The sequence below is a fragment of the Phodopus roborovskii genome, unplaced genomic scaffold (assembly GCF_943737965.1).
Source record: "Phodopus roborovskii unplaced genomic scaffold, PHOROB, whole genome shotgun sequence".
Classification (NCBI taxonomy): Eukaryota; Metazoa; Chordata; class Mammalia; order Rodentia; family Cricetidae; genus Phodopus; species Phodopus roborovskii.
Window position 1 is genome coordinate 86,598 of NW_026125960.1, and position 72,089 is coordinate 158,686.

At 38.5% G+C, this 72,089-nt stretch overlaps 1 protein-coding gene across 1 annotated transcript; it reads right to left on the reverse strand.

The window, feature by feature from the left end:
* Positions 1–43,583: 43,583 nt before the first annotated feature.
* Tasl (TLR adaptor interacting with endolysosomal SLC15A4) lies at positions 43,584–47,264 on the reverse strand. The gene is made up of 2 exons (XM_051179203.1): positions 47,221–47,264; positions 43,584–44,891 (listed from the first exon to the last, which is right to left on the reverse strand). Exon 2 carries the CDS (start codon positions 44,888–44,890, stop codon positions 43,994–43,996), a length of 897 nt encoding a protein of 298 aa, XP_051035160.1. The 5' UTR covers position 44,891; positions 47,221–47,264; the 3' UTR covers positions 43,584–43,993.
* Positions 47,265–72,089: the final 24,825 nt, after the last annotated feature.

A 72,089-nucleotide genomic window follows, 5' to 3' on the forward strand; every position in this document is an offset into this window, starting at 1 on the left:
ATTTAAATGAAATAATTAAATATGAGCTGTTGTAGGTAGTGCCCAGTATGTATGGGGCTGGGGTGGGTCATTATTTCAAAAGGTTCTAGATTCCCTGGGAGATGATCAGATCTTTTGTGATTTGAACTTTATCCTTGGGAATTGTGACATTTTGCACCAGAAAAAAAATGTTGACAATTTAAATACATGTCTGTCAATAACTCAAACATCAGCCAAAAAAAAAAAAAAAAAAAAAAAAAAAAAAAAAAAGGATAATGTTAAGCTTCTTGCAGCAAGTATTTAGATATTAGTCTGGTAAATACTGACATCTAGTGGACAAAATCAGTAACAAACGTCCTTGAAGTTAGAAAAAGTCAAGGCAGGAAAAGTAAGTAGTAGTCAAGAGGGATCAGGAAGACTGAATGGGGGTGGGGGAAGGAATGAAGGAGAGCAAGAAAAAAGATACCTTAATAGAGGGAGGCATTATAGGTTTAAAGAGAAATCTGGCTCTAGGGAAATGTTTAAAGGTCCACAAATATGACCCCAACTAAGAATCTAGGCAGTAGTGGAGAGGCTGCCTTTGATGTCCTTCCCCTATAATGAGATTGATAACTACCTTAATTGCCATCCTAGAGCCTTCATCCAGTAGCTGATGCAAGCAGAAGCAGATATCGACAGCTAAGCACTGAGCCATACTCCTGAAGCCTAGTTGTCGGGGGGTTGGGGGATGAGCAAAGTAGTCATGACCCTGTTAGAGAAACCTACAGAAACAGTTGACTTCACCTAGAGAAAGCACATGGGCCCCAGTCATAAAGCTGTGGAAACAGCATTGGACTGAAACAAGCCCGCTGAATGTGGGTGCCTGGGCAATCTATGGGACCTCTAACAGTGAAACCAGTATTTATCCCTAGTGCACAAATGGACTTTAGGAGCCCATTCCATATGTAGGGATACTATCTCAACCCAGATACAAGTAGGAGGGCCTAGGCCCTCCCCCAAATTATGTTTCAGACTTTGATTATTCCCCCATGGAAGGCCTCACTATCCTTGGGGAGTGGGTAGGGGGTAGGTTGGGGGGGTCAGTGGGGGTCATGGGAGGATAGGAGGAAGAGGGAAGGGGGTTTGGAAATAACAATATATATTAAAAAGAAAAATGAATGAATTTATAAGTTTGGAAGCAAAATTATGCAAAATTATTTTTTCTCATTTTAGTTTTTGTCTATGAGAAAAAATCTGAGTCTCTACATTGCAATATATATATATATGAATAAAGGACTTTACATTGAAAAACAAAAACCTTTATGGAAACAGAACAGATCCTTAGAAATATTTTTATTCCATCAACTATTTAGAGTGAATACTTTGTTTGAAATATGACAATTATTAAAAGTTGATTTATTTTGTTTCACTTTCAAATAAGAATAAAGGAAGTGTTGTGCCCTATAAAAAATGCCCTCGGGATTTTATCCACACACACTCTGCTGATTGTAGAACTCTTGGTGCTTGCTGCACAATGCCTGCTTTCCCTCTACCTCCAGGCTATATTTGGCTACAGCAATGACTCTTGCCTATAGAGGGAACACTAGAAATGCCTCAAAGTTAACAGCTTCAAGAGACATTCTCAACAAGGGAGTGGAACACAAAGATCAGTTTCTTGTCCCCTCAGTGGGACAATCATGTGCCATTTTCTGCATGATCTCTCTGTCTGCATAACCCCAAGGGAATGAGATTCCAGTTGCTTGCAGCATCACCTTGAACCATGTGTTCTTTTCCTGTATCGCTAATACTTCTGGTTGCTTCCTGGTGTCACATTCAATAAACTACTTGCTCTCCAACCACTGTACTAGAGAGGACAAAAAGGGTTCTTCCCCTTGCTTCATTATATGCCATCTCTATATCATGACCATTGCCTTCTCTCATCATACATTCAATATCATGACACATCTAGAAATCTTCTATATAGGGGTAAAAATGTAAAGAAACAAATATTATTCTTGGGAAATTCCAGTCAATTCCTAGAATTCACTTCCTTTCACTTCATCTCAATTTAAGTATAGTTTTCCCTCTCCACCCATTAAAGTTTATCCATATAATGAGCTATCCAAAATCTCAGCAACATATCTCTCTCTTTATTAATACCAATTTTGCTTCATATTTTTAAAAAAAGATGGACCCAAATCGTTGCCCAAGGGTCAACTAAATGAAAATGAAAACAGTGATCTGCGTATGCTTTATTACATACGTGTTTTGATGTAATTCAAAGACAAAAAAAAATGAGGTCTAAGCATTTGTGCTAATTTCATTAGCAATACATCAAAAGGAAAGGTGCAAAGACAAGACTAACATAGTTTTGATTTACAGCAACTATGAAGTCTTTACAACTGCCCCTTTGGGCATTCTCTTTATGGAAATAGAAGTTCAATAGAGGAAAATTGTCACAATAAGGAAAGAGCACCTCCTCTTCAGGGACTCTATTCATTCTAAAATTTCTGCAGGAAAACTTTAACTGAGAGCTGAGAGTTGGTTGCCTAATTGGTTAGTAAATCAAAAAAAAATGAACACTGTGTATTTGAAGACAAAACCTAACCATAGACTTTAAAACGTATTTACCACGATTTGGTGCTTTTTTCTGTTTTAACGATGAAGTTAATAAACTGTCTTCGCTCTCAAGGGCACATGAGAAGCATAAAGAGCTATGATTGTCTCAATATTTTACACAAAATAGATCCCAGCTTAGGAAGTAATATCCAAGAAGAGGAGGTACAGACAGTGAGCACTGTGACCATGAATCACATGGAAATTCCAACCTTTGGCCACAACTTTGTATCAAGAGTCAATTTATTCTGACCTGATGGCAATGGAGGGGGAAGGAAGCTTTTTTCTATTGACATGTGGAAATTATAAAATAAATCTCAGATGAATTTACCCAAAAACTTGATCACAAACAAGTGAGATGTGCTAACTACAGTATATGCCTAATTGCAATTTATAATCCGAGGGATGGAGGTAAAGTAATATTTTCATTTCTTTAAAAAAGAGAATCGTGACTGGGACAGAGGGTGGGGCCAACAGTCCACACTATTTTGGAGACTTCTCGGAGTAACTCTGAACAAAAGAGACCTGCCTATCCACGCAGGACCACCCGTAATTTCCACCTGCTTGGTCTCTGACCCCACCTCCAGTCCAATGCTGGAGTCCCGGGCCCCTCCCAGAGATCTTCCTATCTCTGTAGGTCCACTCTGAGTTCCTGCCAGCAAGAACCTTGACCCCCAAATCAGGGCCTCTGCTAAAGAAAGAGGCCTCGGCTGGAGAGTGCCAGTTTCCAGTGAGATCAGACTATCCTGCAGAAACTTCCCAAGTTTCAGCTCAGCCTTTGTCCTCTTCCACCAGCCATTGGCTAGAGCCATTGGTTAGTGGCATCTTTTACTGGATCCTCAGCCTTAACCACATCCCTGGGTCCCTGTCTGCGGAAGACCTCCTATAGAGCTTGGACCACCCAGAGCTACAGATATTGAACCCCTGACCCACATAAGCCCACCAGAGAAGTACCATAGAGAGAGGGAGACCCCACCAACACCTACTGGAAGAAGCTATGGGAAGACGGCAATACAAGAAAACATCTAACAACAGAAAGGCAAGCATGGAATCTACAAGCAGGGAATCTACACTAACTAGAATGGAACACAACAACAAAGCAGAGGAAGCAGAAGGGAATGACTTAAAAATTACCGTCATAAAAATGATAGAGGCCCTCAAAGAAGATGTGAGAAAATCCCTTAAAGAAAAGGAGGAAAAAACGAAAACAGCAAGCCAAAAAAAAAAAAAAAAAAAAAAAAAAAAAAAAAAAAAAAAAAAAAAAAACCAAGCAGGTGAAGTAAATGGTTCAAGACTTGAAAACTGAAATAGAGAAAATAAAGGCAACACAAACTGAAGGAATGATGGAAATAGAAAAGCTGGGCAAAAAATCGGCAACTACAGACACAAGCATAACCAACAGAATTCAAGAGATGGAAGATAGAATTTCAGGCGCAGAAGATAAACTAGAAGAAATAGATTCATCGACCAAAGAAAATCATAAATCCAACAAATCCTTAACACAAAACATCCAGGAATTGTGGGACACCGTGAAAAGGCCAAACCTAAGAATAATAGGCATAGAGGAAGGTGAGGAAGCCCAGCTCAAAGGTGACGAAAACATATTAAACAAAATCATCGATGAAAACTTTCCAAATCTGAAGAAGGACATGCCCATGAAAGTACAAGAAGCATACCGAACCCCAAATAGGCTGGACCAAAGAAAACAGACCCCTCGACATATAATAATCAAAACACCTAGCATACAGAATAAAGAAAGAATAGTAAGAGCAGCGAAGGAAAAAGGACAGGTAACATATAAAGGCAGATCTATCAAAATTACACCTGACTTCTCCATGGAAACCCCCAAGGCCAGAAGGTCCTGGATAGATGTTCTACAAGTATTAAGAGAACACGGATGCCAGCCTAGGCTACTATATCCAGCAAAACTCTCAATCACTATAGATGGAGAAAACAAGATATTTAATGACAAAACCAGATTTTCCCAATACATATCTACAAATCCAGCCCTACAGAGTATTGGAAAGAAAACTCCAACCCAAGGAAGGTAACTACGCCCACAAAAAAAATGTACTTAACAGATAATGCAACTACACCAGAAACCAAGGGTGAAGCAGAACGAATATATTCACAATACTACTGCCAAAAACAAACCTAAATTAAACTAGCATCAACAATCAATGGTCCTTACTCACCCTCAACATTAGTGGTCTTAACTCACATATAAAAAGGCTAACAGAATGGATACGAAGACAGAATCCATCCTTCTGTTGCATACAACAAACACATCTAAGCTTCAAAAATAGACATTACCTCGGGGTAAAGGGTTGGGAAAAGATTTTCCAATCAAATGGAACCAAGAAGCAAGCAGGCATGTCTATCCTAATATCTAACAAGTTAGACTTCAAACCAAAATTGATCAAAAGAGATAAAGACGGTCATTTCGTATTCATCGCAGGAGAAATCCATCAACACAAAGTCTCAGTTCTGAACATGTATGCCCCTAATACAAAGGCACCCACATTCGTAAAAGAAACGCTACTAAAACTCAAAGCTCATATAAAACCTCACACACTTATAGTGGGAGACTTCAATACACCACTCTCAACACTAGACAGGACCACAAATCAGAAACTCAACAAAGAAACAAAAGAATTAACAGAAGTTATGTCTCAACTGGAGTTAACTGACATCTATAGAACATTCCATCCAAAGACAAAAGAATATACCTTCTTCTCTGCTCCACATGGAACCTTCTCTAAAATCGGCCACATACTAGGAGACATAACAAACCTCAACAGATACAAGAGAATAGGAATAGTCCGCTGTATCTTATCAGACCACCATGCTTTAAAATTGGAATTCAACAACAACACAAATAGCAGAAAACTTGCAAACCCATGGAAACTGAACAATGTGCAATTGTACCACTCCTGGGTCAAAGAAGAAATAAAGAAACAAATCAAGGACTTTCTAATATTCAACGAGAATGAGGACACAACATACCCGAACTTATGGGACACCTTGAAAGCAGTGCTAAGAGGGATGTTCATTGCACTAAGTGCTCATATGAAGAAAAGAGAGGATAGTCACATAAGAGATTTAACAGGTCAACTGAAAGCCTTAGAAGAGAGAGAAGTGAATTCACCCCATATGAGTAGATGCCAAGGAATACTCAACTTGAGGGCTGAAATCAACAAAATAGAAACCAGGAAAACAATACAAAAAATCAATGCAAAGAAGAGGTGTTTTTTTTTTTGACAAAATCAAAAAGATAGACAAAACTTTATCCAAATTAACAAAAAAGCATAGAGAGAAAATGAAAATTAACAAAATCAGAAACGAAAAGGGGAACATGACAATGGACACAGAGGAATCCAGACAATTTTCAGGTCATACTTTGAAAATCTGTATTCCACAAAAATTGACAATTCAAAGGAAATGAACAAATTTCTGGATAACTATCACATACCAAAATTAAATCAAGAACAGACAAACAACTTAAATAGACCTATAACCCACAATGAAATAGAAGCAGTTATTGAAAGTCTTCCAAACAAACAAACAAAAAAAAAAAGTTCAGGGCCAGATGGATTCAATGCAGATTTCTACCAGACATTCAAGAAAGAACTAATACCACTACTCCTCAAACTGTTCCACAAAATAGAATCAGAAGGTTCATTACCACAATTACCTTGGCACCCAAGCCTCACAAAGACACAACTAAGAAAGAAAACTACAGACCAATATCCCTGATGAACATCGATGCAAAAATACTCAATAAAATACTGGCAAACCGAATTCAAGAATACATCAGAGAAATCATCCACCATGACCAAGTAGGCTTCATCCCTGGAATGCAGGGATGGTTTAACATACGAAAATCTGTCAATGTGATCCACCACATAAACAAACTGAAAAAGAAAAAGCATATGATTATCTGTCTAGATGCGGAAAAAGCCTTCGACAAAATTCAACACCCTTTCATGATAAAGGTCTTGGAGAGGTCAGGGGTAACAGGAACATATCTAAACATAATAAGAGCAATATACAGCAAATCAACTGCTAACATCAAACTGAATGGAGAGAAACTTAAGCCAATTCCTCTAAAATCAGGAACAAGACAAGGCTGCCCTCTCTCTCCATATCTCTTCAATATTGTACTAGAAGTTCTAGCTAATGCTATAAGAAAACCAAAGGAGATCAAGGGGATCCAAATTGGAAAGGAAGAAGTCAAACTGTCTCTATTTGCAGATGATATGATAGTTTACATAAGCGACCCAATAAACTCTACCAGGGAACTCCTACAGCTGATAAACACCTTCAGCAAACTAGCAGGATACAAGATAAGCTCAAAAAATTTAGTAGCCCTTTTTTATTCAGACGACAAAGGGGTTGAGAAAGAAATCAGAGAAACATCAACCTTTAACAATAGCCACAAGCAACATAAAGTATGTTGGGGTAATGGTTACCAAACAAGTAAAAGACCTATATAATAAGAATTTTGTGGCTCTAAAGAAAGAACTTAAAGAAGATACCAGAAAATGGAAAGATCTCCCATGCTCTTGGATAGGTAGGTTAAACATAGTGAAAATGGCAATCTTGCCAAAAGCAATCTACAGATTCAATGCAATCCCCCATTAAAATCCCACCACAATTCTTCACCGACCTTGAAAGGATAATAATCAACTTTATATGGAAAAAAAGACCCAGGATAGCCAAAAAAAACCTTATACAATAGAAGAACTTTAGGAGGCATCACCATTCCTGACTTTAAGCTCTACTACAGAGCTATAGTTCTGAAAACAGCCTGGTATTGGCATAAAAATAGGCAGGTAGACCAATGGAATCGAATTGAAAATCCTGATATTAACCCACACACCTATGAACACCTGATTTTCCACAAAACAGCTAAAATTATACAATGGGGCAAAAATAGCATCTTCAACAAATGGTGCTGGCACAATTGTATGAGGGGGTGTACAAGACTGCAGATAGACCCATGTCTGTCACCATGCACAAAACCCAAGTCCAAATGGATCAAAGACCTCAACATCAATCCAGCCACATTGAACCTCTTAGAAGAGAAAGTAGGAGGTACCCTTGAACAAATAGGTATAGGAGACTGCTTCCTGAACATAACTCCAGGGGCACTGACACTGAGAGCAACAATTAATAAATGGGAACTCTTCTGTAAGGCAAAGGACACAGTTGACAAGACCAAAAGGCAACTCACAGACTGGGAAAAGATTTTCACCAATCCTATATCTGACAAAGGGCTGATCTCCAAAATATACAAAGAACTCAAGAAACTAGTCAACAAAACACCAAATAACCCTATTAAAAATGGGGTACAGAACTGAAGAAAGAATTCTCAATAGAGGAAATCAAAAAGGCTGAAAGACACTTAAGTGCTCCACATCCTTAGCTATCAGGGAAATGCAAATCAAAACAACTTTGAGATACCATCTTACTCCTGCCAGAATGGCTAAAATTAGAAACACCAATGATGACTCATGTTGGAGAGGATGTGGAGAAATGGGAACATTCCTCCACTGCTGGTGGGAGTGCAAAATAATACAGCCATTTTGGAGATCAGTATGGCGGTTCCTCAGGAAAATGGGAATTAGTTTACACAGGACCCGGCAATCCCCCTCTTAGGCATATACCCAAAGGATTCACATCCATGCAACAAAGACATCTGTTCAACTATGTTCATAGCAGCACTATTTGTAATAGCAAGAATCTGGAAGCAACCTAGATGCCCCTCAATTGAAGAATGGTTAATGAAGATGTGGCACATCTACACAATGGAATACTACTCTGCAGAAAAAAATAATGGTATCTTGAAATTCGCAGACAAGTGGATGGCACTTGAAGAAACCATCCTGAATGAGGTAACCCAGTCACAAAAAAGAGGAACATAGTATGTACTCACTCATATATGGATTTTAGACCTAGATCAAAGGATCACCAGCCTATAATACACAAAGCCAGAGAAAGTAGGATACAAGGTGTATTCTAAGAGATTCATATAAAGTCCTCACAGAAACAGGAAGGGACAAGTCCCCCAGAGCACAGGGGAAGTGGGGGGGGCAGCGAATGGAGAGAGAAGTAGGAGAAAACGAGGGGGTGGAAAGGAAAACACTTGCAACCAGGAAGATTGAGCCCGGTTAGGACTAGAAGACAGGAAAGAGAGAGAGAGAGAGAGAGAGAGAGAGAGAGAGAGAGAGAGAGAGAGAGAATATTGGTTTGAAGATAAAATTGAACACATAGAAAGGTCTAAAGAACTACAAGACTGCTCCCAACTAACAATTTGAGCTTCCATGGAAAGGCTACCATAAATGCCCTTCCCAGAGAGTGAGATCAACAACTAACTTATCCATGGAGTCCTCAACAAATGCCTGTGGGAAACAGGAGCAAACATCCATACATAAACACTGAGTCGAACTAGAACCCAGATGCAGATGGAGAGGACAAGACCAGACGGCAGAAACACATAGAGACAGCTTACCTGAACAAGGAGGAGCTAACGGGCTACCAGACTAATATCTGGGAAGCCAGCATGGGACTTACTCAGGTCCCCCTGAATATGGGTCTCAGCCAGAAGGTCTAAGCAGTCTAAGGGACCTCAGAAAGTGGAGCCAGGATGTATCCCTGGTGCCCAAAAAAGACCTTGCGAACACATCCCCCATGGAGGGATAACTGCCTTAACCTAGAGACAGGAGAGAAACCCTCGTCTCTACTATACATGACCTGTCAGATCTACATGACCCCAACTGGATGGCATTCCGCTACATATGGAATTGGAGTGGGGGGATGGGAGGGGAGGGTGGTTATGGTGCATGTGAGAGGGCAGAGAGGGTAAAAAGTAGGGAGGGAGGGAGGGAGAGGGAACTGGGATCAACATGTAAAATAATAAATTAAATTAAAAAAATGCTTTGACTCCAAAATTTAAGTTCAACGACAAGTTCCTGGGGAAAAGGGTTTCTATTTTTGTTTCCATAGAAAATGAAAAGCTGTAGATTCCTTCCAGACTAATGTGGTTTGATCAAGCCAGACTGCCTGAAACAGAGTACCAGGTGATCCTACATTCAAAACAGCTAGACAAAGCAGCCTTACAGACTACAGACAGGATTTCTATATCTTCTTAGAATCCACCATGACAGCGCCCCTTACCAGCAGAAAGTAGTTTAGAAAGAATGACGCCCAAATTTCCAAATATTGTCTATAAATGTTTGTTTTCATTTAAATGGATTTGGTTATGTAAAATAAATAAATTAATTAAAAATATCAAACTAAAAACTAAAAATAAAAAGAGAATTATTTGTGAGCCAATTACTTATCATTCCCAACTAGTATGTTTATGAATTTCAACAGCCTGTATGCTAAAGAGACAAGATTTATTGGCCCTGAGTTCCTTTTTAAGTCATCATACATCTTAAAATACTTAAAATAGAATCATTATCTTGACATTCATGAGTATCTCTTATCTCATTTGGTTTTCTGAGCCCCTAAGTAAACATCTGTAAGTACAGCAATAATATTAAATAGAATTGTGCTTAACTCTGCACATATAATTTCATTTAGTTTCTATAGAACTTTAATAGCTATTGTAACTATATAAGTGTATGTATATATACATAGGTACGCTTATATACACATTATGATTACATATGCTAATACTGAGTCTTTAGACAGGTTGCTCAACTCCAAATCTCTCAGACTGCAAATTCAAACTTTTACACATGGTATCAACAGGCTATTTCTACCTAATAAACAAGAACAAAATATCAAAAATAAATAATTCTAATCATATCTTCCTCACTACTCTATCCAAAGCTGAAGTGGCTCAGCTGATCTCCGTTGAGCTCAGTCAGTTAACTCCAGCTTTGGGCCAGATTCCAGCTCTGACCTATCCTTTTTTTATTTCAGATCAGTAGACTACTTGAGCCATGGCAATTTTATACTGAAAGTTGAAATACAAAGGATAAGTGGACACTCATAAGGCTTAAGCTCAAATCTGACATGTTGCTGTGGCTTACCAAGGGTGGACCAAAGCAAACTGTGTCTGCAGTGAAAAATTTGACAATAAGAAAACACACTCCTCTTTTAAGCAAAGAACTTGGAGAGAGTTACTTGATAAAAGATATGTGTATTTGAAGTGGTGAAACAAATGGAAACAATGACTCAACCTACATAGCTTTTTTGTTAGTGGAATCCTTGGTGTTAAAATCTGTTGTATACAATGTAATATGTGTGGTTTTATAAAGAAAAATAATAAGACATCATTCTGATATATCCATGAATACTGCAAAAAATAAAATGAAATCTGGGGTCTGGAGAGAGAGCTCAGGCATTAAGAGCACACTGTCTACTGTTCCAATAGGCCCATTTTTACTTCCTAGTAAACATGTGGCAGCTAACAACTGTCTGTCATTCCAGTCCCTGAAGATCAGGCATGCTCTCTTGGCCTCCTTTGGCACTGCATGCAGGGGGAGCTGGGAGGAGTGGAGGGAGAGGAAACTGTGGTTGGGACACATTATATGGGAGAAGAATCTATTTTCAATTAAAAAATAAAGAAAATGCAATATATGCATATATATAATATCTTCTGTTAAGTAATAGTGTACAGTTCTATCTACAGAAAGAGAGCTGAATCCCAGAACTCTCCAAAAACAAACTAAAAATGTGAGCCAATATGTCAAAACTTAGTGAACATTTTTATGACCCATCAATTGTATCATTGCAAGTCATTAGAGGGGAGATTTTGATGAACATCAGTTTCAAACATCAAGAAAAATAAATGATCCTCCATTTCTTTCCTTCTCTTTGTTTTCACCTTCAAGTTGTTAAGGTCTTTGGGAGGAATAAAAGATGACACTTCAGTAGCTCACAAATCAGACTTAACTGTTCCCATGTCAGTTTGAGTTTAGAAAAGATTACTTTCATCTAAAAGCCCTCTCAGGTACAGTACTCTGGTTAGGTACCATGTCACCTCCAGAAATGATTTATACTGCATCCATCTAAAACTTAAAATATTAGAGATCTCTGCCTTCTACCTGTCTCCATACTTCTAAAACAGCTCCCAATGTGCCTTAGTATCAAAAGGAACAAAGAAAGACATTTTCCTATTATTTAACTATCTAATACTCTAAAGTAAATTCATGTTTATATAGAGGTTCAGAATAGAGTTCAAAATGGTCACACACATGACTATTCCCTATGCTTCTAACCAATTTAACCCTAAAGTTTGATCACTTTTTATTTAATAAAAAATCTAAATTGCATGTAAGGTCCCTTGTTAGAAAGATAAGTATGGATAATCATTTTTCTCAATAAACTCCCAATCTGACAGGCATGAAAAGAGGTTCCACATATTTACAATATGCAGAATTAGATGGTCATTGTGATACAAAGGCATCACTGGTACTCTCAGAAAATGAAAAGTACTCCAAAACTAACCAAAGCTGGGAATATAATGGTGTTCTAATCTGGTTAAATCTGTCACTGAAAAAGCATAAAATGTTTTGTACATAAGAGGCAAGACAGGAATTGTAAACGTTTAGACAAGTGAGAAAAACAGGACCATTTTTCTTAGGAGCTGGACCAGTAGTACAGATTTTATAAGATAATTGGTGAGAATAAAAATGCAGTGTGATATTAGGCCTTTAGAAGTGATACCAAGCTGAAATAATGTGAGAGGTCTCATTCAGGTGGTAATTACTCTACCCCTGAGCTAGTCCTCTAGTAGAAGTACAGAAAGTATTTGTGTTAGAAACAACTGACAATTAACAGAAACCCAAATCAAGCTAAAATTGAAATTTTTGAGTTCATGTATTTGAAAAGAATATGGGTCACTTATTCTCATTGAATTCTAGGAAGTTTTAATTTCTTTCTTTATTTCTTCCTTGACCCAGGCCCTGCCACAAATGATATGACAGACTTTGAAGACTCTCCAGGGAAGGCTTCACCCTCCCTGGGGAGCAAATAGGGGGTGGGTTGGGGGTTGGTGGGGTTGTTAGGGGAGGATGAGAAGGTGAGGAAACTGGGAATGACATGCAAAACAACCTTGTTTCAAATTTAAATTTTAAAAAAGGGGGGGGGGGGGGAAAGGCCAGATATTCATAACAAAGACACAAAGAAAAAAAAAGAATATGGAAAAATTCAGGAATATGTAAATCTAGTAAATCAAACCATGAAAATGGGACCCATTTTTAAAAATATATCATCTTCCTGCCTTTGAGCCTTATTCTCAAGCACAGAGATAATTTTCAGTAGATAAAGGTATACACAGGCCCCACTAGTCCAGAACAAAAGTGCTACCCACTTTCAACAATCTCAGTAAATGCTGTCTCAAATTGCCTATCTTGAATGTGATTTCTGTGATCATGGGTATGGGATATTCTGATAAGCCAGGGCATCTGTATCTGTAGCACCTTTAATGTTCCTGATCTCATTTGATAGGCCAGGCCTGGGATATATATGTTGTACCAGTGGAATCAAAATCATAAATTGTGCAGTATACATGGACTAGATGTATAAGGGCAAGAATGGCTCACCTTAGAAAAATTAAAGTGATGGTACTTCAATAAAGGAAGGCATGCCAAGCCACAAAAAATGTTATTAACATAGGAACATAGTGGAATATACAGTGATCATATGTATTAGGGTTTTTTGTTTGTTTGTTTGTTTTATTTTGTTTTGTTTTTTGAGATAGTGTTTCTCCTTGGCTTTGGAGCCTGTCCTGGAAATAGCTCTTATAGACCAGGCTGTTCTTGAACTCACCGACATCCGCCTGCCTCTGCCTCCCAAGAGCTGGGATTAAAGGTGTGTACCACCACCACCAAACTAGTAGTTCATTTCTTAGTGTATGTGTCTCTTGAAATGTTCTGCTTAACAAAGGGTTCCCAAACTAAAAAATAACTATTGCCATGGACCAATTCTTTTTCCTTATAAGTGGATTTATGCAATCCTGTAGGTGTAGTTCACTGGATAGAGTGCCTACTTAGCATACCAGAGGCTCTGGGTTTGATTCCCCAGCACTTGCCAAACCAGGATGGTAGCTCACAGGCCTGTAGTCCAGTCCCAGACACTTCAGAGGTGAAAGCAGAAGATCAGGAATTCAAGGTCATCCTGATACTTCAGCAGCTCCTGAACCACATGAGCTATAAAACTGTCTCTAAAGAAAAAAGTTAAATCTTTAGGACTTGGGATGTAGGATAGTGCTAGAGTTCTTGCTTGGCATGTTTGCTGCCCAAGGTTTAATCCCCACCACTCCCTCCTCCCCTCCAAAACTAGAAGTGGACTGATTTAGATCAGATACAGGAACAAAGCCCTGAAGTTTCAGGTTTTCATTTAGAGCAGTGTAGAGAGCATTATGCTGGAGATAGCTATTTTGGAAATTCAACTGCTGTTATGTCACTAGCTCAGCCCATGAAGTAACTTCACACAGCATTGCTGCCTCTAGGGAGGAGAAATTTCTATGAAAAGAAAACATGAAGCAAGCACATTATTTACAGCAAGAATTTTCTTTCAGTTGAGCTCATTTCTGAATTATTTGAAGTATCCAGATTACTAGCTTCAGAATGTGGTCCTGAATTTCTCTTGTGGTAATTTGAAATTAGTTATTTGTTCTACATATGAAGGTCTTCACACTTAACATTTTCATCTATCAGGTAACTTACCACAAAGTAATTTTATAAGGTTGATTGTTACAGTGTACTCTAATGAGCACAATTGCTGGAATTATTACATGCTCATGACCCATCTGACTCCTGTGTCCATTCTAGCTACCGAATGTTCATCTTTCTGTAGAAAAAAAATCTATGGTATCATTAACGACAACTTCACAGTGACTTTCTGCATACATTTTTATAATGTACTTGTGAGAAGGCATGGTTTAGTCATTCATTCTTTTGCATAATGGAGCCCTAGTTAAGAACTTATATAATCATATATAAGTGGCAGTGACAGATTGTCTGTTCACCAAATCATACTATAGTCTTAACAGTAATATTTAGATCTCCAAACCCTTGTCCCTGATGACTGCAAATAAATAATTCCTTCCAGGTTGTTTGGTTTATTATTAAATAAATATCTGAAACATCTTATCAAAAGTGTTGCTTTTGGAAGCAGAAGTTAGCTCAGTAGTTAAGGGTGTTTCCTATTCTTGTAAAAGACAATTCAATTTCCAGCACCTACATCTGGTGACTTACAAACACCTGTAACTCTTGCTTCAGGGAACCCACTGTCCTCATCTGGCCTCCACAATGCACCCAAACATGGGTGCTCAGACACATGCACATATACAAACAAAAATAAAAACAAATCTTTAAAAAGTGTTGTTTTGCTGGGTTTGGAGGTATATGCCTATAATCTCAGATTTTACATAGAAGTAGGGGAATAAGAAATTATGTCCTCCTTGTCTGTATACCAAGACTTTGCATCAGGAGAAAATTTCAATGAATGTTCAAAGCAGTAACTCAAATGGCTTTCATAGAAATAATCTGAACTTGTTTCCTGTTTTAGTTTCCTATAATTTTGCCTTTTACCAATTACTTACCTTTTAAATGTTATTATTTTAATTTGATGAACAGAAATTGCATAAACATTTGATATACAAAATTATGTTTCAATATATATCTATAAAATATTTATGCCTTGTAAAATGATCAAATAAACTTAAAGGACACATTGCCTCATACATTTTTGTGATAAGAACTTTGACCATCTACTTTCCAAGCAAATTATTATTATTTCCTTTTTTAATTTAAATTTGAAACAGTTGTTTTACATATCAATGCCAATTCCCTCACCCTCCCATCCTCCCCTATTACTCCCATCAAACTCCAGCCCATCCACTTTCTGCTGCCTAGGGAGGTTGAGGCCTTGCATGGGGAGTCTTCTAAATCTGTCACATCATTTGGGGCAGGGCCTAGGCATCCCCCATGTGTCTAGGCTGAGAGAGTATCCCTATATGTGGGATGGGCTCCCAAAGTTCATTCATATACTAGGAATAAATACTGATTCATTACTAGAGGCCCCATAGACTGCCCAATCCTCCTAACACCCACGTTCAGGGGGTCTGGGTCAGACCTATGTTGGTTTCCCAGCTATCAGACTGGGATGCATGATCTTCCCCTTGCTCTGTGGGTTTCTCCAGCCTGGTCTTGACCCCTTTGCTCACCGCTCCCCCTCTCTGTAATTGGATTCCAAGGGTTTAGCTAATGTTTAGCTGTGGGTGTCTGCTTCTGCTTCTATCATCTACTAGATGAAGGCTCTAGGGTGGCATATATGGTAGTCGTCAATCTGAAAATCATGGAAGGGCATTTAAGGTAGCCTCTCCACTATTGCTTAGATTGTTAGGTTCATCCTTGTAGATCTCAGGGCATTTCCTTAGTGGCTGGTTTTATGTTGACGTCTTTGATCCATTTGGACTTAAGTTTTGTGCATGGTGTTAGATATGGATCTATACGTAGTCTTCTACACACAAGTATCCAGTTAGGGCAGCACCATTTGTTGAAGATGCTTTCTTTTTTCCATTGTATAATTTTAGCTTCTTTGTCAAAAATCAGGAGTCTGTAGATGTGTGGGTTAATATAAGGGTTTTCAGTTCCATTCCATTGTTCTACCTGTTTATTTTTGTGCCAGTATCAAGCTGTTTTCAGGACTATAGCAATATAACAGTGTTTGAAGTCAGGAATGGTGATGCCTCCTGAAGTTCCTTTATTGTACAGGGTGGTTTTGGCTATCCTGAGTCTTTTCTTTTTCCATATAAAGTTGAGTATTATCCTTTCAAGGTGTGTGAAGAATTGTGCTTGGACTTGGATGGGGATTTCATTGAATCTGTAGATTGCTTTTGGCAAGATTACCATTTTTACTATGTTTATCCTACTTATCCATGAGCATGGGAGATCTTTCCATTTTCTGGTATCTTCTTTAATTTCTTTCTTGAAAGACACAAAGTTCTTGCTATATAGGCTTTCACTTGTTTGGTTAGCATTACCCCAAGATACTTTATGTTGTTTGTGGCTATTATAAAGGGTGATGTTTCTCTGATTTCTTTCTTAGCCCCATTATTGTCTGTATATATTAGGGCTATTATTTTTTTAGTTAATATTGTATTCTTCTAATTTGCTGAAGGTGTTTATCAGCTGTAGGAGTTCCTTGATAGAGTCTTTTGGGTCACTTATGGAAACTATCATAATCATTTGCATATATTAAAAGTTTGAGTTCTTCCTTTCCAATTTGAATCCCATTGATCTTCTTTTGTTGTGTTATTGTTCTAGCTAGTACTTCAAGTACAATATCGAGGAGATTTGGAGTGAGTGGGCAGCCTTGTCTTGTTCCTGATTTTTGAGGAATCCCATTGAGTTTCTCTCCATTTAGTTTGGTGTTGGGTGTTGGTTTGCTGTATATTGCTTTTTTATGCTTAGGTATGTTCCTGTTATCCCTGATCTCTCTAAGACCTTTATCATGAAGGGGTGTTGGACTTTGTTGAAGCCTTTTTTATCATCTAGTGATGTGATCATGTATTTTTTATTTTCAATTTGTTTATATTCCAAAGCAACTTTCAATTATACAATATATTAAATATCATCACTGAAGTATGCAATAGATTTGAATTTATTCCTTTTACTTAATTTTATATGATTTGCTAAATATTCACTCATATGTTAGGAGTACTTTCCTGCCAGCCTGGTCCCAGAACTGTGTCAGTCCCAAAATAACACACAAAGACTCTATTAGTTATAAAGCTATTAGCCAGTGGCTAGAGCTTGTTATTGGCTAGCTCTGTCTTATATATTAATTCATTTCTATCAATCTATGTGCTTCTATGTGGTCTTATCTTACCAGAGAGAGAGAAATTTTTGACCTCTTCTCTCACATCTATGCCTTGACTCGTCTCTACTACTTCTCCCAGAATACTACTTGTCTATCTTACCTGCCTATCTTACCTTCCTATTTGCCAACAGTGCTTTATTCATTAACCAATAAGAGAAATATTTACAGAGTGACGTCTCCCACTACTCATTCTCTTTTCATCACCTCCTAGTACATTCAATGGTGCTCTGGTTTTATGAACACAACCACTTTTTCTGTTTTATTATTATTATTATTATTATTATTATTATTATTATTTATTTTTATACTACTGAAATTAGTTTTACTTTTTTATTATATATATAATTTTTTATTTAATTTTATATAACAAAGTCCAATTAAATGAAAACAAACATTTATACACAATATTTGGGAATTTGGGCGTCGTTCTTTCCAAACTACTTCCTGCTGATAAGGGGTGCTGTCTTGGGGGATTCGAAGAAGATTCAGATATCCTAGCTGTAGTCTGTAGGGCTGTTTTGTCCAGCTGTTTTGAATGTAGGATCAGCTTGTACTCTGTTTCAGGTGGTCTGGTGCATATTTTGAATTGAAAGAGAATCATGTCACTTTTGCCCTCCCTTCCCTCCCTTAAGCTTTTCACCGCTACCATCCCTCAAACCACTCTAGTATCACCCCACTTTCAAGTTGATAACCTCTTTTTATTTGATTATTATTGTTATATACCTTGAATCATATATATATATATATATGCATACATGCAAATAAAATAAATATACAAATTATATATAAATACAAAAATATGTTAATACATATGACACAAACATTAATATACCTATCAATACAATAAATAACACATAAATACAACAACAAATAAATGAGTATCATGCTGAATCCATTTTTGTTGGTATGTAAATGGTGTCAAAATGAGCACTCTGCATTGGACAACCAAGAAGGAGGCTCCCTCCTGAGAGAGGCTAATTTTTCTTCTCCTGGCAGTCATAGTTTGCCTATAATTCTTTGCATAGGAGTACGAACTTGAAACCTCTCCCTATTCTGTGTTAATATGTCTATTGGTATTACCTTTGTTCTGGTCTTGTTTATACAGCCAGCCATTTCTAGGAAAGACTGTTTCACAGCAGACTTCCTGATATTCTGACAGTGTTCATCCCTTCTTTGCTTTTCCTGACCCACAGAAGCAGGAATTGATATGTAAAGAGAGCTCTAATGATGAGCTTCCTATGATCTGTTGATCTCTGCAATGTGGTCAGTTGTGGTTTTCTATGAGAGGTGCCATTTGCTACAAAGATATACAGGACAGAAGCTACATCATTCTGTGAGAATAAGGACAAGATTTAGAATGTCCTAAAGATATTCATGGCCACTCTATCCACAAGAGCTAGGAAACAACGAACTGGTTTCCAGTACCAGGCATGATTCTCCTGCTGTTAAGTGGGCCTTAAGTCTGTTTGACTGATGTTGTTTGCCACTGACATGTGATTTACCTTTATGCCTATCTTGTCATGCACATCAGTGTCATGGCTCATAGATGTTGTAGCATGATGGAATTGTTTATTTGCTTCCCTCCATTGACAGCTCACATAGTATTTTCTGGAACCATGATAGGAAGATCACAGGAAAGAGTTTTGGGGCCCAGATCCAACTCAGATAATTTGAGTTCTACCTGTATAGCATCTTCATCAATAAGGGCCCACTCTCAAGATTTGAGAGGCAATTAAAGACTACACAAATTGTTTATATTGTTTTGGGAGTCATTTGGAATACCCTGATCAACCATTTGATCTCATGATTTATACTAGGGATTTTGTTAGTCTATGATGAGAATTATAGGAAGCACCGTCAGTCCAAGTGATATGATCTTTCATGATCTCTCTTTCTCTCTTTCTGTGTGTGTGTGTGTGTGTGTGTGTGTGTGTGTGTGTGTGTGTGTGAAACTTCAGGTAAATATAAATTAGTATGAGTTCTAAAGTCTTTATCAGACAGCTTTGATACTATCTTTCCCTTGTCCTTCCTCCTTTACTGACCTCCCTCCATCTACCTGGTTGGAGCTCCCTCCCCATTATTCCATTTTCTGCTTCACATCACCTGTACCCTACTAATACCCTCCTAAACCCTCCCACAGTACCCTTTACACTTTATTTGTTTCTGTGCTTATTCCATGTTGTATACTCACATCTGAACATTTGGAATTAGGAACTGAAGATGGGAGAAAACATGTGGCATTTGTCTTTCTGGGTCTAGGTTACCTCACTCCATATCAACTTTTGTAGAACCATCTACTCACCTGAAAATTACATGATTTCATTTTTCCTTAGAGCTGAATAGAATTCTATTTATCTATTGAACCCAACTCCAACACATATGAAACACGACAATGCTAGCATGGCAAGATATGCATAAAGGTTCAAGAAGTGGCACTCACATGTGAGTGGCAACCAATAACTGTCTATTGGACTTAAGGCCAGTTCAACAGAGATTTAATGCCTGGTATTGGAAAACAGCTTTCCATAGTTAGTAATGTTAGAAAAGAATCTACTAACATTACTACAACCACCACTGCTACTACTATTACCACTACTACTATTATATGTGTATGGGTGTTTTGTTTACAAGTATGTCTGTGAATCATAGGTGTACAGTGCCCACAGAAGCCAGAAAAGGGAATTGGATTCCCTGAAATGAGTCACAGATGGTTATGAGCTACCATGTCAGTGCTGAGAATCAAACCCTGGTCCCCTGGAAGAACAGCCAATGTTCCTAACTGCTGAGATATTCTCTAGCCCCAAACTCTTTCTCTTTTCAGACATTTATTCTTACTATTTTTCTCTCTCTTTATTTAAATTTAAAAAATCTTATTTTACATATCAATCCTAGTTCCCTCTCCCTCCCATCCTCCCATGCCGCCCACCAACGCCCCCCCCCCATCCACTCCCCAGGGAGAGTGAGGCTTACCATGGATATCATCAAAATCTGTCACATCATTTTAGAAAGGATGGAGGCCCTCCCCTGTGTATCTAGGCTGAGAGAGTATCCCTCCATAGGGAATGGGCTTCCAAAGTCCAGTCTTGCTAATTTTTTTAACATTAAATATTGATGTATATAAGGGTTTATGTGTGAGTGCAGTGTCTGTAGAGGCCAGAAGAGGGCACTGTATCCCCTGGAATTGGAATTACAGGCAGCAGTGAACAGCAATGAGCCTGATATGGATGCTAGGATTTGAACTGGGTTGTATAAGCTCTTGACTGCTAAGTTACTCTCCAGGCCCAACCTCTTTCTTAAGTAACATCTCTCTTCAAAGTTTAACACTATTATGTATGTTACATGTTTGGTTTTTATTTACTTGAAAGTCAAAAATAATGCATTTCCCCTGTTAGTTAACGCATTCTCCCAAATATACTTTCCTCTTTCCTCACAATACACTTCAGTGCATCATATCAAACACTATCCAAACTGATTTGTTTATACTTCCATCTAACATTCTAATTCTGACATGCCTTTCACTTATAGCTTTTCAGCTAAAATATATTTGGCCCCCACTACTAGTACTTTCTCTATGTATAGTATGGAGGACATTCTCTTGTAGTTCTCTCAAGAAGAGCTCATGATGGTTAGGCATGATAATGTAGGCCTATAATCCCAGCACTTAGGAAACTGAAACAGGAGAGATGCTAACAACCACCTGTAATAACAGTGGAGAGGATGCCTGAACTGGTCTTCCCCTGTAATCTGATTAGTGACCACCCTAACTCACATCATAGAATCAACTTCCAGTTACTAATGGAAGAAGATGCAGTGATCCACAGCCAAGCACTGGGCTTAGTTCCTGGAGTTCAATTGAAGAGAGAGAGGAGAAATCATATGAGCGCAGGGGTGGGGGGGGAGTCAAGACCATGATGGGGAAAATCAGAGAGATAGCCAACCAGAGTTAGCAATAGTTCATGAACTCTAGACTGACACCTGGGGAACCTGAAAGGGACTGAACTGGACCTTCAGGAATGTGGGTGATGATTATGGAGCTTGATCTGTTTGGGAGGGGCCTTGGCAGTGGGACCAGGACTTATCCTGCATATATGAACTGGCTTTTTGGAGCCCATTACCTATTGTTGGACACCTTGCCCACACTGATTCAGGGGGAGGGGCTTGTTCCTGCCTCAACTTGGTATCCCAGAATTTAGTGATTCCCCAGGGGAGGCATTATCCCCTCTGAGGAGTAGATAGGAGGTGGCATAGGGGGAGGTGGGGAGGAGAGTGAAGGAGAGGGAACTTGGGTTGGAATGTAAGAAATAATAAAAAAATAAACAACTTTGCAATAAAAATTGACTACTTCATTCTCATACTATGCAAAGGGGCGGCTCTCCGGGATTACAGATTCACAAAACATAAAAGAAATACTATCTTAGAATTGAGTATAGTTTCCTGCCATATGTCTCAAAAAGCGTCAATTACAGAAACTATAAGAAAGAACAAGCATTCTCCTTGTTTTCTTGTTACAAATGTCTCTCAACCAAAGAATGGTTAAAGAAAATGTGATACATAATGGAGTATTATTCAGTTGTGAAAAACTAATGTCATGAAATTAGCAGGCAAATGAATGGGACTAAAAGAATTCATCCTGAGTGAGATAACACATTCTCAGAAAGACAAACATAATATGTACTCACAAGAGGATATTAGTTGTAAAGTTTAACCATGCTACAATCCACAGACCCAGAGAAGCTAAATAACAAGGGAGGATACATGAATCTCTCTGGGAAGTGGAAATAGAATGGACAGCAAATGTGGACAGGTATGGTGGGATGGGATCAGGAAGAATCAGTTGGGGGAGGGAATGGAAAGAAAACAAACATAGTGGGAGAGATGACTGGGAAAGGGGAGGCACCTTAGAGACAATCTAGAAACCTAGTGCAATGCAAACTCTCAGGAATATATGACGGTGACCCTAGCTAAGATTCCTAGCAATGAAGGATACAGAGCTAAATGGACCATCTCCTGTAACAAGGCAAGACTTCCAGTGGAGTGACTAAGACACCAACCCAGCCACTAAACCTTCAACCTATAATTTGTCCTGCCTATAAGATGTGCTGGGATAAAGGTGGTGCAGAAATTGTGGGAGTGGCCAACCAATGACTAGTCTAGCTTGTGACAAATGCCATGAGAGTGAACCCACTCTTAACACTTGCCTGGAGGACCAAGACCGAGAGGCTTGATAGCCCAGAGACCTAGGATAGAACCAAATACCACTGGCAAAATGATTCCTAACAGTATCCTGCTATGCTCCTAGATTGGTAATTACCCAGTTGCTTTGCCCAGCAACTGATGGAAACAAATGCAGACCCGCAGCCAAGCATTAGGCCAAGCTTAGGATATCTTGCTGAAGAAGAGGAGGAAGGATTATAGGAGTCAGAGAGGTCAAGAACACCACAAGAAAAACCATAGAATCAACTAACATTGGTTAGTAGGGGCCCAGTGAGACTAAACCTCCAACAAGAGAACAGTGGGAACAGGATCTCTCTCTGACCATGTTACTTGCTCTTGGGACCCTTTTCTCCTACTGGTTTGCCTTGTCCAACCTTAATATGAGGGGAGGTACCTAGTACTACTGTAACTTCATATGCTACTTTATAGAAAGTAAGCTGGGAGAAAGTACACTTAATCTAAGTCATTATATTTGGGTAATGAAACTGGAAATGATTTTTGTCCATTTTTTCTAACTATATTTGTTGATAATTAACAGGGTTTATAATACTGATTTTGAGAATTTATAATGTATTACAAAATACTGTGTGCATGATTTTATGTTATACTATAAATATTTTGGTTAATTAATTTTTGACAGCTTTATACATATACATATAATGAATTTTAGTCATTTTGGCACACAGTACCCTCTTTCATTTTCCCTCTTACTTCCCATGGAACACTGTTTCTTCTCAAAAATTCCTGCTTTCATGTTTTTATGTGTGTAACCCACTGAATTTTGCTGGGATTGCCTCTACCCAGGCTTATCTACATACTTTTAAAATGTTTTTATGGGTTTAAGATTCAGTAATCCCAACCACACTAACCTTTTTGTTGGAAAATGTTTTAATGACACATATTTATGCAACAATTTCATAATTTTTGCTTATTATTATTTACATTTAATAAATTCATATCATTATTTTAACTTAAATAAAAATTTTAGCTAAAGGAATCCTCACTATTATCACCAGTCTTCCATTTTTGAATCATAAATGAAAATGACTACTTCCTGGAATGTAAGTGAAAGTGGAATGATTTCAAGATAAAAGGGAATACTGGCAATTTTCATGTTTCCACTTGTTAACCATATATAAGCCAAGAGCAGGAGTAAGCCTTTCAAGAGGAGAGAAAAGTCTGTTTAGAAGGAACTGTACTCCTGGATTCTAATGACCAAGGTTTGTATGTAATTGATTCCCCCATGTTTAGGGAACCTTTGTTTTAACAGAATTCTGAAAACATTTATGATGGTGGATATAGACTTTAAAAAATAATTGTCTAAACTTATTTACTACCTATGAAGATTAGAAAAATTCTAGAGTGGAATTGAGTAATAGAAAACATCAGTTCTTTTCCTTTTTCTTGATACCAATGATTGAAGATTTGGTAATCCTATGACTCTCAGACATAAACTCCTCAAAATTCAGTGTAGTTTACAGTGTGTGTGTGTGTGTGTATGAGTGTATATCTATATATATGTAAGAACAGAATAACATATACTCAACATTAATGCAGTTCAAATTGTGGTGTATGTAGCCCTGTGGGTTGCAGAGTATCGTTTTAATAAAAAGTAATTTTAAATAGTTTCTATGAAATATGAAATCTTTTGGCATAAGACATTTTTGAAAACAAAGCTTTTTTTTTTTTTGAAGCAAGATCTCACAAATTCCTGGCTGCCTGAGGATAATCTTGACCTTTTTCTCATTCTTTGCCTCTACCTTGCTAGCATTGCAGACATGAATTAACATGTTCAGTTGTATATTATTCCAACAATGCTCTAGATATTCCTGGAATTTTAACATGTCAGTAATTCATGTTCTGTGTCTCCTCACTTTGTATATTGCCTTTAGCTAGAGGAGGGTTAAAAATGGCTTAGATGTTCTTCACTGTTTTTCGTCCTAAAAACAGTCATCTACATTTGTGTTATAGATGCCTTCTAACTAAAGATCCAGGAGTCTTTCTGCTAGAGGGGCAAGTTAAAATGATTGCCATCACTTTATCACTCTCAGTGATCACAGCTTCTAATGTCATCTGGAGAGCTTCATGATTTGTTTTTTATGAAGCAAGGTATCATGTAAGATGAAAGATGTCCTTCAACTCTTCATCCTGCTGCCTCTATCTGTTGAGTGCTGGGATTAAAGGTAACTTGTGCTACCACATCAGGACAGCTCTTCACAATTGATTTTAGATTTTTATAGTCTCTGGATGCAGCAACATTATTCGTTATCATTGGTCTATTACTGTGTCACATTTTAGCTTCAAAAAATAAGTATTTGATAAGCCCTTCCCAGTCTTTTGTGCAAATAAACTTCAGACCTATTCCTGATTGGATTTGATCTGGTGCCAAGCAAGAACATAGTTAGTGCTGCCATTCATGCTTCTGTGGAATAGAACTTTATGATATTCATATATGTATAGAGCTTTGTGATGCACAAATGGATGTCAACCTATGTGCTCACTTGATGCTCCCTAAACACATGAGGAGGGTATTGTTAGTTTGTCTTCATGTTGATACAGACTATCACAGTGTATTCCAGGTTGTCCTAGAAGTTATGTAGTACAGGATGGCATCAGATCTGCAACAATTTTCCTGACCCAGTGTCCTCCCATTTGAAATTGAATGTGTGAGTCACCACTGTTGGTTTATTATCACTTTTAGATGAATTGTTGGTTTTCTTGATCAAGGCTATTGTGGTCATGATAGATATAATGAAAGGATAAGAATAGTGAGAGTAAAAGACTCATATACATGCCCACAGAAGGAGGAAGAGGTGAAATAGGAGAAGAGAGGGAGAAAAAATGGTGAATATATATACATATATATATATATATATATGTTTTTCACTTAATGTTGCAGCCTAAGTATTTTCTATACTATTGCATAATATTCACAAGTTACCTTTTACATAGAGTAACAAAATCATTCACTTAATTATATACTGTAGATCACTTTAACATCCACTTTGTAATTAATGTTTCTTTGATTACCTTTGTAAATGCTTCCAAACATGCCCAGAAGTGTGTTTTCATAAACCAGCATCTCTCAGTCTAATGAAGCTGACAATCACAACCAACCATTACCCCTTTATTTTTTGTAAGTGACACATTTTTCTTCACTTTAAAACTAGAGTAAAAATTAAATTTATCCCAACTCTCGGTAGTCTTAACTCACATAATCGTTCTAAATTTTACTCGAATAAGCTTTAATTTTGGTTCATCTTTGCATGTATTTTCATGACACTAAGGGAAGAAGTATCACATCCCACTTCTGGTTATTCTATTGGCACCTGCTGCTCAAGAGTGCTGGGAATCAAGCACAGGACCTCTGCAAGAGCAATAAATGCTCTTAACTGCTCATCTATCTCTACAGCCCACAATTCACACTCTTACACCATACCAGAGAGGTCAACTCAGGGTTTTGTACATTCTAGATAAGCACTTTACCAGCTAAACCACATCCCCAGCCCTAGTCCTTTAGAATGTTGATGTATGTTCATTGATTTTTGGCTACATAATAACATGTCATCCTAGAGCATATAATGTTTTGAAAGTATCTAGTTCATGATGCTGCTAGGAAAAGTTCCTTGTTCAGGTCCAGCTGAAAAGATTGCAGGTTAGTTGGTTCAATTATTTATTGTCATTTGGAAGGTAAATTTGGGACACACTGGATGACAGACAGAAGGGGAATTACTAACACATATAACCCTTGCTATCTGTCTGAATGTTTGGAATTTTCCTTGTGAAGAAAGCTGGACTCCAAAAACAGACATGGAACAAACTTCAGACAAAATTGCTTTAATGCCATTGTTTCTCTCTTGTCAGCTGGCATGAAACTGGATAAAGAAAATTTAAGAGTGTACTATCAAATGGCATAGAAGAAAAGAAATATTGTGTGGCCATTTTCATAATCTACAATGTGTTACAATTACCACTCAGATTCAGGCCCTGTGCTATTTAACATGTTCTAGAGTAATACCCAGTTAAGTTTTAGGCATCTGGTTGGGCTGATAACACAAAAGCAATGATAGCTTTGCAGTACTGCCTCCAGAACTTTTTGTCTAACTAGCCCACTGTCTGTTATTTCTGGGGTGTATCAGGAAATGAACTTCGCCAGCTTTATCTTTACTGTTCCTTGGAGATATGAATTCTTAAATGCCGAAAACAGAATCCACTGAATAATTTAAGCATGAAATGTGTATCAAAATGTCAGCTCTGTGATAGTAGAGTAGAGGCAGTCATGTTAAGGAAGGGGGAAAGGGGAAAAGAGAGAGGAAAGATTGGAGATAAGGTAACCAAAGCTGTTGATGTATGAAGAAGTTATGAAAACACCCTACTTATTACGAAAGGAAAGAACTGTGATACTTTTTAAGAGTTTGAGTGGGAATACCCTATATTGGTGGATAATGCTGTTCAGAAAAGACATGGGTTATTAGCCAAAAACCTCAGTGCTACATGTAGGATTGCTTTCAATGAATTACTGGTCAGGAAGGTCCCACTGGACCCCTCAAACAACACAGGATATTGCTTTTGGTTGTTCCTCATAGCTAGATGGTAAGACCTTATTATTAAAGACACTGCATGTTTTTTATTGCAAGACAAAGAGACATTAATCAGAAACTGGGAAACTTCTTCCCTGTTGGCTAGCTTTCATAATGCCTGAAATTCTCTAGGGTAGAAAAGACACCAATAGTATTACCTAGGGCTAGAAGCTGCTTGCTAAAATGCCTGCAAGTTGCACACTAATGTATAGAACTCAAGGAGCAGAGGAACCTAGATAGGTAGTTTTTACATTTCCTATTTATATTTTAAAGAAAAGTAAGCTAAAAAGTGTTCACATTGAGTACAAAGTGACCTAATCTGCAGTACAGTTGGTTGCCTTCATCTGTGGTTTTACTTTTCATAGTTTCAGGCAAATGAAATCTGAAAATATTAAATGAAAATTCCATTAATAAGCAATTCATAAATTTATAGTGACTTTTTAGTATGTTATAATTGTTCTGCTTTATTATTCATTGTTATTAATCTCTTATTATACCCCACTTATAAAATTGTTTATAGATAGCTCAGTGGGTGCCTTTTACAAAAGCTCAGCACATAAAGAGAGAAATAGAAAACTAACTCCAAACAGCTGTCCTCTGACCTGTAGTGCATATCATGGCACATGTTCTCATATATGCATGCCATGCACACATACAATAAGAATAATTGATAAAAACTTAAAAATTAAACTGTGCCATCAATATATAGGGGGAAGGGCGCATAAATAAATATCCACACTATCTGTGGTTTCAGGCATTCATTGGTAATCGTGGAATGTTCTCCTACAAATAAGAGAAAGTTTCTGCTGTGTCTTGTTTTTAGTTGTAAATACAGTTTCGTTAGCATTTGGTTTCCTGGGCAGCATGATCAGAGTATTCAGTATTCAGTCATAATTCCAGGAGACATTATAGAACATTTATGTTGCTCATGTGAATCACAAAAAGAAGGGTTCCAATGAATCCTGAACAGTTAAACTTTAAACTACAATATTTTACATAGTCCTACATAGTCCTTTCCTGCTTGAAACAGTTAAAATATGACTGAACACTAACCTAACCAGTTAAGACAAGCATAGTATGTACTCACTCATAAGTGGATATTAGCTGTTAAGTAATTATAATCACACTATAATCCACAGACCCAGAGAAGTTAGATAAAGAGGAGTGTCTAGGGGGGGATACATGCATCTCCCTGGCAAGGGGAAATAGAATAGATTTTATGGGTAGACTGTTGGTGGGTGAGGATGGGAACAGGAAGGATCAGGTGGGGGAAGGAGGGACAGAGGTAGAGAGTACAGGGAAAGGCACCTAGAAAGCAGGGACATTTAGGGGAAGATGTGAAAACCTAGTGCAGTGGAAACTTCCTGGAACCTATGAAGGTGACCCTAGCAAGGACTCCAAATAATGCAGGATAAGGAGCTTGAACTGTCCATCCTCTGTAACCAGGCTAGCCCCCAATGGTGGGAAATGAAACACCAACCCAGCTATAAAACCTATGACCCATAACCTGTTCTGCCTGCAAGACTTGCTGGGTCAGTGTTGGCTCAGAGCCTATGAGAGTTACCATGTTAGATAACTGGTCTAACTTGAGGCCCAGATCCACTCCACAAGAGGAAGCCCACGTGTGACACTCCCTAGATGACCAGGATCTGGAAGCTGGATAGTTCAGAGACCTAGGATAGAACCAAGTAACAACTGACAGAATAATGAGGAGGAGAATGAGGAGGAAGAGAAGAAGTCAGTATAATGATGCTTAATGATATTCTGCTATACTCATAGATAGGTGCCTAGTCCAACTGTCATCACAGAGTTTTCATCCAGCAACTGATGTAAACAGATGAAGAGACCCACGCCAAACAGAAGGTGGACTTCTGGGAACCCCATGGAAGGAAGGATTGTAGGAGCCAGAGGGGTCAAGGATATCAGTAGAACATGACCCACAGCATCAACTAAGCAGGGCTCATAGGGACTCATAGTGACTGAAGCAGCAACCACTGAGCCTACATGGGAATACACCAGGTTCTCTGCATACATGTTGTGGTTGTTCAGTTTTTTGTGGACTCCTAAGTGTGGGAGGAGGAGTGTCTCTGACTCATTTGCCTGTTTGTGGGACCTTTTTCCTCCTAATGGATTACCTCATCCAGTCATGATATGAGGGTTTATGCCTAGTGTTTTTTTTTTCAGATATAATATTTTATTTAAACAAGCTAATTTTCTTTTTTTCTTTTTTTTATTTAATTTTATATAACAAAGTCCAATTAAATGAAAACAAACATTTATACACAATATTTGGGAATTTGGGCATCGTTCTTTCCAAGCTACTTCCGGCTGGTAAGGGGCGCTGTCTTGGGGGGATTCGAAGAACATTCAGATATCCTGGCTGTAGTCTGTAGGGAGGGCTGCTTTGTCCAGCTGTTTTAAATGTAGGATTAGCTAAACAAGCTAATTTTCCATAACCATCCTAGTTCCCTCTCCCTCCCATCTTCCCATTCCCCCCACTACCCCCATCCCATCCTGCTTCCAGGGAGGGTGAGGCCTCCCATGTGAGAGGGAGTCTGCCACATCATTTGGGGCAGGACCTAGGCTGCCCCCCTTGTATCTAGGCTGAGAGTATCCCTCCATAGGGAATGGGCTCCCAAAGTCTGTGTACTACAGATAAATACTTGTTCCACTGCCAGAGGCCCCATAGAGTGCCCTGGCCTAACAATTGACACCCACATTCAAAGTGCCTATTTCCCCAGCTGTCAGTCTAGGTTCCATGAGCTCCCCCTTGCTCAGGTCAGCTGTTTCAGTGGGTTTTCCCAGCATGGTCTTGACCCCTTTGCTCACTCTTCCCTCTATACTACTGGATTCAAGGAGGTTGGCTCAGTGTTTAGCTGTGGATCTCTGCTTGTGCTTTCCTCAGCTACTGGGTAAAGGCTGTAAGATGGCATCTAAGGTAGTCATCAGTTTCATTATAGGGGAAGGATGTTTTAGGTAGCTTCTCCACTATTACTTACATTGTTAGTTGGAGTCATCCTTGTGGATGCATGGACATTTCCTAGTCTTATTGCATCCTGTTATGCCATGTTTGGTTGATATTGCTGGGAGGCATGCTCTTTTCTGAAGGAAAGCAGAGGAGGAGTGATCTGAGGGAGAGGGAAGGTATGTGGGGAGGGACTGGAAGGAGGGGAAAGAGGGTGAGGCTATGGTCAGGGTGTATTATATGAAAGAAGAATAAACACTTAAAAAGTTGAACTTGGATAAGTAAAGAGAAGAATGGTGATTTTCAGGGTCCCAGGAAAGGGGGTGGATTTTAATGAAAAATTCCTAAATTTCAGTTAGTGTGGTTGTTTGAATGTAATTGGCCCCCATAATCTCACGGGGAGTATCACCATTAGTAGGTGTGGTTTTGTTTGTGTAGGTATGGCCTTTATGGAGGAAGTGTGTCACTGTGGGGGTGGGATTTGAGATTTCCTATGTTCAGGATTCTACCCAGTGTCTGAGTTGATTTACTGTTGCTTGCAAGAGGTAGGACTCAGATACTCCTCCAGCACCATGACTGCCTGCATGATTCCATGCTCTCCACCATGATGATAACAGACTGAACCTTTGAAACTATAAGTGAGACACATCAATTACATGTTTCCCTTATGAGTTACTGTGGTCATGGTGTCTCTTCAGAGTGATAGATACCCTAAGACAGTTAGTTATAAACTAAGACAGTTACTTAGAAGGAATAAACTTTAGTGATCTACCATACATAAAAATAAAAATGGTTATAAGAAACAATAATGCACTTTTAAATTCAACATTGTTGTAAGAGCCAGGTATGGTAGTATATGCCTATAATACCAGCCCTTGAGAGGTGAGACAGGAAGATGAAGAGAGCCTGGACAATTTAAGACCTAATGTTTTTTTTTTTTTTTTTTTTTTAAGTAAAACAAGTTTATTTGTTTGTTTGGTTGGTTGGTTGGTTGGTTGGTTGGTTGGTTGGTTGGTTGGTTTTTTTCGAGACAGGGTTTCTCTGTATAGCTTTGGAGCCTATCCTGGAACTAGCTCTGTAGACCTGTCCGGCCTCAAATTCACAGAGATCTGACTGCCTCTGCCTCCTGAGTGCTGGGATTAAAGGAAAGTTCCACCAACTCCTGGCCTTATCTATTTTTAATCTTTTTATTCTTGCTATAATTGTCCTACCTCATCTCAAACACTACACATATGGTGATATCAGGTAAACTAAAGATACATACATATGTTAATAATAAATCACATTAATAGTAACTACATCAATAGTGAACCATATGAAAGTACTTTAATAATATCTACATATTGCCCCTCAACCGAAGAATGAATTGAAAAATGTGATATATTTACACAATGAAGTACTACTCAGTAGTAAAAAAAAAACAATGAAATCCTAAAATTTCCAAGCAAATGGACAGAACTAGAAAAACTATCCTGAGTTATGTAACCCAGATCCAGAAAGACAAATATAGTATGTACTCACTCATAAGTGAACCAGCCTATAATCCACAACCCCAGAGAAACTAGATCCCTGTTACAGAAACAGATGGAAATTCTGAGATCTATAACTAACAATTGAAGTGAGGGAGGAGTGATAATATGAACAAAGGAGTCAAGATCATGATGGGAAAACCCACAGAATCAGCTGACCAGAGTTAGTAAGAGATCACTGACTCCACACTGTCAACTGGCAGATTGGCATAGGACTACACTAGGACCCCTGAAAATAGGCAACAATGGTGTGGCTTAGGAAGTATATGAGGCCACTGACAGTGGGACAGAGATCTAACTAAAATTCATAAAATGACTTTGTGGAGCCCATTACCTATGAAGAGACACCTTGCTCAGCCTAGACATGGGTGGGGGGGGAGTGCCTTTGTCCTGCCTCAACAAGGTAATGGGACAGACTTAGTTGTCAGTGCCTTTGTCCTGCCTCAACAAGGTAATGGGACAGACTTAGTTGTCATCCTAGGGGAGGCTTTATACTCTCTGAGCAACAGGTGGGAGGTGGGATGGGGGAAGGAGGGGAGAGCAGGAGTAGAAGAGGGTGACAGCACTGGGATTGGAATGTAAAAAATAAATAAATAATTTTTAAGAGAATATCTACATATTTACAAGTAAACAATGTATAATTTTTATACATTTGTAAGTGAAATATGTTTAAAGTATCCCTTAGAATGTTTGCTTCATATAATTTCCTAAATTTTTCTGCTAATGAATTTTCTATCCATAATTATGATCCTTTTCTTGTATTTTTTCATGGTATGATACCCAAAAAAAACTAAGACTGGATATTTTTGCTTAATTTGATTAAAAATAATGGTGTTATTGTCTTAATGAACATTTTTATATATCAGAAAACTTAATTCTTTTGTAACATTTTTCAGATATATGTATATCTGCTTATGTAGTCTTCAAAGTTGGAAGGTTTTGAGTGTACAATTAAAAACTTGCCTGGGTTTAATTATATGTTTAGTGAATGGAACTGTGAAAATCATTTATTTCTTAAACACACAGAGACTAAGTGCTGCTATAATTACATGCTCTTAAAGTATTTGAGCTCTAAAACCAAATTTAATGTAACTGATTTTTTTATGTCTGTGTGATGTGTATGTGTGTGGAGATGCTCATGCCATGGCATGTGTGAAGAACAGAGGACAACTTTCAGGAAATGGTTCTATCCCTCCACATTGTTTTGAGGCAAATATGTCTTGTTTCTGCTTTCTGCCTTCTGCTTTGCTTAGTAGTTCAGAGTAGCTGATGTGTGAACTTCTGGGGCTGTTGCTCCTCTCTCTACCTTCCATTATAGAAGAGGAGTGCTAAGATTCATGAAACAGGCCACAATATCCATTTACAGTTTGTGTTCTGGGGATCCAACTCATCTCTTGAGACCTGCATGGCAAGTGTTTTCTACCAAAATAACCATCTCACTGGCCTCAGAATTGTTTCTTTTGAATAGTTCAAATACCTAAGTTATCGTCATTTTGAATATTTCAAGCAGCTTATGTAGTAGAGAAAAAGTGAACTGATGCATTAGTTAGAAAACTAATGTCTACAAAAGAACTCAAGTACCAGTTTTAACATCAATCGAGATACTGAACTTGAATAACTTGAATCTCTTATCCAACCCCAATCTCTGAAATATAATGTCAAGAAATGACTATATGAATCACAGCTGTATTCAGTTGACCTCATCTCACTGACCAGTACAGATGTGTCAGGTGCCATTCCCCAAGCACTTGAGGCAGAGGGCTGGTTTTTAGCATGGTGGAGGAGCACTAGCACATGCCAGGTCGTGGGTTCAATCACCAATACCCATCACTGAAAGAAAAGAAATTTGAATCATCTCACATGATACATGGCACACATGGCAGTAACTAGCCCAACAGTAACTGACCCAAGAAAGCTCACAATAGATGACAGGATTATTTTCCTGGGCTCTAAGGATGCAGGAATATAATTATAGGACAAATAAGATCCCAGACATCTACTAACCTTACAGTCATTAATATCTGCCATGTCTGGCTCCACTTCTTTCCTTTTCCCCTCAAATAATCATTATTTTGGTATTTAATCTCTTATATTATTTTTTCTGTTTTTAAAATTTCTTACAAATGAATTATGCAACATATAATTTTTTGACTTTCGGTATCACCAAGAAAAATCCATATTGTTCTGCATGGAAGTAGTTTATATATTGTAGCTGTTATATAATATTCTATCCAATAAACATGACTTATCTATTTTAAAAAAAAGGAAATGAAGAAAGTTGTGTGAGGAAAACCTTGGGAGGTTCAGGGCCTGATCTAGATGGTTTCACAAGTAAAATCAGAGCAGTTCATAAGTAGTACCTAGGACCTGAGGAGACAATCTCTAGCAGTCATCTAAAATGTGTATTCTGTAATCAGCCTCAAAAGATGCTTACGAGGTAGGGCTTATTAAAAGGCCCTCATTGGAGAGAGGAGAGACTTCAAGTGATCCTTCTTAAGCCCAGGATCATGTAATATGTAAATAATTGACCTGGGCAGGACTCTACAGTGCTTCAGCTGTGTATGAGTCAGATGTTTAGGGGGGGAATTTCTGATGCTGTAATTTCCTTTGAGTTGCCCTTACTCCCATAAGTAATCCTAGTAAATTCGCTGGTTCACAGGGATGAACTTAAATAGAATTCTTTCTTTGATCTTTCAGTGCTCTTGCCATGTGGGGTGCATAAATTTTTCTTAGTGTCTCCTTAGGGAAAGTCATAGGTTCAAAAAATGTATTTATATATAAAGTATTATGAACTTTTCAACAAGGAAAACTGGGAGTGAAGGATGAGGTGACAACATGAGACATCTTCATTATTTGTGCCCTCCCACACTGTGGTGCTGGGGAGACAACCCAGAGCCTCACACACTCACACACTGCCACTGAGCTATATCCCAGGACCTAATATTTGAATTCCTCTCATTTGATATGCATGAGTTGATTTCTTACTCATTAGCATTTGTCAAATATATTTGAGATGTAATTTATGAAATGTTAGAAAGTAAAATATTACCAAATAAATACTGGGAGTCGGGGGGAGGAGGGCCTTCCATTGCCTTTCTTCAGAACTCCAGCTTCCTCCAGGTTATCTATGGACCCTGACTGCTCCTGCAATACTGAAACATGAGAAATAAATGACTCAGAGACTGATATTGTCGTTCAAGCTTCAAGCTGAAGATCAGAAAAGCAAAGCAGCCAGGCACTGATCTCACTCTACCTCAGACTGAATTGCAATCCTGGCTCCACCAAACCTCAAACTGCTGCCTCTCCTCAGTGTGGCTGGAGAATGAATGTCTCCTATTCTCAATGTGTCTGGAGAGTGAATTCTGACACTGACTACGGAAGACCCTGCTCCTGTCTTATATACCTCCCTAGTCGGGGGAGTAAATGCATGTGATCCTGGGCACTGAGATCATCTTTGTGTGAGCTGTTTCTCTTTAGGACTGGATCAATCTTGTGTAGATCTAGGTAGCCTGGGACTCACAGAGATCCATGCACCTTTTAATCCTGAGACCTAAGATTAAAGGGGTATGCCATCACCTCCTAACTTCTGGGTGCTGGGATTAAAGGTGTGTATCACAACTGCCTGATCTCTATAGCTTGAGGCTGATTTTGCTTTCTGAATCCTCAGGCAAGCTTCAGGAAATCATAAATAATGTATCACCATACAATACTGTATCCTATACCTATACAGCTTTCTTTTATTTTTCTTATTTAATTCAAATTGCCTTTAATGCACATTATTAGATATTATGATATTTTGGGCTATGTTTTTCTTTTTCTTTTTTACAGTTTGAAATATCTTTTTTATTTATTTATCTATCTCTTTATTTATTTTACATGTCGATCCCAGTTCCCTCTCCCTCACTCCCTCCCTCTTACCCTTTCTGTCTCCTCACATGCACCCTGACCACCCTCCCATTCCCCCACTCGAATTCCACATGTAGGACAATGCCATCCAGGTGGGGTCATGTAAATCTGTCAAGGCATTTGAAGTAGGGACTAGGACTTCTCCCCTGTCTCTAGGTTAAGGCAGTATCCCTCCATGGGGGATGTGTCCACAAGGTCCTTTTGTGCACCAGGAATACATCCTGGTTCCACAGTCTGAGGTCCCTTAGACTGCTAGGTCCTTCAGGCTGAGACCCATATTCAGGGGGGCCTGAGTCAGTCCCATGCTGGATTCCCAGCTATCAGTCTGGGGGCCTGATAGCTCCTCCTTGTTCAGGTCAGCTGTCTCTATGTGTTTCTGCAGCCTGGTCTTGTCCTCTCTCTCTGCATCTGGATTCTAGTTCGACTCAGTGTTTAGTTATGGGTGTTTGCTTCTGTTTTCAACAGGTACTAGATGAGGGCTCCATGATGGTGGATAAGTTAGTTATTGATCTCACTATCCGGGAAGGGCATTTACATCCATGCAACAAAGACTCAACTATGTTCATAGCAGCATTATTTGTAATAGCAAGAACCTGAAAGCAACCTAGATGCCACTCAACTGAAGAATGGATAAAGAAGATGTGGCACATCTACAAAATGTAATACTACTCTGCAGAAAAAAAAGAACTGAATCTTGAAATTCACAGGCAAGTGGATGGCACTTGAAGAAACCATCCTGAATGAGGTAACCCAGTCACAAAAAGAGGAACATGGTATGTACTCCCTCATATATGGATTTTAGACCTAGAGCAAAGGATCACCAGCCTATAATTCATACCAACAGAGGAACTAGGATACAAGGAGGATTCTAAGAGTTTCATATAAAGTCCCTCACAGAAGGGGGAAGGGACATGTCCCCCAGAGCACATGGGAAGTGAGGGGGGCAGTGAATGGAGAGAGAAATAGGAGAAAGAGAAGGGGAGGAGAGGAAGGCACGTGTGACTAGGAAGATTGAGTCAGGGTAGGAATAGAAGACAGAAGAGAGAGAAAGAATGAGAGAAGGAGAGAGGCAGAGAGAGAGAGAGAGAGAGAGAGAGAGAGAGAGAGAGAGAGAGAGAGAGAGAGAGAGAGAGAGAACATAAAAGAGGGAGCCGTTATTGGTTTGAAGAGAACACTGAACCTAAAGAAAGGTCTAGAGACCTACGAGACTGCCGCCAACTAACAATTTTAGCAACAGTGGAAAGGCTACCTATACAGCTTTCTAAATGCACAAAAGTGAAAATGCTGCTGCTTTAGTAAGAGCCATTCTTCCTGATGTCACTTGGGCTGTGCCAAATGTGCCGTGGACTGCATCTGGCATGTTCTGCTGCCATTCTGAGGTGGTTTCTTCCTTGCACATACATGCTAATGAAGCGACAATCTTAAAATTCAGTTACACATTTTTGACTTATTTGTGGATTTCGTTTTCTGGGAAATATGTTAATGACAATAAACCCATGCACTCAAAAAAAAAAAAAAAAAGAGTGGGAGGAAAGAAAAGAAAAAGAGTTGAGGGAAGGGAAGGTTATGTTAGTGGAATGGAGAAGATATGAGAAGAAACAGGAGAGAGAATCAGAATGAATTGAAAAAGCAAATGGGGGACATATGAAGGAAGAAAAACTGATGAAAGAGAGTTATAAAATGAAAATGAAGACATTTTCTTATTCCCACTGCCTCTTCTCCTTAGCACTCATCATTAGACTAGAGATAAATCTGTCTCCTCATTGGTCATGGTCAATTAATGACACTAGTTCAGCAGTTGAAGATTTCTGTCATTGAGTTATTTCTTTCTTGGACAAGACATAAGAGTATGACTGTAATTTCTACAACTTCAACTTCACCACCTAATTAGATGTAATTAGTAATACCTGCCCTTGCTTCTCTCCCTTCTTTCTGGCTTCTTTCTTTCCTATAGAAAGCTGCATTCTCCCCCTTCTTTCGGGCTTCTTTCTTTCCTATAGAAAGCTGCATTTCTATTCTGAGCTGTCACTTTTCTCCTAGTGGCAGAAAAAAGAATCTCACCAAAACAATTCTAGACTTCTCCAATCTTCTCGGGCTTCATTATAGTTATAGAACCTCACACAATTTAAAAGAAAAAGAGCAGAAAAGTCAGCTGTTTGGATGCCTTTCAACTCATGGACTTTGGGTTCTTAGTTGACACTAGTTATCCATATTCATTGCCAAAAAATGTATTGTTTTGTGTGTACACCCTTTAAGTATAGGTCAGAGGCCTGAGTACATAGAGTTTGAACCCAGCAATGGCAACATTGTAAGACTTGCTTACAGAAAAACTTTTCCATTGCAGCAATAAACATACAGAAGCTGTGGCTATGTGCAGAAGACCTATACAAAAAAAAGTAATAGATAAATGAAATCGAAAGTATAAAGGAGACTAGTTGGGAAAAAGTGGGTCAGCAAGAGAGGGAGGGGTTGAGATAGGCAAGCAGATGTGACTACAATTAAAATACATTAAAATGTATATGGAATGATAGAAAAACTCTAAAGGAAATAGACTAATTAAAAATTTAACTTTAAAAACCATGTGTGGAAGTTTTTCACTTTGATGTTCTTGCCACAGCTTTTGCAGCATTATACTCAAGACAAGTAACATTTGCTGTTCTCAACATTAATTAATAGCAGCCTTTCTCTCTGTACAGATGCATTGTATTAACTTGCATTATGATTGGCCTGTAGAGTTGCTGAGAGGGCTGGAGGGGTGAGCTGGTATCTCAGTAAGTGCCTGAAACACTAACCAAGCTGAGTTTCCTATGGGAACAGTTAAAGTAAATTTTTTGTTCTGGTCCTTTTTGGTCCAGGAGTAACAATACAAGTGGTTTTGGGGAGTGACTCGCGCAGTGAAAAATGCACATGAATGAATCACAAGATGGCATTATGAAACCCTAGCCTTGCTTGATTTTTCGTGTTTTTTTTTTTTTAATATCTGTAATGGTGCTGACTTTGCTTGCTTTGAAGTAGCTCTTATTATTATGTTTTTAGAACTTAAATGAGGAGTTTATTTAGAAAGGGAAGTGAGGGAGAAGGGAAGAGACATAGAGACACTGGGAACAGAAGAGGAGAGAGGGGGAAAGAAGAAAAAGAGTGGTAGCTGGTGGCCAACCGAAAGCAGGAGAGTGAGAGAGCTTAAAGTGGGCAGGGGTCTGAATTTTAAAGGGGTCCTTTACACCTGCCTGCAGACTAGTACTCATGGAAATCTGGGATGAACAGAGTACTGCCTGAGTGCATTCTGCCAGGTGATAGGGGCAGGCCAGTGTAATGCCTGAATCCTTACATTCCGACATTTACTTATTATTAAAAAGGAGAGGAGTTAGGCATGACAGGTTAGGGAATAAGGACATTGAGTTCTCAAGACTGAAGTAGCTCTTATTTTTTGCTGTGACTGTTAGTTTTAAGTCTTGTAATGTTATGCTCTAGTGAATCTGCTATAGCAATTTCTGATTTCTAAGAACTGAGTAATGGTGTAGAACACTAATTCATAATCATGCTAATCGTAATCTGGAGATGTGTAACATTGTGTAGCCTTTTGTATAAATAGACAGATAGAAATGGTTCCATTAGTTTCCTTTTTAATATGCTTAAAATAAGTAGGTGAATCTATTTCCTGTTTTTGAACAAAAACTTAATTGGGGATATGAGCAGTAGGGTAAATCAGTAAGAAGAGTTATTTGAGCCTTGTTTTGGACAGTTTTCCAGTTGCCTTTTATCCCAAAGTTGTTGTAAACTGCTATGATACAGTGCTTCAAGAAATACAGTTATAAAAATGATTCAGAATTAAACTTTTAATTTAAAAAATCTATTGCAAATAAAATGAAGAAAAAGTTCAGTAAAGCAAAACATTCTTCTGATTGAGATTTGTGGAAAACAGAAAAACATTTTGTAACTTGTCCTGCAACTTTAACTGAGCTGTTCAACGTGACCTTTGCTTCTCTGTTTTGAAGGAATTGGATAATTTTATTCTGCAGAATAAGGTCAAGACCTGCTGGCTTGGTAGCACATGCTTTTAATACCAGCATTGGAAGACTGAAGCAAGACAATCAAAATTTAAGACCAGCCTAGTATACAAAGTGAGTGCTAGGCCAACCTAGAAAGCTTTGTGAGACCTTGAATCAAAAAACAAAACAAACAAACAAAAAAAAAATACTTAAAACAGGAACCGAGGATGCACTCAATCCTCAAAGACTCAAAAATATTTTTAAACATTAACAAAAGGAAAACTATACTAGGAGAAACAAGTTTCCCAACTGTCTTGGCTTTCTACATTTTCCTAATTTAGTAAATCACAGATGAAATCTCAGGAAGTGTTCTCTGTGAATCTCAACTGAACAGTTGCTAGGGATTCAATTTCATTTCCTTCTTCTCAGCATCAGATTGTTCCTGGAAAAACAATGGGCTCAAAAGACTGAAATAAACAGTGTTGTAGGATTAGAGTAGTTTCCACATCAAATGTGCAATGGCCACATATCAATTAAAAGCAAATCATGATTGTGCTGTTTAATCTTTGTTGTTATATTGACTAGATCCTGAATCAACCAGCAAGCAAGCTAAAAACATCAGTTCAGTTAAAATAATATGACTCAATCTAAATGTGGATGGAACATTCTGTTGACAGCCAAGATAAAAGGGAAAAGAAAAAGCTTTTGTTTACTTTTGGTTTTTTTGTTTTGTTTTGTTTTGTTTTTTGTCTGCTTGCCTTCACATCATACAGGAAAGTGCATCTAAACTGACATGATAATTCAGCTTCTTTGGCCTTCCAGTGTGGACTGAAGATAATGACTCACTAGAAATTCTCTAGGCTTTCAGTGTCAGACTAGGATAACTGAGTTATCCACACTTACAGATTGAAAAGTTACCAGGTCTTTGGCCTCTCCAGTAGGAAGATATGCATTGTTTAACTGCCGAGGCTTTACAGTGCAAACCAATCTGACGAATTCCCCTTTAATACAGATTCATTCTGTATGTTCTGTTTCACTAGAGAAATCTGAGTAATACATTCACCAATGCTCTACTGGACTAAAGTCCATGCTGAAGAAACTCCAACTCCTTCCACACTGCCCAGAATGCTTAGTTTGGAAGGTACTAGTTATAATCCTATAGTAATATGGCTGGGGCAAAAAGTAAGAAAATACAATATGAGATAAGTGAAAAGTACTGATGCTGAATTATAATAAATTACAAAAAAACCCCAAAAATTTAGAATTACTCGATTGACCCTAAATAGTTGCTATACATGTCTTACTATACTTTCTGTACCTTTCCTTTTGCATGTTGGAGATTGAGCTTAGAGTTGCTATACATGTCTTACTATACTTTCTGTACCTTTCCTTTTGCATGTTGGAGATTGAGCTTAGGACCTTGCACATGCTGGGCAAGTAAGTGCTCTACATCTGAACTACACCCCTAGCCTTCTATACTTCTTATTTTTCATGCTTTTTTCCAATCCCAATTATAGCTATCTATTTGTCATTATAGCTATCTATTTGTCATTCCTCCCTTAGCAAATACTCCTTTGCTTAGAATGCCTTTCTAAAGAAATGATCCAGGATAGCCAAAACAACCCTGTATAATAAAGGAACTTCTGGATGCATCACCATCCCTGAATTCTTTAATCTTTAATCATGAAAATAGCTTGGTATTGGTGCAAAACTAAAAAGGTAGACCAATGGAATTGAATTGAAAACCCTGATATTAACCCACACACCTACGAACATCTGATTTTTGACAACAAAAAAAAAAAGTTAAATTTATACAATGGAAAAAAGAAAGCATCTTCAACAAATGGTGCTGCCCTAACTGGATGCCGGTGTGTAGAAGACTGCAGGTAGATCCATATCTAGCACCATGCACAAAACTTACGTCCAAATGGATCAAAGACCTCAACATAAACCCAGCCACACTGAACCTCTTAGAAGAGAAAGTGGGAGGTACCCTTGAATGAACTGAATTAGTACAGGATATTGCTTTCTGAACAGAATTCCAGTAGCACAGAGATCAACAATTAATAAAGGAGACTTCCTGAAACTGAGAAGCTTCTATAAGGCAAAGGACACATCAAGACAAAACAGCAGCCTACACAATGGGAAAAGATATTCACCATCCACACATCTGACAGAGGTCTGATTTCCAAAATATATAAAGAACTCAAGAAGCTAGTCATCAAAACACCAAATAATCCAATTAAAAAGTGGGGGTACAGAACTAAATAGAGTATTTTCAATAGAGGAATCTAAAATAGCTGAAAGACACTTAAGAAAGTGTTCAACATCCTTAGCCATCAGGAAAATACAAATCAAAACAACTCCTGTCAAATGGCTAAAACCAAAAGCACCAAAGACCCAGACCCAGAAAGATAAATATGGTATTACTCACTCATAAGTGGGTATTAGACATAAAGCAAAAGATAACCAGCCTATACCCACAACTCCAGAAAAACTAGATAAGAAAGAAGACCCTAAGAGAGTCATACAAGGATCCGCCTAGGAAGAGAAAATAGACAAGTTCTCCTGAGTACATTGGAAGCATGAGAGGGGGGGAGGATGGAAGGGGAGAGGGGAGAGAAAGTAAGTTGAGTGGGGGAGGTGAACATGAGGGAACAGGGTAGAGTTAGGAGAAGGATAGAGAGGGAGAGCAAGGAAAGAATTATCTTGATAGAGGGAGGCATTATTATAAAGAAACCTAGCACTGAGGAAATTCCTAGGAATACTCAAGGATGACCACAGCAAGAATCTAAGCAATAGTGGAGAGGATACTTTAACTTCCCTTCCTGTAATCAGATTAGTGACTCCCATAATTGTCACCATAGAACCTTCATCCAGTAACTGATGGAAGCAGATGTGGAGATCCACAATTAACCACAGGGCCAAGCTCCAGGTCTTCAGCCAAAGAGAGGGAGGAGTGACCATACAAGCAAAAGGGTTAAGACCAGGATCGGAAAGCCCACAAAAACGTCTGACCAAAGCTAGTGGAAGCTCACTGACTCTGGACTGACAACTGACAAATCTGCATAGGATCCAACTAGACCCCCTGAATGCAGGTGACAGTGGGTAGCTTGGGCAGTTTGTGGAGACACTGGCAGAAGAACCAGTATTTATCTCTATTGAATATCTGGCTTTTTGGAGCCCATTTCCTAAGGAGGGATACCTTGCTCAGCCTAGACACAGAGGGAAGGGCCTTGATCCTGCCTCAGTGTAGTAATAGGACTGACTTTGTTGACTGCCCATGAGAGGCCTTGCTTTCTCTGAGGAGCAAAAGAGGGTAGGATGAGGGGGAGGTAGGGGAAGTAGGAGGAGTGGAGAGAAGGGTAACTGGGATTAGTATGTAAAAAAAAATAAAAAATAAATAAAAGTTTTACAACCACACAAAAAGGAGATGAAAAGAAAAAGAACATCCATCCCTAGCTCAGAGGAGTTCAAAACTAGCATAAAACTACATTTGGCCAATGTGTCATAGTTTTTCAACTCCTAAACTGGATAAAAGATTAAGACAATAATGTACACTTGAAGCTACAGTTTTAGTAAACAAATACATAGAACTTGGTATTATGGAGACCTAGGTCTTGTATGGAGCATATAGAAGGATCTTTTCCTGGTTCCAAATCAAAATAACATATGAATGTTACAACACTATGAAAATTATACTTAGCAAAATAAAACAAAATGTTTCAATGTTCACAGTCAGAGGCTTTTTGCTTAGAAAAATGTTATCTGTATCACTAAATAGAAATAGGGGGTTTAAGTCATTGTCTTGTGGCTATGCCTTTTCATACAAAAATAAAAACAAATTCTGATGTGATGGTACTTGTAAGACAGAAGCAGGAGAATAAGAAATTCAAGATTGTTGGCTATATAATGATTGCAAAGCCAGCCTGAACTACATTGAACCTTGTTTCAAAAAATTAAATAATTGCAATTTGTTTGGTATACCTTTAATATTTAATACACCTAAATGAGTTAACTAATACAGAATAGAGAAAAATTATACAAGCTTATACTTGGAAAAATGTCAGTCCACCCACATTCAACAACCATCTTCTAGTCCATTTCTTTCTAGAAGAAACAACCTAGAGGAATTTATATGACTGTGAAACACATGATTAATATCCTTCTCCCTATGATCATTTTTAGTTTTTCTGTTTCTATGTAACCCTGTCCTTGAAACCATCCCTCATGATTCCTCTTCCTGTATTCCTTCAGTATGTTTAGTAGTATGAGATTTCTCAAACTTTCCTTTATTAGTCCTTAATTCCCTCCCTCACGTTCTCTGAATAAATTAACACGATATTACTTTGTGATTGATAAAAATGAGAGAATTGAGAGGAATCTTTTCTATGGAGTTATATTGCTATACTGAGAAATATGGAGACTAGGGGTGCTGATCTCAGATGACACCAACTGCAATAGGTGGCTAATAACTATGTCCTTGACTTTTGAGGTATCCAGATTCTTCTCTCTTGATACTTGAAGACTAATTTGGTCCACATTTGTCATGATGAGTTCTGATGCTAGAATCTGGGTAGGAGAGCTGTCATGAAACATAGTGTCCATAAAGTATTGCTTATATAATTCAATCACCTTCTGCTCCAGGTACTCATTGAGCACTGCATTTGAAATAGGCTTCTGCATTTGCAGGCTGGTTTTCTCTTTGATGCTGGTTATTCTCCAATAGGATGAGTACCGCTGGATAGGTTTGAGGGGAAATTCAGTGGGTTGAGTGGAAATGGAGTCCTCCATGGACAAAGGAATCTCAGATGACCTCAGCAAAGGACCATCTTCAAAACTGCTCTCTGAGGGAAAATCTGCCATTACTGAGTTAATGGCCATCACCTGTCCCCCTGCAATATGTAAGTCATTGTAATTTTTGCAAATACTTTTGCAAGAAGATGGAACCAAATAGGTCTCCCTGATCGCATCTCTGCAAATGTCAACTGTGGCCAAAGTTGGACTTTCAAATACAGGGTTGAAGTTTGCCTGCACCACTGTTCTGCTCTGACTTCTGCTGTGTTGACTCCCTCTTGCACGCACCGGAGAAATAAACTTGCCAGACGATTTGCAGCTCACATAAAGGCTTTGAACTTGTGTTTCATTCACAGAGGAATATGAAAGAGCAGAAACAGAACTTCTCTCCTCACCCTGTTCCCCAGCCACCGGTTCGTTATAAGATGCACAATTCCAATGAATGTCATTACAGCAAGCAAGTCCACTGAGATACCCTTCTGACAGCATTCTGAAAATAGAAGTCATGACAGTGAGAGAAAAGAAGACTAGGAAATAATTAATTGGCAGTATATATATCAAAAACAAAAGATGATTTGTTCATTAATTCAGTCATTCATTCACTGACCAGGCCATCACTAACTGTGTATCTGATGTATACTGGACCTATGTTGGAGATACAAAGATAAAAGGCTATACCCCATCCTTCTCTTATGGAAGAAAATAAACTGGATTTAAATAGCTTCAATATTATATTACTGGAGATTATAACAGTGGTTGGCACAAAGGAAGCATTAAGATAAGGACCCTAACACAGTCCAGGGCAAAAAGGAGGAGTCACAGGATGTGGCTGAAGAAGTCAGGGTAGGAATAGAACACAGAACAGAGAGAGAGAGAGAGAGAGAGAGAGAGAGAGAGAGAGAGAGAGCATAAAAGAGGGAGCCATTATTGGTTTGAGAGAAAACTGAACCTAAAGAAAGGCCTAGAGACCTACAAGACTGACTCCAACTAACAATTTGAGCATCAGTGGAAAGGCTACCATAAATGTCCTTCCCTGACAGTGAGATCAACAACTAATTTATCCAACCATCTTGGAGCCCTTATCTAGTACCAGTTGAAAACAGAAGCAAACACCCATAACTAAACACTGAGTCAAACTAGAATCCAGATGTAGTGAGAGGGAACAAGGCCAGGTTGCAGAAACACATAGAGACATCTGACCCGAACAAGGAGGAGCTAATGGGCCCCCCAGACTGATAGCTGGGAATCCAGCATGGGGCTGACTCAGACCCCTGAATATGGGTCTCAACTAGAAGGTTTGAGCAGTCTAAGGGACCTCAGACAGTGGAACCAGAATGTATTCCTGGTGCACAAAAGGACATTGCGGACACATCCCCCATGGAGGGATACTGCCTTAACCTAGAGACAGGGGAGAAGTCATAGTCCCTACTTCAAATGACTTGACAGATTTACATGACCCCACCTGGATGGTATAGCCCTGCATGTGGAATGTGGGTGGGGAGATGGAAGGGGAGGGTGGTCAGGGTGCATGTGAGGAGGGAGAGAGGGTAAGAGGGAGGGAGGGAAGGAGGGAGGGAGGAAGGGAGGGAGAGGGAAACTGGGATCAACATGTAAAATAAAAAATAAATAAAGTAAAATAAAAAAAGACATGTGGCATTTCAGCTCAATGGTAAAGGGTAAACAGGAGTTGGAGCTATCAACATAAAATTATAAGAAGACACTGGCCTATTTGCTACATAATAAAAAGCTAAGAGGAAGAAATAGAACTGGTACAATAGCCCCTGAATTTGATTACAAAGGGCCTTGGTTATTGCACAAAAGAGTTACGTTGTATCCAGAAAGGGAAGTGCCATCTGGAGAGTCACATGGCCAGTATGTTAAGAGAAAAAAAGATTGAATAAATATGTGGCAAATTCTACTGAAACAAGAACTGTAACGTTGCTCATTTTATAAAATTTTGTTCCTAGGGATTATATAGCAATTGGAATAAAGGGGAATTCTAAAAATATTTGGTAAGTTGATGAGACAATTGACAAAAATTCTGAAACTAATTCATGATTGATGTATTATGAAAGACCAAAGTTTCCCCTACCTTTTGTTGTCACGTTGGCTTTTTCATTTTATACCTCTCACTTTGCAGAATATATCCTAGAAATGGCTACACTCAACTGACAAGTTTACCTCTACCCTAGTTATTAAAATTCTTCCTGCCAATAGGCTTTCCCCCAAACTTTCCCTCCCCCTTCCACATCCTTAGCAGTTGTCATTGGAGACTGGGATGGAGAGACCAAGCCAGAAACAAGCAGCTGCATTTTCTAAAAAAAGGAACACACTGGCATTCCTGGAATCTGAGCAACAGGCAACAGTCAGAACTGGTTGTCTTTGATCCCAAGGGCCAGGCTACTAAAACAGACTTGTCAATTTCACACTGAAATTGAAAATTCAAAAAGAAGGATCATTTGTAAAAGTACATAACATTATGTGTTCCAGTTTCAGTCCCTGTTTTACATTTATACAGTTTTCCAAGTAAATAAAATGTTCCTTTTGGGGAAACTGTTGTCAGATGTAATATATGAGAAAACAATAAATCAAACAATTGTACATATATAATGTTATAAAATACCTATATTTTCAAAATTATTTCCCAAATATATTTATCAAATTCATCAATTGTTTAAATGTTCGTTAGTCTGAAGGCAAAGTTATACAACATAAAGATACCAAGCTAAGTTTTCAACAAATCTGGGAATAATCTGGGAAGAATAATGCTTGTATCCTTAGTAAATTTCAAAGGATAAAAAAGAAAATACGATGCTTACCTTAAAAAATACTTTCAATGTACAGTTCAATAAAACTAATATCTAGAGGAGCAGAAAAAATTAAATGAGAGGATAATTAGCCAAGAAACAAAGATGACCATAATGGTCCCAATTGAGATGAAGCTATTTCCCCATCCTAAACCCAGCAGGCTGTGCATGGCATTTTTTGCATTTTACATATATGTTCAGAACATTTTGAGTCAGGAAATAGTTCACCAATGACTTTTGAATTTCTTTTTTTCCCTCTTTCTTTCTTTCTTTTTTTTTTTTTTTTTTTTTTTTCTTTTAGGTTTTTCGAGACAGGGTTTTCCTGTGTTGCTTTGGAGCCTGTCCTAAAACTCGCTCTGTAGACCAGGCTGGCCTTGAACTCACAGAGATCTTCCTGCCTCTGCCTCTGCCTCCCAAGCACTGGGATTAAAAGTATGCACCAACAAGGCCCAGCTTGACTTTTGAATTTCTATATAAACTTTAGAAAATCTTGGCAGAGACTGGCCTGGACAACATAGACAGAGTATAAAATTAAAATAAATGTTGAGAGTGAGAGCCTTTGTCAAACCAACAATTGGACAAAAAGGAAAATAAAGGTCAAGCATGGTGGTTCATATCCACAATCCTAACACTTGGGAAGCTGAGACAGAAGGAGCTAGAGTCTAAGTTCAATCATGACTCACAGAAATAAAAAATAGAGAGAGATTTGGGCATATAAATAAATAAAAATGACCTCATGGCACAAGGACCTGAGTCTGGAGACAAAGACAACTGAGGCTACATGACAACTGGCTTACAGAATGACAGCATGACTCAAAAACAAAAATAAATGAATAAATATTCCAGCTGGAAAAGCCTGGACTCACCTGTTAAGTGTATAGGTTTTCAATTCCTTATCTTGTTCTGTCTCAGAATTCTTTCTTTGATGGTGAGAGCGACCTGAAAATACAGGATAAAGATCTCTGTCTGGTCCCTTTAAAATATTTCTAATCTTCATCATCTGCAACATTGTGAAGAAATTAGAAGAACCTTGTGATGGGAGATGCCATTATGTATATATGTTTCCCATACTGGTTAATGAATAAAGCACTGTTGGCCAATAGGAAAGCAAGATAGGCGGGACTAGGAGACAAGGAGGAAAGAGGAAGTAGAAGAAGGAGAGTCAACATGGAGAGTCTGGAGAGACTAGAACCGCCAGCCGCCTCTCCCTGGTAAGACCACATGGAAATACATAGAAATGGGTTAATAATTAAGGCAGAGCTAGCCGATAAGAAACAAGTAACAAGGCCAACAGCATTGTATCAAATACAGAGTCTCTGTATGTTAATTGGGGCTGGCGTGGCAGTGGGACAAGACTCAGCGGCCGGTGGAAAAAACCGTACTCCTTACAACCTTGACTGACAACGAGTGTTTCCTACACATTAGGAAACTATTAGCCCAAATTTGAGAGAAAGGGGCAAAGATTCCAAGAAAAATAGCAGAATAGGCATTTGGATATGTTGGTTTTCTTTTTCTTATCTCCTTAGTTTTTGCCAGCAATTAATCCTACAGGGGATTGATATTCAATAGACATAGAAAATTCAAAAGAAAGCAAATATAAAAAACAGCAAAAAACCCAATCAATAAATGTGCAAGTGAAAGGAAGACAGCACCTTTAGTCATCAGGGAAATAAGAATTAAAACTGCTTTGAGATTCCTTGACACTATAGTCAGAATGGCTATCATCCAGATAACAAATATTACCAAGGATTTTGGAGAAAGAGGAAGCCTTAAACACTGCTGTTGTGTATTTGCCAGGATCTTGAATTACTTAGATAGGAAGACACATTTTAACTGTGGCTGTCATCATTCCATGGACCAGCATTCTGGAGTAAATTCAAAAGGTGAGCAAGCAGAACACTAAAAAATATATTATTTTCTGTATCCTGTTTCCAGACAAAATGCAAGCAGCTTCCTGCTGCTTGTCTCCTCCTGCTGCAGCCATGACTTCCCCAGCATGATGCACTTGAACTGTAAGCCAAAATACACCCACACTCCCTTAAGTTGCCTTTGTCAAGACATTTTCACACAGCAACAATATAAGTAATTAATGCAGAATCTGAACTGGTTCAGCCACTCAATATAGAGGATACTGAAAATCTAAAAATGAAATTACCATGACTCAGTTGTCTTCCTGGATATACACCTGAAGACCCCTAGGTCAACATAGCACAGAGATATTTGTAAATTCATATTTATACCATACTATTCACAATAGTCAAGATACAGAATCAGATGCCTGAATATCAGTAACAGATAAGTAGATCAAGAAAATGGTGTGTGTGTGTGTGTGTGTGTGTGTGTGTGTGTGTGTGTGTGTGCGCGCGCGCGCGCGCAACAGAATTTTACTCAGGTATAAAGAATGAAATTATAATACTCAGGAAATGAGTGGAAGTCAAGATCATTATACTAAGTGAAATAGACTCAGAAAGATGTCATTTTTTCTCACACAGAATCTAGATTTAAATTTTACACACACACACACACACACACACACACACACAAATCCGCACACATCATGAAAGTAGAAATGTGAGAAATATGACTAAAGCGAGAACCAGGGACAATAGAAGGTAATGGATTACATGTGTCACAAAAGGAGAAGGGTGACTTGTTTGGGAGAGGAAGCAGAGTGGGAGGGAGCTGTCAGTGAATAAAAATAGAATAGCAGAATAGTTTTTGCATGCAATCCATATATTTGTATGCTAACTACTTTGTCCAACACACTCTTCTGATCCCCTCAGGCACTAGGCACATGTGTGTTACATACACATGCATGCAGGCTCTCACAAATACCCAAAAAATAAAACTAAATAATTTTTTTTCTTTTTTTTTGTTTTTTTGAAACAGGGTTTCTCTGTAGCTTTAGAGCCCATCCTGGAACTTGCTCTGTAGACCAGGCTGGCCTTGAACTCACATTGATCTGTCTTCCTCTGCCTTCTGAGTACTGGCATTAAAGGCATGCACCACCAACGCCCTGCTAAATAAACTCTTTTTTTTTTAAATGTATGACTGAGGGACTAACTCAGTGCCACAGTACTTATTTGCCTGGTAGTCGCAAAGTTCTGGATTTAATCTTAAGTTCCACAAAAGTAAAAATTATTTTAAAACTACAGAAAACTATTTAAGAGTAACTAAGAAGACACATAAAGGTGTCACTTCCTGTCCAGCTGGATTGTGATGATGAAAAGAGGCTGTGAAAGGTGAACATTACTGTGGGCTCTGAAGCACAGGACTGAATTAACAATGCAGTGGGCAGGTTGAAGGCACTGTAGATAGGAGAGAATGTCAACACATGTGAGTAAGTCTCTCTTGTTATTTTCAAGTTTGGCAGTGGCAGACACCAGTCTATGGTGTATTATTTTTCAGAGGTACACGAGACTCAAGAACCTTTCTTAAAGAGCCTACCTTTCATATCCCTGCTCCCATTCAGATATATGCCAAATCTCCCATCATTTATCATCACATCAATCTGGCTAGCAGAGGCTTTTCTCAAGATATGGGAATATTTATGAAAACTACTGATAATCTCCCCTTGTTCACAACAGTAAAGAAAGTTCTATCATTTTGCTATCTATGAAGAGGATTGTTAGTGTCTTAATTATGGTAAATAAGGTCTCCACCATTCTAACTGACCATGGGAGACCAAGGAAAAAAAATCATGGAATGTAAAACCAGCCTCTGCTATGAGGTTAAAAAAAGAAAAAGAAAAAAACCTGTCATTCGTATATATAACACCAAGTACAGATTAGTCAATTGCTGAAGCAGAAAACTTATTCTACTGTCTAGGGATGTGATCAAAGGTCAGTGAAATATGTTGAGACAGACATAGCTGAACATATTCCATCTAACCTCACTTCTAATACAAAAATACTGAACCTGAAATACTCCAATGTTTGAATGTTTTTGAATTCCAGCACGACACCATTAATGGACAATTCCAGTCTTAATCTCATGTGATAGTCTAAGTTCAGGTGCACTAAAAATATTGTATGAAGTTGTCTTCGGTGACATAAATTTTATATTTCAAGTTGGCTCATATTCCCAAAATGTATCCTATATGTACAAATATTTCCAAATCTTTAACAAAACACGTCTATTCCTGAGCATTTAAGATCAAAGATGCCAAGCCTGACATGCAAGGAAGATTATTCAGAGTATGGTGAAGTCTAACACGGAAGTTCAAAATGAGCATCGATGAGACAGAGGCTGTAGTTGAAGGTACAAACCAGGAGACTGCTGGATACGTTCTCCAGCTGATGCTGGAACAAAGAGTGAGGATGCAGATAGGTGACACAAGGAATAAATATGAGTGAGCAAGAACCAAGCATGGTGGAGCGCTCCTAGACTCCCAGGCAGGTGGATCAAGAACTCATGACCAACCTAGGCTACATGGCAAGTCTGAAGCCAGCCTCCATTACATGATACTGACAATATAAATACATACATACATACATACATAAGTAAATAAATACTCTCAGATGGGGAAATGAAGATGAGAGACTAAGCCCAAAGTAACTTGGAAACCAGGTTTGGTGGCTCAGTCCTTTAACCTCAGGAGATGGGAGAGTGAGGCAAGAGCACTGCTATGAGTTTGAGGCCTGCTTGGGCTACATAGTTTTAAAAAAGCCTATCAGAGTCTGGATAGATGGTGATGCGACACTAACACTGTCTGAAATGGGGGAGGGAGCTTAGTTCAACTTGAACCTAAAAGAGATGGGACATCTGAGTACTAATATCTGTATATCTGGAATGTCTAGTGTGATAAAGTATATCCATAAGCCTGTCACTTGAGAGACAAAGACACAAGGAAGCCAGCGAGGTCTATATGCCCTGATTCAGGCCAGCTAGGGCGATATTGAGAGATTATGTCCGAAGTGACAGAGGGAGAGATAGAGAAAGAGATAGGGACATATATTCCACCACAGAGGTAAGTTGCTTAAAGTTAATAATGGAATAAGCTTCCAAATATAAGAAGTAGGTTTTTTTACATTGGGAGCCTGAGAAACTTTCTGGAATGTGCAATGTTGCCACCTAATGCATTACAGTGTCACATATCTTTGTCAAGACTGCAGGAGTTTCAGAAGTACTGACTAAATAGATCTCTTTAGTTACAAGTGGAACAGCACCCAAAGTCACCAGGCACAAAGATACTATCAGTCAGAACATAGAGCTTATATTACATTACTTCACACTCAGCTGCCTGTGTCCAAACTATTACATTATCTCTAAGTGCCCTAAAACTTTACTATTGCCTGAATTTAGGACTAGAACTAGTGGATTTACCCAGAATCCCTGTCTTTCTGAAAACTGGCAGCAGAGGGCAGTAGATAGCATGCCACGGAGGTTTGTGAAATGGTTCTAAAGCTGTGCAGAGTAACTGCACAAAAATTACAAACAAAAAATATTCAAACACAATTTATTTGATCATCACTGTATGGCCAAAACCTATAATTCCAGCACTCTGGATACAATAACATAGCTGTGAGTTTGGAGTCAACTTGTGCTACATAACAAGACCCTGTCCAAAAGGGGGTCAGGGCTGGTAAGACGGTTCATTGGTAAAAACATTTGCTGCCAAACCTGATGAACTCAGTTTAATCCCCAGGACCCACTTAGTAGTAGGTGAGAACGAATTTGGCAAGTTATCTTCTGAGCTCCACACAAGTGTATATGCACACAAATATACACATAAATAAACAGATGCAATTTAGTTTTTAAAAAGAAATTATTTCATCTTATAACCACAATTTAATACACTACTAGAATGATCCCATATCTCAAAGGCATACTTAATTTTATCCAAGGCACTGATCCTAATGGATTTTTTCATAGTTTATTGTTTAAGGTTTTGTTTCTTATCTTAGAAAATCTCTCTCTCTCTCTCTCTCTCTCTCTCTCTCTCTCTCTCTCTCTCTCTCTCTCTCGTGTGTGTGTGTGTGTGTGTGTGTGTGTGTGTGTGTGTGTGTGTATGAGTGATTATGTGAACGAAAGGCATCCAAGGACATCTGCTGATGAGATGTTCTAGGCAAATTTAGCCTGAATTAATCATTACCACACAGTGGCATACCAAAATTAACCTGATGTGCAAATCCACGACCTAGAAGTACAGGCTAAAGTGCAGTACTTTGTTCAATCATTTACTCAGTTTTCTGAAGAAACTTCAATATAAATTTTCCATAAAATAAAATAAACATAAACATACTTTTAACTTATGTCCTAGTAACACAAGCCCATGTTCAAAAAAAAAAACAAAACAAAACAAACAAACAAACCTAGTAGTACTACATGTCTAATCCTAGCACTAGGGAGCCAGAGTCAAGATCACATATTTAAGACCAAATTTATCTAAGCCAGCTAGTGTTACATAGTGAGAAACTATCTACACCACAAAAGCAAAACAAAGCAAAGAGAACTAAAGAAGGAGAACTTTGCAAAGGGAACATCTAAAAAAATGCCTGTTAAGGGTAGTAACTATTTAAGGTATTATAGGTCTGTTGCAACTTTGCCATCATAGAAGAAAAGTAGGCACAGAAAACAAGCAAACAAATTGTTATGAACATGTTCCAATTAAACTTTATGTATAAAAAACAGAGTCCTAGGCTGTAGCTTGTTTAACCTTGACCTTAATCAAGCTCCCCACTATACAACAACTTCTGGGTGTGGTAGCTTATGACTGTAGTCCCAACATTTAGAAGGCTGGAGCAGAAGGATTGATTGCTTCAAGGTCAGTCTGGACTAGGTTATAGTGAGTTTCAAGCTGCTTTATGCTTCAGAGTAATACCCTTTTTTAAAAACACAAAATAACAAACAAACCAAAAGTGGACACAGATGGTCTTGGTGGGACATACCCTAATCATATGCATTGCGAGTTTGAGGATGGGGATCATGAGTTCAGAACCAGCATGGACTAAATATGAAGACCTGTTTTAAAAAGAAATAAAGAAAGGAAGAAAGAAATGAAAGAAGGAAGGAAAGATAAAGAAAAAGATATAAAGGAAAAACAGGAAAATAAGGGGAAAAGAAAATGCAGATAGAGTAAATTGGATAGGACATCATAATAGGAAATTGGCTTTGGTTGATATGTATGTATATATGTATGTATGTATGTATGTATCTCGTAATCTTCCAATGATTTAAGACATTTAATATTACCACAGCTACCAAATGTGAAAACTGACAAGGTGATAGATGTGAATATAAAAATGTCCTATTGGGGGAAAGGATGGGGATCAGCAGCAGTGCCAAGGCAATTCATGAAAGGTATGGGGTGATGTCATCAAAATATATAATACACATATATGACAATGTCAAAATGAAACTCATTACTACAAATAATTAATATAATATATACAAATAAAAACCGTATAAAAAGAAAACTGCCCTTTCTAAGGTCTTATAAGCTACTGTCTACTGAAGGCAAGAGTGAAGGCCAAGTTTATAAACTCAAAAGTCTGTGTTTAGAACATGTTGTTCTGCTGCATAGTTGAAGGCAGTTAATATCTATCACACAATTGTAACAGAAAGTACATTTGTTCTTCCTGGAAAATGGCATCATCCCTGACTTCAGTTAATAGCAGCAGCACTTGTCAAGTAAAAGAAGGAAGATACAGTGAAGTATAAATTTTGTGTGTGAATGCTCATTGATAAACAATTAACTTATCCTCCATCTTTGAATCTAACAATACACTTAACTAGTCATAATGTTGTAACCTAGAAATACATCTAGGTTAAATACATCTGGTTTTAAAGCTAATTTAATTTTACCAATGTACTATTCTATTTACATATAAACCAAACATCTACATATCTCAGACCCTCATGGTTTATGGTCTGCCTGCTTAACCTCATCTCTGCCTGTTCTCCACAGGACCCAAGACCCTAGCTATTCTGAGACTATCCCAGTTCCACCCATCCCAACTACCATCCTAGAGCTATTTTATTTTTCTGTCCTGAGAGCTTGGGCTCTATAGTTATCCTTGGACCATCTTTGGTAATTGTCAGGTCTCGCTTCAAACCCTTAATATTTCAAAGACTCTCTCTTCCTAAATTAGAAAAGGATTCAAAGTTTTCGTGTTTTCCTTATTGCAAGATATTTACCAGAATTTCATGGAATGTTAATAAAACCCAATCAATAACATAATCACTATAATAAATAATTTAAACAGTGCATATAACAAAAGCAAAAAGAGAGGTTAGTGATTGGTGTGGAAGGGAGGAATTTGGAGTGGCAGTGAGCTAGAACATATGCCATCACTTTTTTGTTTGTTTGTTTTGTTTTGTTTTTGAGACAGGATTTCTCTGTAGATTTGGAGCCTGTCCCAGATCTCGTTCTATAGAAAAGACTGGCCTTGAACTCACAGAGATCACCTGCTTCTGCCTCTTGAGTGCTCTAATTAAAGGCATGTGCCGCTACCACCCAACTATATCTCTTCTCCTACAGAATACTTTCAATAAGGACAAACTAAGACACCAGAAGAAGTTGGACTGACATTAGTACAAAGGACACCTCTATGAGTAGCCAAACACAAATGGAGCCAGTGGGCTAGAACCATCACACAACATTGTGTTGTATAATCTGCTGGAAAAAGAAAGTAGAATGTTGGCTGCTGTTTCATAGAGGCTCTCGGGCCAAAGCTTCAACTTGCCAGCAAGTCTGCTCACAGAAATCTATCCTAGCTAGGTGCCATGACATACACCTGTGTACACCTGTGTAATCAGTAGTCAGAGACAAGAGAATTGAGAGACATTTTTGATTACATAGTGATCTTGAGGTCAGCCTGGGCTGTGAGAGCCTATTTCAAAATAAGAACAAGATGAAACGATAGCCTTTAGACAGTGACAAAATTATTTCATCTATATTAACATCTATAAGCATCTTTCATTGCAATAAACCCTTGATGATAATGCATGCTAGGGATTTTCTCTCGTTTTGCATATGTGTCTATGAAGTTTATTGTGGCCATGTTTTGAGTAGCAGACTTACTAGAATATAGCTATTGTTAAATAATTTATTTGGGGGTGTTGGAGGTGTACGGTCTCATGTAGGCTGACATGAAACTGACTATATAGCCAAGAACAGTCTTTAACTTCTGTTTTCCCTCCTTCATCTCTCAAATGCTAGGATAACAGGCATGTACTATCATACTTCACGCTTGCCAGGCAAGTTCTCTAACTATAGACCTATACCCCAACCTAACTAAATTGTCGTTAAATCAGCTTGAACCAATTTATTCTCTTGCTAGCAGTGTTTAACATTATTTCCACTGAAATTCTCAAACACTTTCAGTAGAGGAGAACTTATCCTCATCTCACATTTGATAGTGCAGCAAGCTTATTTAAGGTTTATGGGTGGTGGTGCATGCCTTTAAGTCCAACACTCAGAAGGCAGATCTCTGTGAGTTCAAGGCCAACCTAGTCTACAGAGCAAGTTCCAGGAAAGCCAAAGCTGTAACATAGACAAACCCTGTCTTGAAAACCAAAAAACATACACACACACACACACACACACACACACACACACACACACACACAACACACACACACACACACACACACACACACACACACACACACACACACACACATATATATATATATATATATATATATATATATATATATATATGGCTAGCAGTCTGGAGTGATAGCACATACCTCTAATCCCAACACTGGAAAAGCTGATGCAGAAGGATCAAAGGATCAGAGGTTCAAAACCCACCTCAGCCATATAGTGAGCTTTAGGCTAAGCTGACTTCATGAGATCCTGTCCCAAAAGCTAAAAAAAAAAAAAAAAAAAAAAAAAAAAAAAAAAAAAAACAACCAACCAAACAGGAAAAAAAAAATATCTGTTCTTTCTAGACAAAATGGCACACATCTATAATTCTAGCACTGGAGAGGTGAGGCAAGGAGGATTGCTTCAAATTCTAGGCCAGTCTAAGCCAGTCTAGTCTACATATCAAATACCAGGCCAAACAAGGCTATGCAAGTAGGCTGTCTCAAAAACAAAATAAAAAGTCTGTTCTTTAGAGCCAGAAATAATTAATCACTTAATCATACATTTTAGATTATACCTGAGTAGTTCATCTTACTCATCCATATTTCTTTTTGTATTATTAATGTGTGTGCAGATGAGCATATGTGGGAAGGTACTCATTCATAGAGAAGGAAGACATGAAACTTGCATGCCGTTCTTCAGTCACTGGACACCTTTTGCTGTGGGACAATGGCTCCCACTGGCCTGGAGCTCACCAAATATGATAGGCTGGGTGCCCAGAGAGCCCAGGTTCTCTGCTTCCCCTGCTCTAGGATTACAAGGAAAAATACAACACTTGTTTTTAATGCGGATTACTGAAATCAACTTCAAATGCACAGCATGCTCTTTACCTACTCAATCATCTTCCCAGCCCCACATTATTATTTCTTAAGGCATCACAGAAAGTAATGGGTTTCTTTATCACATATTCATATATATGTGTCATTATACTTTGATCTTTTGGGGTTTTTTCATTTTTTCAAGACAGAGATTCTTTGTGTGTCATCCTGGCCTTTCTGGAACTCATTTTGTTGAACAGGATGGCCTCGAACTAATAGAGATCCTCCTGACTCTCTGTTCTGAGTCCTGGAATTAAAGGTATGTACCACCACTGCCTGGCATATTTTGCTCTTATTAATCCTTCTGACATCCTTCCTGCCTGCCTGTTGCTGATCCTGTTTCTCCCCCATTACCCTGGTTCTCCCCTAAAACTTCCCTCTTAAGGTTTCTTCTTCCCTATCAAGACCTCTATCTTAATTTAACACACATACACACCTAGACATATTAGGGAAAACCTGGTGTTTCTTCATGGCTTATTTTGTTTACTTTAAGTACTTTCAGTACTGCTGGTTTTACTACCAACATCATGATTTCACTCATGAGCCTAGCCTTCAATGGCTGAACCATCTTTCCAGCCCATGATCTCATTCTTTACAGCAGAATGAAATTCCACTGTGTATATCTGCTGCATTTTTTGTATCTAAGGATTGTTTGATGGACATTTATGCTGGTTCCATTTGTACACTATTGTAACTAGTACAGCTGTACACTATTGTAACAAGTAGCATTGTAGAGCAAGAAGCATGAATGTGGAAGTATCTCTGTAGTACAGTGCCTTAGAGACCTTCAAGTGTTCATCTAGGAGTGGTACAGCTGAGTCATATACTTTACTTTGGTTGTTTGCCTTGAAACTGTGGTCATCCTCCTGCCTTGGCATCCCAAGTTCTGAGATTACAAGTATGAACCAATACACTTGACTTCTATTATTAATTATATGAAGTACCTTCATACTAACTTCCTTAGTGGCTTCTCAGGTTTGCCACTCCACCAGAAGCACAGAATTTATCTTTCCCAACATCCTTACCAGCATTTGCTGCCTTTTTTGTTTTTTATGCTAGCCTTTCTAACAGGAGTTAGATGAATTCTCAATTCAGTATTAATTTGCATTTCCCAGACTCATTCATATTTCAATTCACACTATAAAACAAAATTTGCCACATATTTTCTTAAGGCAGGGTTCTATACTAGGTGTAATGCCATGTGCCTGTATTCCAAGCACTCAAGATGCTGAGGCTGCAGGACCATCACAAGTTCAACACCAGGCTGGGCTATATAGGAAAATTGTCTGCCAAAAATAATCCAATCAAAAATATTCTTTCTACATATTAATTTGACTAAATCAGTAAATAATAATAATAATTTTGGTTTGGGCTTTACTGGGATTATTATATACAAAGATAGTAACTACATCTAAAATTTGATGCAAAAGTATTAGTAAATATATTTTTAATAATTTACATGGTTCTTTATAGTCTTTCTTACTGTCTCGTACAATGAAAAGATAAAACCTTATGACCATTTAAACATATTTTAAATGTATTTTTATATAAAAGAGATTTTAAAAGTAAGGAACAACTTTTCTAGGTTATAAATTCAAGTTTCTTTTCCTTCCTTTCTTTTCTTTTTTTTTTTATACTATGTCTCATTCTGTATCCTGCATCATCCTGAGACTCCCTCAAGCTTATCCTGAACTTATGTCAGTTGTCCTGCCTCTGCTGCCCACTGTCAATCAGAACAAGCTGAAAAGAATGCATGGTGAATGACACCTTGAGGAACTGTGAGAGAGACTCCAGGAAAAAAAAAGACAGAGGACCTTTTACCTCAGGTACATTTTGTTCCCAGGATTGTTCTTGTGATGTGATTTCATGCCTCCTGCAGCAAGCATTTAGATTCAATTTCTAAGACATGTTCATTCTTGTTGGCTGTCAGAACATAGCTATAGAATACAATTTGGTTAATGTACCCTGAATCTGGATATGGCCCTCTGTCTTGCTTTTGTGTTTTCCCAGATATAATCTTAGTATGTGCCAGGTGATTGTGTTTAAATTGGTCTGTCCTGAGAAAGTTTTGGGGAAGGGCTGCTGTGTCAATATTTAGTATATGCTTACTGGCATTTATTTACATTTTTATCTGATCATGTTTCTCTGAACTCAACAACTTTCCATGGATCACAGCTTTCTTTGTTACAGCTGTGTTTAAATGTACACTGAAACCGAAGTAAGCATGTCTGCAGCATTAGACTGTAGTCCACCCAATTCTTTCAGGTCCTCAGATCCCAGGTCTCAAAGACAGATCTGCATAGATCAATGAAACTTGGTATACAAATTCCAGCATTATAGGCAAGAGCCACTGCCCTTGGTTTGATCTTGCAGTTTTGGTGTCATAATTAAAGTATCATTCTGTGAAAGGCTGCTCATATCCTTAGGAAACATACATTCAAGATTTAGAGATGTGATGTGCAATGAAGTCAACAAATTATTCTTTAAAAGGTCAGGAAAAAATAGACATGGAGAAATGAAAAATAAATATGGCAAAATAACACACCAAATGAGTGTACTTGATAGAGATATAGGTGGTCACTGTATTATCTCAAGAGAATAGAAAGAAACCATTATTTTTGGTCTCGAGAAATTTTTATAGTTCTGGAGAATATTTGAAATCTATTAGACATTCATACAACAATAGTTTTTTGTCTCTTTTTTTTTAAAAAAATAAGATATCTATCTGATGGTGCATGCCTCTACCATTCTAGTGCTGGGATGAGAGGCATGCACCAGTCTCAGCTACTTAGGGGTTTCAAGGCCAGCCTTCCCTAAATGAAGCCTTATCATATAGCACAAAAAAATAAGTTCAGTTGTGATATGGATGTTTAACAGAGATCTAAAATACTCTTTATAGAAACAAAAAGCTTCTCAACCTCAAACAATTGTGTTAGACAGGCTTATGTCAGAAATGCCATAAGAGTGCCTTTATTAACAGTCCAATCAACCCAAGTCTGTATTCAAGCTTAAGCAAGCATGCACAAAAGAAAGGATGCTTGAGATTTAAAAATGATTAAAACAAAGTCCACAACCCTTGCATTCCCTGTCTTTAATACAAAAAGATGGCTTTCCTTAAGTCATCCAGATAACAGTTTGACAAGCAATATCACTATAAAAGCATATGCACTTTTAACATGTCATACTGAACTGAATTGAGCCTGAATTTTAATGGGAATGTACTGTGATGTTTCTTCCCTTCTCTAAAACTCATCAGCACCACTGAAGTCAAGGGCAATGGTGTCCCTGCTTATTCTGCTTAAGTTGTTATGTCTTCTTGTTAAAATGCAGAATCTGAACAATGTAGCAACTAGTGAAAGAGGAGTGAACAAATTATATAATAAAGCATTTGAAGGCTGAACACAGTAGTGTCAGCTTGTGATCTCAGCAGTGAGGAGGCTGAAGTTCAGGATTGCTGCAAGTCTGTAGACATCTTGGGCTACATAGTATGCTATAAACCATCTAAGGCTACATCATAAGTAGTCTTTGTCTCGAAACACACACACACACACACACACACACACACACACACACACACATGTTTGCACACATACATTTTTTAAATGAAAATCAGACTTATAGGTGCTTGCCTATAATCCTAGCATTTTGGAAACTGAAGCAGGAAGTGCCCCAGTTATAGTTTAGCCTTCTTTGCCAAGGAGAAGCCATGTCAGAAAATAAAATGAAGCCATCACAGAGGCATAGCCATGCAGCTTGGTTAAGCTGCCCTCTTTTTTGAATTACTCAGGAAAGCATAGCGTTTGCTTCTCTCATTTTCTACCTCTGGTCTAGACATGCTTCTGAACATGCCTACATCAAATATCATGAATTTTTCTTCCTCCTCTTTATCCTCCTCATTTGGGTAGCTGCTGAGATTTACTGCTTGCCTACCCAGGAGATTTTGTTTTAAATAATAATAAAATCATGTCCAAGCTTCCAACTTTTAAAAATTAATTGATTAAAACAAATTTTAACAAGCCCAGTCTACACAGTGAGTTCTAAGTCAGCCAGAGCTGCATAATGAAACCATACCTCCAAAACAAGCAAACAAAAAACAAATAAACAAACATAGATTGGGTTATTTTGAGAAACTGACTACATGAATCAAATCTTTGGGTTAACATATTATGCATATAGCACACTACACATGAAATCTCTTGCTATTATACTATTAGTAAAGCTTCAAGCTTCACTGCAAACAAGTACATTAAAATCTTGTTTCTCAGTGGGTGTGGTGAATTACAACCTGAAACTCAGGAGGCTGAGGCAAATTGCTGCTAGTTAAAAGCCAGTCTGGCCTACAGAGAGAGATACTGTATCAAAGAAAATGAATAGATAAATAAATACAAACATTTTTAAAGCTTGTCCTGAAACCTGTAATGCCAACTACTCAGGATGCTTAAAATGTTCAAGTGCTATTTGGTCTATCTGAACAGATTTTAATGAACCCCTATCTCAAAAATAAAAATTTGAATGTATCTCAACAGTAAAGTATTTGCCTAGTACGTGCAAGGCCCAGAGTTCAATGGCCAGTACTAAAATACAAGCACTAATAACAACAACAATGGCAAAATCAACCCAAGCACTATTTTACAAATATTCAAAATATATAAAATAAAATAAGTAGGTGAGGGAAGGAAGTGTTTAGCTTAATTTTGATTATTGAACTGTCTAGCTTCACTGAATAATTGGTTGACTTCTTAGTCACTCTAATTTTGTAAACTAGAAAGCCTTTCTGATGTCACAGGAGTAGGCTAATGATAAAAAGCTAAGAATGTGTAGGAAGAAAAAGGAGAATAATTGATAAGAAGATCAAAGTACCTCACTTACCTTCACCAAATAGTCTGCTCCTTGGATTGTGTGGCAACACAAGAACTGCTCTAGCAGAGATGAACTAGCCAGTCAGGGCTCTGCCCCAAAGCTTCTCAAGCCTCTCACAGCAGAGACCCCCAAAACACTAAGCTTCTCCCTTCTTGGTATAATTGATAGCATGGAAAAAGAGCTGTTTCACTTAAGTCTACTTTGTGCTAAAGAAGGAGTGGGAAGTCCCAGGAAATGGGCAGGAGGCAACCGACGAAGCCACATAGGGCCACAGAATGGTTCTTCTTCCTCTTTTTTGAAAAATGAAACCTATCTCTGAAACTGTCTCCTGTTCTAAAAAAAGAACAGTTGATGGTTGCACATTATAGAAATAATATATCTGGTAAATGAGAGCAACAGGCACAGGTGACTTTTAACAATTTCTGCTTCTTGATTAATTATTAATAATCTATGATTTAAGAAGCATTATTATTTCTTTAATCACAGTACTCAGAAGGCAGAGGCAGATAGATCTCTGAGTCTGAGGCTAGTCTGCTCTACAGAGCAAGTTGAATCCCAGGACAGCCTGGGCTACACAGAGAAATCCAGTCTTAAAAGAACCTGCCAAACTATTTCATATATATATATATATATATATATATATATATGAGTATATATATATATCCATCCTTGTTGTTTGTAATGTTAGCTGGGTTTAGTAACTCATGTGTTTAATGAAACAAACAGACTGCCAAGAGTTTGAAATTAGCCGGTTTAAAAGAAAAATGGCTGGATCTCATTTCAGCATTGCAGAGGCAGGAAGATTGCCACAAATTCAAGGCCAATATGGTCTACATATCAAGTTCCAGGCCACCAAGGACTTCTCAGTGAGATGATGTCTCAAATAACTATAATGATACATCCAGCATGCCAGTCATGTTGCCTCATAATTGTAATTTTTATATATGAGAGGCTGAGACTGAAGGATTGCCTTGAATTCAAGGCCAGTCTGGGCTACACAGCAAGTTCCAAGTCAGTCTATATTACAGAACGAAACTTTGTCTCAAAAAAAATGTAATTGAAAGAAATTTTGTCTCTCCAATCACCAAAGATCAAAACTATGATAATATATTGTGTGAACATTCTTGTACTCCTTTGGTATATTTTGAGGGTTAATTCATTGCATCTATCAAAATTATATATATATATATACATATATATATATATATATATATATAATTTTATAGTTCAATTATGCTATAAGCTGTGTCTTTTTGGCAGACTCTTTTATAATGGGTCATTTACTTTGAGCCAGAAACTGAAACAATGGTTTTCAAAGTCATTCCCCTGTTTTACCCTGACAGAGAATAACACTCCCTAAATGACAGACACTCTCTCCTTTTTTCCTTCCTATCTCTAATCAAGCTAATTTTCAAGCTAAATTTGCTTTGTTTCATGATTTATTCCCAAAGTCACATTTTGAAAAGTATATGAGCAATTCTTTTCCTGTTAGAGTCCTTCATTGTTTCCAGCATGATTTCATGGAACATTATTCAGATCTGGTTGAAAAGACAGGTTCCTACATCTGAGCCAAAATAACTAACCTGGCCCACTCAAGGCCCCAAGGGCAAGTTCAGCTTCAGCACAATCATAAAATCAGGCCTAGGGATAGATCTAGGCCTTGATTACACTTCAAGAATTTAGCTGTGATCAAAAAGTTCAGAGCACCCTCAGGGCTGAACACTGCTCAGCCACAACCATGTAGATAGCCTCTAGAGGCTCTCATCTAACTCCAAGAACTCCTCTGGCAGGGATCCACAAAAGTTCAACTGATTATGCCACAAAAAAAAAAACAGTAAAAGATAACTCCATCTACCCAAGTTGCCCCTTAAGGCATATGTATATTTTTGTTTATTTCAGAGGTGTGTGTGTGTGTGTGTGTGTGTGTGTGTGTGTATGTGTGTGTCCATGCCCTATGTAGTGCATATGTGTGTTCTGTCCATGTCCTACTTAGTGTGTGTGTCTCCATGTCCTATGTGGTATGTGTGTATGTGTGCATGCCCTATCCCTATGTAGTGTGTATTACTGACCTATATAGTATGTGTGTGTGTCCCCATGCCTTTTGTGGTGTGTGTGGGTGTATTCATGCCCTGCATGCTACATAGGTATTTATGTCCATGCCCTATGTAGTGTGTGTGTATGCAAATATGTGTAAGTATGCCAGAGGAGGATGCCATGTGCCCTGCTCTATCCCTCTCTGCCATTATTCCCTCGAGGAGGGGCCTCTCACTGAAGTTGGAAGTAGGATGGCAGCCAGAAAGCTCCAGCAATCTTGCTGTTCCTGTTTACAGAAGTCAAGTTACAGCTACGGTACACAAAGGCTCTAAGTGTTGCAGTAAGTCTTCTTACCCACTAAAGCATTCATCTAAATCCCATTTTCTTTTTTAGAAAGACTCTCCCTCTATAGAATTAATTGTCATAAAATTCACTATATAACCTGGGCTATAACCTGGGCTAGTCTCAAGCTTATGATGAATCCTGTTGTCTCAGCCTTCTGGAGCTGAGATGACAAGTATATGTCCAGAAAATATATTGTTTTACTCAAATACAAATTGAAAAACTCAGTATGATGACTTATACTATCATCTTAACATTCAGGAGGCTGAGGTGGAAGGATTATCATGAGTTTGACACTACCCTGGTCTATATAGCAGGATTGCCTCCATAGTAAATACAGATGACTAGAGGTGCCTGTAATACCAGCATCCAGGATGATGAGCCAGAAGACAATTTAGCTACAATTAGCTAGACTGTCTTTCTATCAAAATCAAAATTAAAGATGGATGGAGGTATACCTCAGTGGTACCATATTTGCATAGCATTTGTGAGGTTCTAAATTCAATTCCAACTACAAATAAAAAGACTTTAGAAAGTTTGAGTTTGGTGGAATGCATTCACAAACTAGTCAATTGTGTGCGCTTGTGTGAATAGATATACATTTACTATACACATGGGGAAAGGCAATAATGGACTTTTCAGATAGAAAGTGATGGAATTATCTACTATTGGGAAATCAGGGTCCTTATAGTAAAATTACCTGGAGACAAGCAGAGGATGGCAATGGTGGAGAACTGACAATGAGTAAAGTGTGGATGATACAATAACAGAAATAGCTTGTAGTGCATTTTTCACCCTAGCAGAGGTAACTGGATGATAGGAATAATATCCAGGCAGAGAAACAGAAATGAAGACAGTATCTCTTACCTGCCATTTAACAGAATGACACAAAAATCACAAGATTTCAAGTACAAAGGATGTAACTCTATTTCATTATAGTCAGCAAAGATATAGCAGTTTAAAGTCAATTTCATACACTCAACTGGTATAAAAAAAGAAATAAATGGTAAGCTAACTTGACAGGGTGCCTACCTTTTGATTAAAGATTCTTTTCTTGGAAAGGGTGATTTTTATAAAATGTGTCTGAAACAAAATTAAGATGGATTTTTAATTAAAATTCTGAATGAGTTGTTTAGTATTTACTTGTTATGAGGGTTTTCTCCTAGCTTCCATTGGTCTGGAACTCACTCTGTAGCTCCGGCTAACAGCAAAGTCAACACTTGTGCAGTGACTTGTCTTTCTGTGGTTTCTCAATGTTCCCATAATCATCAAGTCTCCCAGCCTTCATCTGAGTATATATTATAATCAGTCACTTTTCAAGAGGAATTCACACTGTTCACTGCATTCCTTCTCTTTTCCAGTGGTTTTTTAGGGCCACTGAAATGTCTTAGCAGGAGAAAACTCTTCCCACCAATTCTAAGAACCTGGGCTGTGTATGGTGTAAGGAAGAAACCAACTTGCACAATTTGCCACTGGATCCCCAAATGTGCATGCGTACATACATGAATACAAAGATAATAAAACAGGTTTTATGTACCACATTGTTGTCATTTGAATGGGAAATGATTCCTATAGGCTCAGGAATTTGAACACTTGGTTTCCACTTGGTGGCTCTGAACCAAAAGCGTAAAATCAATTGTATGCTGAGATAAGACGTTATTTCAATTCTCTTTAACAAACATCCTTGCCTCTGTATATTTATGTAACCCAAACCATAAGGCAGAGAATGAGCACAGTAAGCCTTCAGATAACAAAAGTAGTAATTATTTATCACTCTATTCCCTGGTGTGAACCAGGGAAAGCAGGGCTTAAAGTATAGAAGGACTAAAAGTCTCATGCAATAGCCAGCTTTATTCAGGGCATCAGACAATTTATACTCCGAGAGTTAGGAGTCACCTGAGTAAAGTGTACAACCACAAAGAAAACTACATGTAGAAAAACATGTTTTTCCATATAATCATGTGAATAACAGCAGCTGAAGTTAACTCACGCCTATCCACTTTAGTGGGATATTCACTTTGTCTCCTTCTGTGGCACTGACCTCGCCCATTGAGGGGTGGAACCAGGATCGGAAGTGTCCTGTGGAAGGAGGTCTGAGGAGAGCCGGGGAATGTTCTCTTGCTGGCAGGACTCGGAGAGGAGAGCATCCAGTGGAACTTGCTGGTGTTCATCTGTCTAGATTGTAAGTTATTTCTCCCTGAATAAACATCTATTTGGCCTATTTGTTTATCCTGATCTTTATTAAACCGCAATAATCTACTACACATGCAATGAGATTCAAAACATATTTCAAGAACAATTCTAAGTTTTGAAGAAACGAAGGTCCCAAGAATCTTGTTTTCTTGGAGCTTTCTCACAGGCACACAGAATTCTCAGACAACTCCATTCTTGGACAGTGTTCTGACAGTAGTGTCTTTTTACACTGTTCCTCTCTTCTAACCTGCCATAGGACAGTGGCTTTGGAAATCAAGGATTCCAACTAGTTTAAATATTGTTGTGTATCCAGACATTACATTTTTATATTTATTTATTGTACATGCACATGTGTATGAGTGTGTACATGTGCATATATCATGTCATGTGTGGAAGTCAGAGGACAACTTATGGAAGTTGTTTTTCTCCTTCTGCCACATGGTGTTTGGACTGTGTGCTGTTTTATATGGTTTGGTTGGTTGGTTGTTTTGATAGTCAGGTTTGGAGCAAGCACCTTTACCTACTCACCTATCTCACCAACCTTATATGCAGAACTTTGATAAAATATTTAATTTCTGTCATCAAGTAGTTGATATGAATTTATAGGCTTTGTTATAAGTGCTTGCCAACCAACTCTTGCACACTGACCCAGAAGTAAAAGGACACATCTTAAGAGTCAAACATTTGTATAATTTGTGCAAGGCCCTAGGTTAAACTATGAACATCAAGAAGGAAACAATGGGGCTCCAGAGATAGCTCAGTGGCTACGGGTATTTGCTGATTTTCCAGAGAATATAGGTTTGAATCTAAGCACCCACATGGCAGCTCACAATCTTTTATAACTCCAGTTCCAAGAGATCTGACACCCTCTTCTTGCTTCTTCAGATACCAGGCATCCAGGCATGCATGTGATGTATAGATATAAATGCAGACAAAATATCCATACTCATAAAAAATATTTAAACATTTACTTTGTTTTAATTTTTGTTATTTTGTAGTTTTAAAAATGTATTTCCATTATTTCCTTTTCCACTGTGCTCTCTCTCTCTCTCTCTCTCTCTCTCTGTGTGTGTGTGTGTGTGTGTGTGTGTGTGTGTGTGTGTGTGTGTGTGTGTGTGTGTGTGTGTGTTGGGGGAAATGAGTGCATGGCATGGCATATATGTGGATGCCAGAAGAGAACTTGTGGAAATTGGTTCTCTCTTTCCACCTAATGGATCCCCAGAGATGCTAAAGGTCACCAGAAATGTGTGAGACCTGTAGAGGAGAAACTGAAACCTCAGCCCAGTAGCATTGTTTCACAAAGCAATAGAGAAATGAAAATAGTATCAAGTTGTGTTTGTCTCTTTAAAATTTTTGTTAGAGGTTCGGGGAATGGTGATGAGGGATGCTGTCTCTGGATCAAGTAGAAGCAGACAACAAGCAGTGGCAGCAAACAGGAGTGGGTTATTAATGGAAAAGGGGAGTCTGTGTTAGGGTGAATTGTTAAGACATGATTGGGCATGTTAGCTAAATAATACATTTTTATTGATTGATGTTGGTGTTTTATTGAATGAGTCAGTGACCAGATAAGGAAATGGACCTTGGGGACTAGCTGTAGAAATATAATCTACTAGTTTTTAGAAAGGAAGAGGGAAAAGGAAAAAAAGGGGAAAACCTGTTGATACCATGTTAGTCATGCTTGAGCCTATGTTTGCCATGCTAGAGAACCCTTCAGTATTCAAGCTCCATTACCTTCTCCTACCTCTTCCCACCATGGTTGTTCTCCTTCCTCCTCCCACTTGTGTATGTACAAGCTTTATTCGGGTTGTTGCAGTTGCAATTTGTACATGTTATGTCCCCAACACAGGGTTCCATAGTACTTCTTTCTAGTCTCTGGCTCTTAATAGTCTTTCTCCTCCTCTTCTGCAATGTTCCTTTGACCTTGGAGGAGGCATTATAGATGTCCTAATTAGTACTGGACACTCAATAGTCACTTATTCTCAGGACTTTGACCAAATGGTGGCATTGTAGCTGTATAAAAACCACCCTGATTGATCAGCCTGCAACATCTGTCAACTCATTGATCTCTAGGATTATTTTGACTAATCTAGCTGACCAGGAATATTTTTCTTTCTTTCCTAGTTACTCCCTGTGTTCTCCGCACAAAGTTGTATGTTGTGTTTAACAGAACAACAACTGTTCCTCCATGATGTTTATGTGAGCATTGTTAATCTCCTATTAGGACCAAAAAAGAAAATCCCTCAAGATTTTTTGTTTTGTTTTGTTTTATTTTTGCATCTGAACATGAAGTTTTATTTGTAGGATATCTAGTACATTTGTAATGTAGACTGAAGTGTTTGATTTATATATGGCCACCATCAAAATAACCCTGATGATTATTATTTCTATGGTTCAAAATATAGAACCCAGGGTCTCATGAATGCTAAGCAAGAGCTCCGTTACTCTTCTACATTTCAATTTAAGTACACTTATGCTCCTCCATCACCCTCCGTTATTCTTTTAACCTTGGGCTGTTATTTATTCAGCTAGGCTAGACGCAACACAGCTCCATCCATCCTTCCATCTCGATCCTTTGAAGAATTAGAGATACAAGAATTTTCAGAGAATCCTGGATGTTATGCCATGTTGGTGCTTGCATCTGAACTCAAGATTATAGAGAAAGTGTTTTTAACATCTCAGCCATTTTGTCAACCCTTGAATAGAATTGTTAAAGCCATCATTTGCATACTTATGAGATGCAAAGCATACTTGAAGAAAATAAGAAAGCTCTTGGTGGCTGGAAAGATGGCTCAGCAGTTAAGAGCACTGGCTGTTCTTCCAGAGGATCCGGGGTTCAATACCCAGTGCCCACATGGCAGCTCACATGCTGTAAGTCCAATTCCAGGGAAAAGTAGAAAACTAAGGACATCTTCAAAGAAAAGTGTGTCTGATACTGTGACAACAAAGGCATTAACAAAGGAGTACTATCAGATGCATTTTGTAGCAACAGAAAAAAACCATTTGAGTAGAAGATGGAATCCCAGAATTTGAAGTGTGTCACTTCCCAATTGCTGCATGACAAACCATTCGAGAACTGTGTGATTTCAGATATTTTGTTTTACTTTTGTATGATGTAGTTTGTCACTTATCAATTACTGAGCTAAGTTATTATTATTGTTGTTGTTGTTTGAGACAGGGTTTCTCTGTGTAGCTTTTGGACCCTGTCCTGGAACTTGCTCTGTAGACCAGGCTGACCTTGAATTCACAGAAATCATTGTGCCTCTGCTTACTGAGTGCTAGGGTTAAAGGCATTTTCCACCATTGCCCAGCCTTAATGAATGCTTTAGATAAGGGGTCTCATTTAGTACAGACTATCCTTGAAATCCTGTTTTACTTGGTTGAGGACACAGATGGCACCCTATCAAACATTTTAGTCTAGGAAAGGGATCATAATCAACCAAGAGCCACAGGCTGCATCCTGGCCTGAATCAGTGGAGGACACAGATGGCACTAAATGATCAGGTACCATCATACCAAGTGCTGCCCTAAGGTCTCTAGGCCCAGGCACCAAAAAAAATGAAAGGCAACATCTATGTGTCATTCCTTGTGGATAGGACAGGTAGTAGAGGCATGCCATAGGGCACCATTGTAGTGAAAGAGTACAGGGTAGGGAGGTGGAAAAGATAAGGAGAAGCAGAATGGTTCATGGGCTGAGGAGACAGGATCTTGAGAGGTGAGGGTGGTGAGGAATGGGCTTACATGAATAGCCAGCTGGCCACCCAACTCTGATGGGAGATGTCATTCTGTAAATATGTTTCTCATACTGGTTAATGAATAAAGCACTGATGGCCAATAAGAAAGCAAGATAGGCGGGACTAGGAGATAAGGAGGAAAGAGGAAGTAGTAAGGAAGAGTCAAGATGGAGAGTCTGGAGAGAACAGGACTCCAGCCGGCTCTCCGGTAAGATGAGACCACGTGGAAATACATAGATAAACAGAAATGGGCTAATACGTAAGACCGAGCTAGCTGATAAGAAACAAATAACTGGCCAACAGCATTATATCAAATACAGAGTCTCAGTGTGTTACTTGGGGCTGGCACAGCAGCAGGACAAGACCATCGGCAGGAGGAAAAACCTTACTCATTACACAACTCCAAGAAGATGTTTGAGCCTGTGTTATTACCAAGAACCAGGTCTTGGTCTGAGGCCCTGGAGCAGCCAAGGGGACCGGTGTTTATGTCCATGGTTCCTATTACTGCTGGAAGATGTCAGGTGTCTGTGGTCTAGGTTGCCACCTGGGGCTATATTGCTGTTCAAGGGCCATGTTTCCATGACAATCTGGGTGGCCTGCACAGCCACATGGGGCCATGGTGACAACCTGGTCCAGGGATCTGCCAACAACCATGTCTGGGTCTGTGGTCCTGCTACAGTTTGGCTCCATGTAGATGTTCCTGCTGGCCCATGTTGCTACCAGAGGCCACAAAGATGCCCAGGAACTGGGACACAACCTGTAACCATGTCAGTGTCTGAGAGTTCTGCCATCTCTGAGGACAGGTTGATTTGATTTGTCAGGGATGTCAACTGGGGCCATGATATAGTACAAACTAAGGCTATGCCAAAGCCCATGTCTGGGTCTTTAGTTCTGCTGTATCCAGGGTCTGTGTTGAAGTTTGTGGCTTCTGAGACCATCATAAACTGTGCCAATGCTGGGAGTCTGAGCCTACACATGGGGCCATTTTGGTTTCTGAGGGTCACTATGATCCAGATGGCCTATTCTGCCACCTGGGGCCATGGTGATATCTTGGCCTGGACTGCTGCCTAGGACCATGTCTAAGTTCATGGTCCTATAACAGCCAGGGTGTCTGTATTGGTGTCTATGGCCTGTGTTGCCACCAAAGGTCACATAGATGCCCAGGGTCTGAGCTGCAACCTGTGTCTATGAGTGCCATGCTGCCACCAGGGACATACTAATCTGAATGGCTTGCATTGTCACTCAAGGCCACGGTGTCATCCAGGCTAAGGCTGCAGCAGAGGGCTGTTTCTAGGTCCGTTGCTCTAT

What these genes read in the sequence shown, in the direction of transcription:
- Tasl (XM_051179203.1), bottom strand. Translation starts at nt 44,890, where the DNA reads ATGCTGTCAGAAGGGTATCTCAGTGGACTTGCTTGCTGTAATGACATT.